Source organism: Budorcas taxicolor, chromosome 5, assembly GCF_023091745.1.
Source record: "Budorcas taxicolor isolate Tak-1 chromosome 5, Takin1.1, whole genome shotgun sequence".
Lineage (NCBI taxonomy): Eukaryota > Metazoa > Chordata > Mammalia > Artiodactyla > Bovidae > Budorcas > Budorcas taxicolor.
This window is the reverse complement of record NC_068914.1, coordinates 59,569,328-59,641,416: the sequence shown is the minus strand read 5'-3', so window position 1 is coordinate 59,641,416 and position 72,089 is coordinate 59,569,328. Positions and strand designations below refer to the sequence as shown.

General features: G+C 37.9%; 1 protein-coding gene across 1 annotated transcript; it reads left to right on the top strand.

Annotated features, from left to right (window-relative positions):
- The first annotated feature begins 21,678 nt into the window (after window positions 1-21,678).
- Window positions 21,679-51,853, top strand: SLC6A15 (solute carrier family 6 member 15). The gene is made up of 11 exons (XM_052640958.1): window positions 21,679-21,967; window positions 27,189-27,346; window positions 27,710-27,836; window positions 29,097-29,278; window positions 37,003-37,113; window positions 40,081-40,322; window positions 40,425-40,617; window positions 41,453-41,645; window positions 44,548-44,707; window positions 49,925-50,087; window positions 51,482-51,853. The coding sequence occupies exons 1-11, from the start codon at window positions 21,679-21,681 to the stop codon at window positions 51,851-51,853; spliced, it is 2,190 nt and encodes a 729-aa protein (XP_052496918.1).
- Window positions 51,854-72,089: the final 20,236 nt, after the last annotated feature.

Below are 72,089 nucleotides of genomic sequence, written 5' to 3'. Positions count from 1 at the left end.
CCGCCCTCGGCCAGCAGCGCCTGCTCTCCAGACGGCTCCTCGCGCCCGCGGGTCACAGCCACCTGGCCCGACTCTCCGGCTACTGCTGCCACTGTCGGCACTTGGAAACAGTCCAGAGGCGCCCGGCCAAAGCACCCTGAGGGTGAGGACAAGCTCCTACCGCTGAAGGCACGGTTTAGGTAGGGTGGGGCTCACCACTAGGTACCCTGGAGCCCGGGACCAGGGAAGCAAGCAGAATTGATGCCTGGATGCTGGGAAGGATTCAGGATGTGTCCGGGGGTGAGGGGAGGCAGGGCGGCTCCAAAGCCCCAGGAGGGCGAAGCTAGGCTCGGCGGGCGGGCGACCCTTCGGGCTCTGCGTCCTGCACCTGTGCACAGTCAGGGTGGAGAGTGGGGGCTAGGAGCGGCGCGTAACGGGGAAGCACATGGGTCGAAACGTGCCGCCATCCTTTCTTCCTTCTTGTGACCGCAGCATCCCCGAGAGACTAGCTGTTACCAAGTCAAATTAGGGCTGGCAGCAGGGTGGGGTCCGACTGGGCCAGTCGGAAAGTTGCGAGGGTCGGGCCGGAGCAGGGCGCTTCCAAGGTTCTAGGTGAGTTGGAAGCCGATCCTCGTGCGGCTGGGCGGTGGGGCGGGGAGAGGAGCCAATCTCATTCCTCATCTGCTTTTGGGGGCTTTTGCAACTGCTGAAGGCGACTACCTAAGGCGGGGTGGTTTCACGTGACCCCCGCTCTCTTTTGCCCGAGGCATCCTGTGTTAAATTGTCCCAAAGTGGGGCCTTTCTCCCGCACCAGGCACGCGCGGCTCCCCAAGAAAAGCACAGTTTGTGGGTTTCTGCGCCTCCAGGAATTGGAGAGGGTGTTGGTGAGGGTGTCGGTGCTGGGATTTAAAGGAGAGGATGGGAAAGATTGGAAACCCAGACCGTTTATACGTTTCACGAACTCGGCGGGTTTGTGCGTGTCCTGGGCAAGAGGACTGTTTTGAGACTTTCCGTCGGAACGCGCCTTGTAAATATAAATGTATCAAAAACGTCCGACCTGTCCTGAGGACAGGTGTGACCCACCCGCTCTCAGAGGCCCCAGCGGCAGGAATCCTTTTCTGTTGAGCAGAGAAGCGGCGTGCGTGGCGCGTTCACAGCGAGCGCGGAACCCGGGCTCGCGCTCTCTGGCGTTGAGCTCTCCCGGTTCCATTCTCTCACCTCGGGGAGAAACAGTGGAGTGGGACGAGGCGGGGTCTGCACTCGGCGCGGTGACGTCAGCAGTGTTTGGGTGCTTATGCAAATGAAGCTGCGACCATTCTCCGCGGACCGGCTGTTTCCCCTCCAGGTCTTAAAGGTACACCCAGGCTCTGGCTGCGCCGTTTGGTTCACTGCCCAGCAACACGAGAGGACCGGAGGAGTTGCGTTCTGTGCTACGTTTAGGCTTTTTGTCTGACAGTTTTTAAAGCAGTCTTATACCTGTCATTGCCTGGTTGTCGTCCCAGAACACAGGAAACAATGTGTTTGCTTTAAGAAATATCATTTTGTGACGAATAACCCAATTGCCTAGTCTCAATTCTGCAAGAACCACACTCCAGCTTAAGTCTTCAACGCCTAGTATTGGGTTGGAGTTGTAGTAGTTGTTTAATAAATACTTGTTGATGGACTCGAGGGTGTGTGGATTTCTCTTATTAAATTTGGAATATTCAACCAGCAAACTTTTTTTGTGTGTGTCAATATGAGTGACTTTTGCTTCTTACGTGATCAATGATCCATATATATTGATTACCGTAAAATATATTATCAATATATTACTGAATTCTTTGACTTTGCCAACAAGTGAAAAGAGCACCGTGCGTTCGCTCTCTTTTTTTTTCCCCCAGAAAGACAGGATTTACGTGTTTTAAAAGGAAGACAACCTCATCGTTTGTTGACAAGTTTTCTTTTTCTGATTGCACGTTATATACTTGATTTGAGAATTACTTTGGTGACTCAGATGGTAAAGAATCTGCCTACAATGCAGGAGACCCAGGTTCAGTCTCTGGGTTGGCAGAGCTCTTGGAGAAGGAAATGAAAACACACTCCAGTATTCTTGCCTGGAGGATTCCATGGACAGAGGAGCCAGGCGGCTACAGTTGATGGGGTGGCAAACAGTCTTAACAGGACTGAGCGACTTTCACTTTATATTTCAATATACGTAACTCGATACTGTATTTTAATGGTATTAAGAAAGGTATTTATGTTTTTAGGAAATAAGTGCTATGTCATCCAATAAATAAATCAGAAATACTGTCAGTCTAGTTCAAGTTTCTATAACAAATTACCATAAACTGGATGGCGTATAAATAAAAGAAATTTATTTATCACAGTTCTAGAGGCTGGTTCAAGATCAAGGTGCACCAGGTTCCATGTCTGGTGGGAGCCTGCTTCCTGGTATATAGAGGATGCTTTCTCACTGTGTTCTCACATGGTGGAAGGGGCTAGTTAGTTTTCTAGAGGCTGTTATTAACCCCTAAAGGCTTCACCTTTTAATACCATGACATTGAGGTTAGAATTTCAACATATATGGGATGGAGGGAGGATTTAAACATTCAAACCATAGCAAAGAGTAAAGAATTTTTAAATTGGATGATAGCTATTTGAGATACCAGTAATCAGGTGAGATGCCTTAGTTGTTATTGAAATTTTAAATTAAGTTAAAATAATTATTAAAACCTAAACTTCAAAAGCATTAGTTTACCCAGTGATCACAGTTCAAATTTTACTGGGTACATGTTAGAAAATAGGCTTCCCCTGTCATAACATAAGACTTTTGTTTGAGATGACAATAAATTTGCATTCCTTTGAACTGTAGGGTTATCATACAGGTAATTAAAAAATCATTGACTTAGAATGATAGACCTGAGACTTTTGGTGATGAAAAGCACCACAAACTTTCACTTCTTAATTTACTTCTCAACTTCTTTTGAAGAGTTCTTTAACGCCTTTATTACTGCATACATATACATGATAGGCTGTGTTAATATATTCCTATGCAAAGTCGATTTTAAAATAGCTTCTGAGCAGATGGCATTATTAACAAAATCCATGAGCATAGTCTCATGTGTGCAAACATTCAAGGTTACATAGCAGGAATCCTTAGGTTTATTTCCAGTTTTGCCTGTAACTTAAGTCCTAATTACTCTTGTGGATATATTGAGTAAATAATTTTTAATAAACAAATTTATCTGCTTTTACATTAACTTTGACCAATAATACTTGTTTCATATTTCTTGCTGAACAGCAAGCCCTAGAGTATGGTACATGGTAGTTTTAAACGCACAGTACCACTTGATATACTGGGCTTTCCAAGTGACTCAGTGGTAAAGAATCCACCTGCCATTGCAGGAGACACAGGAGATGGAGGTTCAATCCCTAGGTTGGGAAGATCCCCTGGAGGAGGGCATGGCAACCCACTTCAGTATTCTTGCCTGGAAAATCCCTTGGATAGAGGAGCTTGTCAGTCTGAAGTCTGTAAGGTAACAAAAAACTGGACACAACTTAGCGACTGAGCACCCACACAAGCATGCTCCTTGATATAGGATAGAACTGTTTTCAGTTTTGAAGGTCAGTTTATTTACTTGTGGTATGATCAACCTAGATAGCATATTCAAAAGCAGAGACATTACTTTGCCGACTAAGGTCCGTCTAGTCAAGGCTATGGTTTTTCCAGTAGTCATGTATGGATGTGAGAGTTGGACTGTGAAGAAGGCTAAGCGCCGAAGAATTGATGCTTTTGAACTGTGGTGTTGGAGAAGACCTTGAGAGTCCCTTGGACTGCAGGGTGATCCAACCAGTCCATTCTGAAGGAGATCAGCCCTTGGATTTCTTTGGAAGGAATGATGCTAAAGCTGAAACTCCAGTACTTTGGCCACCTCATGTGAAGAGTTGACTCATTGGAAAAGACTCTGATGCTGGGAGGGATTGGGGGCAGGAGGAGAAGTGTTCGACAGAGGATGAGATGGCTGGATGGCATCACTGACTCGATGGACGTGAGTCTGAGTAAACAGGAGATGGTGATGGACAGGGAGGCCTGGCGTGCTGCGGTTCATGGGGTCGCAGAGAGTCGGACACGACTGAGCGACTGAACTGAACTGAATGTGCTCTCATATCCTTTCACAGAAGATTAATTGATGGCCATCTTTGAATAGACTGTTTAACTTGGAAGCTTTTTCACCTATCAGACTGGCAAAGATCAAAAAGATTACTCACTCTACTGAAGAAGACAGAGGGAACCAGGCACTATGATACTTTGCTTTTGGTAGTGCAAATTGGGACAGCTTTTATAAAGGGTAGATTGTCAATTTTTACTAAAATGATAAAAGCACATACCTTTTGATCAAGCAGTTCCACTTCTAGGAATTTTTTATTCTACAGATACATAAATAGCAGATAAATAAAGTGAGTTGCTTGACTATTTGAAGCAAACTTTCAGAAATAACCTGTATATGACATTCTCATCCCATGATCTATCATATAATCATTAAAAAAACATACACACAATAAGCTGTTGTATTGAGAGCAAAAGTTTTAAAACATCTTTAAAGTGAAAAATCAAGATGCAGAATAATACATATAGTATACAATAATAGTGATATAAAAAGAAAAACATGGGTAGATGGAACGTAAACACATAGTAGCTTGAATGTACATATTAACTTGATTATATGCCAAATATCTGTGGAGGAATTTGGTGACACAGAAAGATAGGGGTGGGGCTAGATGTGCTCTTTAAAAAGAGTGGGAAGACATTTTTCACTCTATGCCTACCGTTTTACTGTGTTCAGTCAGTTCACTTCAGTTCAGTCGCTCGGTCTTGTTCAACTCTTTGCAACCCCGTGGATGCCAGGCTTCCCTGTACATCACCAACTCCTGGAGCTTGCTCAAACTCATGTCCATTGAGTTGGTGATGCCATCCAGCCATTCATCCTGTCTTGCCCTTCTCCTAAGGAGTTCAATCATTCCCAGCATCAGGGTCTTTTCAAATGAGTCGGCTCTTCACATCAGGTGGTCAAAGTATTGGAGTTTCAGCTTCAGCATCAGTCTTTCCAACGAATATTCAGGACTGATTTCCTTTAAGATGGACTGGCTGAACCTCCTTGCAGGCCAAGGGACTCTTAAGAGTCTTCTCCAACACTACAGTTCAGAAGCATCAATTCTTCAGCACTCAGCTTTCTTTATAGTCCAACTCTCACATCCATATATGACCACTGGAAAAACCATGGTTTTGACTAGATGGACCTTTGTTGGCAAGGTAATGTCTCTGCTTTTTAATATGCTGTCTAGGTTGTCATAACTTTTCTTCCAAGGAGCAAGCGTTTTTTAATTTCATGGCTGTGGTCAACATCTGTGGTGATTTTTCGAATCCCCCCCCCCCCCCCCCCACCAAAAATGAAGTCTCTCACTGTTTTCATTGTTTCCCCATCTATTTGCCATGAAGTGATGGGACTAGATGCCATGATCTGAGTTTTCTGAATGCTGAGTTTCAAGCCAACTTTTTCACTCTCGTCTTTCACTTTCATCAAGAGGCTCTTTAGTTCTTCTTCACTTTCTGCCATAAGGGTGGTGTCATCTGCATATCTGAGGTTATTGATATTTCTCCTGGCAATCTTGATTCCAGCTTGTGCTTCATCCAGTCCAGCATTTCTTATGATATACTCTGCATATAAGTTAAATAAGTAGGGTGACACTATACAGGCTTGATGTACTCCTTTCCCAAATTTGAACCAGTCTGTTGTCCCATGTCTAGTTCTGGTGCTTCTTGACCTGCATACAGATTTCTCAGAAGGCAGGTCATGTGGTCTGTTATTCTCATCTCTTTACGAATTTTTCAGTTTGTTGTGATCCACATAGTCAGGCTTTGGTATTGTCAGTAGGATTATACATTGGAAGTGACAAATAGATTCAAGGGATTAGATCTGATAGAGTGCCTGTAGAAGTATGGACGGAGGTTCATGACATTGTACAGGAGGCAGTGATCAAGACCATCCCCAAGAAAAAGAAATGTAAAAAAGCAAAATGGTTTACTGTGTTACTTATTCTAAATACAGATTTTAAAATATTCTTAAGTGAAGCCAGTAGCAAATAAAAGATCTTTTGGGAAAACAGCATCTAGGCATCAGATGCCATCAAATGAGTTAAGGTATAAAAGTCAATGGGTATTTTGACTCTGATTTTTGTTATTTCTAAATTTAAAGAAGTTTCCTATATTCAGTATCCTTAGTAATAAAATTGTAATAGGGCAGCACATGGGATTTAATGGATTCACTAAAATTAACCAGTTATATCAGCATGCTGCTAAGTCACTTCAGTCATGTCCGACTCTGTGTGACTCATATTTTAGGGAGTTGACAGGTATTTTTAAGGAAAAAATCGAGATGGTTATAGACTCATATGTAGTTGTTAAGAAATAATTATATAAGATAATATATGTTTGTAAGAAATAATACAGAGAGTCCTTGTGTGCCTTTTATACAGTTTTATGCAAGTGTTACATTTTGCAAAACTATACTACAAATCATAATTAGAATATTGACATTGATAAAGCAGCATGCAGGATAGTTCCATCACTGTAAGGATCCTTGTGTGGCCCTTTCATAAGCACAACCACGTCTTTCCTGTCCCCAACCTCTCCTTAAATTGTGGTAATCACTAATCTATTATTCATGTTTGTTGTCTGTCTTTTCAAGAATGTTGTGTAAGTAGAATCATATAGTATGCAACCTTTTGGGATTGGCTTCTTCCATTCAGCATAATTGTCTGTAGATTTATCTAAGATGTTGTGTGTATTGGTAGTTTCTTTTTTATTTTTCTGAGTAGTATTCTCTGGTATGGATTTACCAGAGTTTCTTTAATCATTCACTCTTTGAATGACATCTGAGTTGTTGCAGTTGAGGGCGGTTATGAATAAAGCTGCTATAGACAGTTGTTTATAGATTTCATGGAACCTAACTTTACCTTTCTGCAGGATAAATGCCCAGGAGGGCAACTGCTGGGATATATGGTAGTTGCATACATTGTTTTCTGGAAAGCTGCACCATGTTACATTCTCACTCCCCAGGTATGAATGATCCATTTGCTCTGTATCCTTGTCAGAATTTGGTTGTCACTCTATTTTACCCATCCCAATCTGTGCAGTAACATTGCATTGTAGTTTTAGTTACCATTTCCTAATGGTAACTGATAATGGCAAACCACATTCCATGTGTTCATTTGCCATGCATACATCATATTCAGTGAACTGTCCCTTCATACATCATGTTCAATGACATGTTCCTTCATGTCGCTTGTCTGTTTTCTGAATAATTTTTAATTGATGAGTTTTATGAGTTCTTATAGATCCTAAATACTGTTTTCTTTCCCCCTTGGGGTCATGGTTTGCAAATATTTTAGCTTTGCAAAATAAGTCTTTAGCTTATTTTTTCATCTAATTAATAGATTCTTTAACTGAGCAGATTAAAAAATTTTGAAGTCCATTTTACTAAAATGTTTGCTCTGATGGAGTCTGCTTTTGGTGTCATGTCTAAGAACGCTTTACTTAGCTCTATACTTCAAACATCTTCTCTGATGATTTTTTTTTAAAGTTTTATAGTTTGATGTTTTACATTTAACTCCATGATTCACTTTGAGCTAGTTTTTGTATTTGGGTAGTTAAAATGTGCCTTTCAAGGCTAATATTTAAATGATGGTTAAAAGAAAATCACTGCATGGGTTTAAAAACCTAAACCACACCCTTTTTACACAGGTGTAACCCCATTGTGAATAGTTCCTTGAAAAATATTTTAAATTTAGTTAAGTATTTTTACTTTCAGTTAAATTCAATGACTATTCAGTTTATCTCCCCCATTTGGCAGTTATCAGTTGCTACATATGCTACATTTGGAAGTTCATGGTTCATGTATTGCTGAAGCCTGGCTTGGAGAATTTTGAGCATTACTCTATTAGCATGTGAGATGAGTGCAATTGTGCGGTAGTTTGAGCATTCTTTGGCATTGCCTTTCTTTGGGATCAGAATGAAAACTGACCTTTTCCAGTCCTGTGGCCACTGCTGAGTTTTCCAAATTTGCTGGCATATTGAGTGCAGCACTTTCACAGCATCATCTTTCAGGATTTGAAATAGCTCAACTGGAATTCCATCACCTCCACTAGCTTTGTTCCTATTGATGCTTCCTATGGCCCACTTGACTTCACATTCCAGGATGTCTGGCTCTAGGTGAGTGATCACACCATTGTGATAATCTGGGTCATGAAGATCTTTTTTGTACAGTTCTTCCATGTATTCTTGCCACCTCTTCTTAATATCTTTTGCTTCTGTTAGGTCCCTACAATTTCTGTCCTTTATTGAGCCCATCTTTGCATGAAATGTTCCCTTGGTATCTCTAATTTTTTTGAAGAGATATCTAGTCTTTCCCATTCTGTTGTTTTCCTCTATTTCTTTGCACTGATATCGAAGGAAGGCTTTCCTATCTCTCCTTGCTATTCTTTGGAACTCTGCATTCAGATGCTTATATCTTTCCTTTTCTCCTTTGCTTTTCACTTCTATTCTTTTCACAGCTATTTGTAAGGCCTCCTCAGACACCCATTTTGTCTTTTTGCATTTCTTTTCCACGGGGATGGTTTTAATCCCTGTCTCCTGTACAATGTCACGAACCTCTGTCCATAGTTCATCAGGCACTCTATCTATCAGATCTAGTCCCTTAAATCTATTTCTCACTTCCACTGTATAATCATAAGGGATTTGATTTAGGTCATACATGAATGGTCTAGTGGTTTTCCCTACTTTCTTCAGTTTAAGTCTGAATTTGGCAATAAGGAGTTCAGATGTTCAAGCAGTTTTAAAAAAGGCAGAGGAACCAGAGATCAAATTGCCAACATCCGCTGGATCATGGAAAAAGCAAGAGAGGTCCAGAAAAACATCTATTTCTGCTTTATTGACTATGCCAAAGCTTTTGACTGTGTGGATCACAATAAACTGTGGAAAATTCTGAAAGTGATGGGAATACTAGACCACCTGACCTGCCTCTTGAGAAATCTGTATGCAGGTCAGGAAGCAACATTTAGACTGGACATGGAACAACAGACTGGTTCCAAATAGGTAAAGGATTACATCAAGGGCTGTATATTGTCAGCCTGCTTATTTAACTTATATGCAGAGTACATCATGAGAAATGCTGGTCTGGATGAAGCACAAGCTGGAATGAAGATTGCCGGGAATTTATCAATAACCTCAGATATGCAGATGACACCACCCTTATGGCAGAAAGTGAAGAGGAACTAAAAAGCCTCTTGATGAAAGTGGAAGTGGAGAGTGAAAAAGTTGGCCTAAAACTCAACATTCAGAAAATGAAGATCATGGTATCTTGTCCCATCACTTCATGGGAAATAGATGGGGAAACAGTGTCAAACTTTATTTTTTGGGGCTCCAAAATCATGGCAGATGGTGACTGCAGCCATGAAATTAAAAGACACCTACTCCTTGGAAGGAAACTTATTACCAACCTAGATAGCATATTAAAAACCAGAGACATTACTTTGCCAACAAAGGTCCGTTGGACTTTTGTTGGACTTCACAGTTGGACTGTGAAGAAAGCTGAGCGCCGAAGAATTGATACTTTTTAACTGTGGTGTTGGAGAGACTCTTGAGAGTCCCTTGGACTGCAAAGAGATCCAACCAGTCCATTCTAAAGGAGATCAGTCCTGGGTGTTCATTGGAAGGACTGATGTTGAAGATGAAACTCCAATACTTTGGCCACCTCATGTGAAGAGTTGACTCATTGGAAAAGACCCTGATGCTGGGAGGAATTGGGGGCAGGAGGAGAAGTGTTCAACAGAGGATGAGATGGCTGGATGGCATCACTGACTCAATGAACATGAGTTTGGGTAAACTCCTGGAGTTGGTGATGGACAGGGAGGCCTGGTTTGCTGCGATTCATGGGGTCATAAAGCGCTGGACTTGTCTGAGCAACTGAACTGAACTGAACATATGCTACATAGCTAGCTATCCTTTTTTATTTTTATTTTTTTAAGTAGGTTTGATTCAATGTTTTATGGAAGCTCTCACCTTCTGTTACCTTCCTGGGATTCTAGTGACTTGAAACAATAATGTTTTATCTTTTCTCATTATTCTCTATGTTTGTTGGGCTCAGCTAGCTGCTTCATCTGTTCTAGTTGATATTAACTGGCAATTTAACTTTGACTAGAATGTCAGAATCTTTGTTCTCCTGCCTGTGGGTTTAGCTCAGGAGGCTGATACAATCGGTGACTGATTGAATTAATCTTTCTCTCCCTCTCCATGTGGGATTTCTAACAGGGCAGATGGACTTTTTAGTATTGAGTCTGCCTTCCAAGAAGTCAAAGCAGAAATTGCCAGGTTTCTTCAGGCCTAGCTTTGTAACTAGCATAGGGTCTCTGCTGCATTCTAACGGTCAAAGAAAGTTCAAGCCCAGCCCAGAATTAAAAGAAGGAAATAGACTCCATCTTTTAACAAAATGAGTAACAGGGATAATACAGCACTTGAAGAATTCTTAATGCTTGTTTTTGTTTTCTGTTATAGGAAATATCTAAGATCATACTTGACATTCTAGGATGATGACAATAAAACATGTTAAATGCTTTCAAGTTCATTTTTTCCATAAAGCACAAAAATACAAATATATAAATAAATGTAGTACAATAATATGCCTCTTGTTTTTTTCAGTTGCTAAGTCATGTCCGACTCTTTGCAACCCCTCTTTACAGCATGCCAGTTTCCCCTGTGCGTCACTATTTCCCAGAGTTCGCTCAGATTCATGTCCATTGAGTCAGTGATGCTATTTAACCATCTCATCCTCTCCTGCCCCTTTCTCCTATTGCCTTCAATCTTTCCCCCCATCAGGGTCTTCCAGTGAGTCAACTCTTTGCATCAGGTAGTCAAATTATTGGAGCTACAGCTTCAGCATCAGTCCTTCCAGTGAACATTCAGGGTTGATTTCCTTTAGGATTGACTGTGTGAAAGTCGCCCAGTCGTGTCCAACTTTTTATGACCCCGTGGACTGTAGCCCGCCAGGCTCCTCTGTCCCTGGGATTCTCCAGGCAAGAATACTGGAGTGGGTTGCCATTTCCTTCTCTAGTTAGGATTGACTGCTTTGTGCCTATAGTAGGCTACTAATAACTCCTAAAAATATGTCTACCTCTTAATTCCTGGTACTCGTGAATGTTACCGTAACTTGCAAAATAGTCATTGCAGAAATTATCTTCAGATGGAAAGATTATCCCCACATGTCTAGATGGGCCCTGCATGCCTTGCCATTACCAATGTCCTTATCTGAAAGAAGCAGAAGGAGATTAGACACACACAGAGGAGGAGGAGACACTGTGAGCACGAAGCTGTACATTGGAGTGGCGTGGCTGTGAGTGAAGTGACAAAGGCTGCCCCAGAAGTTAGAAGCCAGGCACAGATTTTCCCCCGAGAGCCTCCTGAGGGAGTGCAGGCCTGCTAACACCTTGATTTTGGCTCATTGAAGCTGATTTTGTATCTCTGGCTTCCAAGAGCTTTGAAGAATTAGATTTCTGTTGTTTCAAGCCACAAAATTTGAATTTGTAACAGAAGCCTCAGGAAATGAATACAGTGTCTAAATCTGAGGTGTCCTGACTATATTAATAAAAGTTTACATGTTGAAAAGACTTTTGCATATTTTTAAAATGTTTAAAAGACTTTTTGAAAGAGTTAAGTAAGATATACGATCTGTGCTTGGCTCATGGAAGTCAACAGAAATAGATTTCAGTTTCTAGAAATCACTTTACAATTAACTTTGAAATAATTGCAGGCTCATGGGAAGGTGCAAAGGGGAGTCCTGTGTATCCTTCTCCTGGCCTCCCCACTTTATAATCTTATATAAATGTAGAGTACAATATCAAAACAGCATATTGACACTGGTATAATTCACAGAGCTTTTCCGGATTACACAGCCCGTTTTTTCTATATGCGTGTGTATGTATGTGTAGTTCTTTGCAGTTTTATCACATGTATATCTTCATGTGGCCCTTATCACAGTGAAGACACTAAATGGTACCATCTGACAAGATTCCCTTGTGCTACTCTTTTATAGCACACCCACTTGTCCTTCCCTACCGTAATTCCTGGGAACCTCTGTGGTTCATCTCTGTCATTATTTAATTTTACAAATGCTTTATAAATTGAATCATGAAATATGCATCCTTTTCATGTTTGATCCCCCCACCATTTTACCTACTCCGGTATTCTTGCCTGGAGAATTCATGGACAGAGGAGCCTGGCAGGCTACAGTCCATGGGGTCACAAAGAGTTGGACATGACTGAGAGAATAATACTTTCACCACGCCTCTCGTTAAGCATCATTTGCTGGAAGTTCATCCAGGGTTTTGCATGTATCAATAGTTCTTTCCTTTTTATGGCTGATAGTTCATGATGTGGATATACTCTGGATTGTTTAACCATTCATCCATTGAAGGACACTGGGGTAGTTTTCCGTTTGGGGCCATTACGAGTAAAGATTTTTATGAACATTTATGTATAAGTTTTGGCTTGAGAATTTTTATTTCTCTGGAATATACGCCTAAGAATACAAAATGGTAGTCACCCTGGTAATGCTATTAGTGCTAAAAGAAACTGGCAGCTATTTTTTTAGAGTAGCTATACTATTTTACATTTCTATTAGCAATGTATGATTGATCTAGTTTCTTTACATCCTCACCAATTGTTGGTGTCATCATGTATGTATTTATTTATGCCATTCTGATAGATATGTTATAACCTACCTTTTGGGGTAAAACATATATTAACAAGTTTGTATTTCACTTGTAAAAATAGTCTCCTCCTTTTGATTGGTTCTGTGATTTTTTGGTCATCTTTTTGTTTAATGCATATCTCAGATTCGAGCGCCTTCCTCCTACTTTACGATTTTGCATATTTTCACTGGAGATATTAATTAGTGTCTACTATAATTTCAAAAGATTTTGTAACAACAGTAGTTAAAAAGTCTTAAAAGATGGAGCAAGAATTGTGTTGATTGTATAGTGAATTATATCTATTTTGAGTTAATTCTACAGTGAAATTTTTAGCAAGACTGATAAAGACAAAGGCAGAGAAAATACCTATTACCTATAACAGGGATGCAATGATATAAGACTACAAATCCTATAGATGTTAAATAATTCTAGGGAATATTTTGAATCGCTCTGTGCTGCCAGTAAATTTGACAATTTAGATAGTATAGATTCTTTGAAAAACACAGCTAACTGAAACTAAAACAGTGAAGAAAAGAAAAGAAAACCTAAGTATGTGTATATCAATAAAATATATTGAATTTTTGATTTCAAATATTGCAAAAAAGAAAACTCCAGGCCTAGATGGTTTTATTGGTGAGTGCTGCAAACGTTTTAGGAAGAAGTAAAACTAATCCTACATATATTCTCTCAGAAAATATAAATTATTTCAAAACTCTTCTTTAGGGGTCCACGAAAAACAGAGAAGGAAAATATATTGCATAAGAAAAAAATTTTTACAGATCCAGTTTCCCATGAATATAGTTGAAAAATATCCTTACCAAAACATTAGCAATTTAGCTCAATAATATATTAAAAAGGGTAATAAATCTAGACCAAGTTTGGTTTATCCTATAATGAAAGGTTTTAAATCAATTAATATAATACTTTACAGGAACAGATTAAGAAGTTATGTGATTATCTTAATAAAAGCAGGAACAAACAAAAACAGGAAAAAACAAAAAAAAATAAAAGCAGGAAAAAACAAAAGTCAACAGTTATGCATGATTAAAAAAAAAATCACTGAACTATGAATAAAAGAAACTTCTAAACAGTTAAAGGACCAAATTGGAAAAAAAAAAAAAATCCATCACTAACGGTGTAACTAATAGTAAAATATGAGTACTTCCCCACTAACATCAGGGCATAGATGAAGAAGTCTGCTCTTAACACTTCTGTTCAAAATTGTGGTAGATGTCCTAGCCAGAAAATAAGTCAAGACAAATTAAGATAAGCAGTGAGAGAAAAACTATCTTTATTTACCAATGACATGTTTATAAAAATCCTAAATGATCTTTAAAAAATAAACACTTGATTAGCATTGTTGCAGGAAAGAAAGGGCTTCCCCCGTGACTCAGCAGCAAAGAACTTGCCTGCAATGCAGGAGCTGCAGGAAATGTGGGTTCCCTCCCTGGGTGGGAAGATCCCCTGGAGGAGGGCATGGCAACCCACTCCAGTATTCTTGCCTAGAGAACCCCACGGACAGAGGAGCCTGGTGGGCTACAGAGTCAGACACTACTGAAATGACTTAGCAGCAGCAGCAGCAGGATAGAAGCCTTGTATTTAAAAAAAATTTTTTTTCCTGGATAGAAATTAAAGCAGATACAAATAAATGGAATACTATACTAGGTTCATAGATTGGAAAGCTCAGTTTATTAAGATGTCACTGTTCCCCAAATGGATCTGTAGACTCAGTCAATGTAAACCCATTCAAAATTCCAGCAGACTGTTTTTTGGGGTAGAAATTGACAGGCTGATTTCCGAATTTATGTGGAGGGGCAATGAAACAATCCTAAAAAAGGGAAAACATATTTAAAATGGTTAGGGCTGAGAACCACAAATTAAACATTTACTATGTTGATTTTAAAAGGTTTTGAATCTTGTTTTAAGTGTTTAAAATAGATTTTTTTTCTGCAAAGTTACACGAGGATATTAAACAATACAAAAACAGGAGAATGAGAAAAATGTAAAGATAAGTCCAAATTAAATACTGTAGCATTTCAAACGTTTTAATGTAGAAGTCTTTACATAGAATAGATAAATGGTAATGACACACCCATTACATTTATCATGGGTGTATTATTTTAATAGGTATATTGTTTACATTTATAATAGGTGATTTATAATAGTGTCTAGTGAGATTTTTTTTGTTTGCAAGCTGCAGAAACTGATGCTGGCTAAGAAAGAAAAAAAGAAATATTGCCAGAGTCACAGGGACTCAAAGAAACAATGGGGTGCTTGGCAATACGAAAGGAAAGGGCAAGAATGAAAACAGTTCTGAAAACCAGGAAGCAGGGTCCATGACTACTGTAGTAGCTACAGCCTGGGCATAATGCCTTTGGAATTAAGTGAGATGCCAACTTTTTGATCTCTTTGTTCTTGTTCTCAAGATTCAAAATCCAGGGAAGGGAAATCTAAGTGGATAAATGCAGATTATTTTCCAATTGATAGCAGTACTTCTGTCTTCCCTATACTCATACCTACTTTAGCGAATTCACTTTATTGCTCCTTTCATCAAAACCCGGAGTTTATTTACGCTCAAGTCATCCAGACTTAGCTGTGTGACTTGCTTTGGGCAGTGAGACATCAGCAATTATGACTCAAGCAGGCTTTACTAGTGCTTGTGTGCTGAGCTTACCCCTTTTGGCTAGAGTTGGAACTCTGAGCTTGTCAAGGGAACAGGTTGGAGCTCCACACTTTGGAGAGACCCTGTGTAGGAGGACCAAAGTGCGCTGACTTATAGGTTTAGTAGCTCAGTCATGTCTGACTCTTTGTGACCCCATGGACTGTAGCCCGCCAGGCTCCTCTGTCCATGGGATTCTCCAGTCAAGAATGCTGGAGTGGGTTGCGATGCCCTCTTCCAGGGGATCTTCCCAACCCAGGGATCAAACCTAGGTCTCCTACATTGCAGGAGGATTCTTTACCATCTGAGTCACGAGGGAAGCTGGACTTAGAGGCTACTTCCTGCCTCCTGCAGAATGTGATTTCGACCCTCTTAGATCACCCTCCTCCACCTGAGTTGAGAGGTGTCTACAGTGCAGAAGTGACCCAAGTCAAGTGAAGCAAAGCAACTGACCATCTAAGCCTAGCGTCAATTGCTAACCCACAAAATCATGAGCAAGTACAGTTTTTGTTTGTCAAGCTATTAAATTTTGAGGTAGTTTACTATGCAGAGAGAGAAAACTGTTTTTTTCCTTATAAAAAAGGGTGTATAAAAATACCCGAAACATGTTGCATTTGCTTTGAACTCACATTAGCCTTAATAGAATAAACTTGTAATATAATACAAACATAAGAGGGACTATTATCATGGCAATAAAAGAAAACATACTGAGTACTCTCAATGTGTTGGCATTTATCCAAGCTCTTTATTATTAGCTAACTCAGTATTTCATCCAAGGTCATAAAACCATTAGTGATAGAGTTTGGATTTAAACTCAGTCTATTTCTATATCCTAGATATAAATCTTTGGCACCAATACATGTTTTTTCATACCAGTAAAATTAATTCCTACACGATCCCATTAAAAGAAGTAAATAAGAAGGATTATATGGAACCATGAAGAGGTGCGGTCATTAGCCACTTTTGGACCATGAATTTCATATTTACATTTTCTTTTTTTCTGGCCATGCCACACAGCACATGGGATCTTAGTTCCCTGACTGGGGATGGAACCGGTGTTCCCTGCATAGGAAGTGCAGAATCTTAACCACTGGACCACCAGTGAAGTCCCTCATATTTAGACAGTATCCTAACTTGCTCTCTGCCATGAAAGATGTAGACGTTTCCAAACCTTTCTTTCTTTCTTTCTCCCATTTAAATTCCTGATTTTGTTAGTTAGATTATTTTTGGATTTTAATTTTTATTATATTTACATTTTTCTCCATATATAATTCTGACATTTGAACCTTATTGCCTTGTTTAAATTAATGTTTACTACTATTATTTAACATGGGTCTCTGTCCTGGTTGGCTAAGCTTCATGATCATGTAGCCTGTTCCTCTCCCTCCCTGTAGGGCTCATCAGATCTCTCATGGATTAGACTATTTGCCTGTGACGTTTATAATTGAAATATAAAGTACTTGAGTATGAAAACTGGAGAGGAAGTATTTTTTTCTCTTCACTTTTATAGAAGTGACTGAATATCCTGAGAAGTCTTTTTATTTCTCCTTTCTACTTCTGCTTGAAATCCCTAGGAGTTTTTATCTCAGTAACTTCTCAGTGTTGACACTTCTGCATTACTTTTTGAAATTATTATTATCTAAGCATCTGTTATTTCATCTTTTATTTTGTGTTTCATTAATTTTGTTTCCTGATATTCTACATTTACTTTTTTGCTTTTATTTCCCTCTCAACTATTACCCCTGTACTCTCAACTGCATCACTCTGTTTCTCTGTAAAACTCATTCATTCTTAGCAACTAATCTCATAATTACTTAGTAAATAATCTTACCTTTGAGTAGGGAGATTCTGTCTTGTCATACTATGAGATAAAAAACTTAGTGTCATGAAAATGGAGCAGATATGGAGTGACTTGGAGCACTCTGCATCTTCAGTTCAGATTTAATCTCTGGAAGAGTGGTTGTCAGGCTTCCCAAGTGGCGCTAGTGGTAAAGAGCCAATGCAGGAGATGCAGGGGACTTGGGTTCCATCTCCCTGGGTTGGGAAGATCCCCTGGAGGAGGACATGGGAACCCACTCCAGTAATATTGCCTGGAAATTTCCATGGACAGAGGAGCCTGGTGGGCTACGGTCCATGGGGCTGCAAAGAATCGGACAGGACTGAGCATACACAGTGGTTGTTAAACTTTTTTCAATAGTAAATATTTCAAGCTTTGCAATGCATTCAAAGTGATTCAGCTGTTGTAGCACAAAATTAGCCATAGGAGATATATAAATTTGTGGGCTTGATTATGTGCCAATAAAATTCTCTTTACGAAATCAGACAGTGGGCTGTATTGGACCCACAGGCAGTATTTTTGACCCAACTCTCGACTATCTATTGCTCCATTGTAGATAGGAGGCTCTTACCAGGTAATGATGACAGCTAATGCAGCTGCTTGGTACAGACAAAGAGCAGTCATGACAGCTTGTTGCCCGGGTGACTCTCACAGCAGTGGGTGATGCTGATGTGGTGGAGACTGTGCAGTTACTTGATTCTGATTATCCTGCTGCTCATGTGACCTGTAGGATACCACTACTTTATCACTCACTCCTTCATGTCCTTCCTGACATTCCTGTTTTGAAGCAACAGTAATACACTTTTGGAGATAGTCAATTATATTTTCAAACCTTCATCTATGCCATACTTTTATGGACTAAGTTGTTCAGGCAAGCTTTTGGCATCCATGAAAGTTTTCTCTTTCAAAAAAGTTGGGTCTTAAAATTTTGAAATTTATTTGACTTACGAATTGTTGTCTCATATACTAAGTTTTTATAACTCCACTCAGAAACCCAATTTACTTGGGGTGAAAGGCATAAAAAAAAAACTGAAACCAAATGTGTAATAATGCAAAATACTTGTAGTTATTATACAATGTAATTTGCCATACTTTCAGTTCATATAGTTGACAGATTAAACATTGAAAATGTGAGATTGGTAAGATTACGTCATTTTCCAAGGATAGATTATGGCCTATTGAAGAAGAGATATACTTTCCCCACCAAGAAAACTCACTTGTTATTGTGGAAGTTTCAATGTTAACTGCAACCCCACCCCATATTATCCTCTAGTGATCCCCATCCCATATTATCCTGTAGCAGTCCTTAAGAGGAGGAGGTGGGTAAGAAACAGTGAGATAAGAGAGTATAAGTTATTTCACATGTGACGTTATTAATGCACTATCACTTTTGTTTTTGCTTATAATAGGGAACTGTAAATGCTTATAAATAGATATATAATATTCCTTTTTAAGTTTTAAATTTTATAAAGTTTGCCTAAGATTATTGCATTATAAATCTGTATATGTAGTTAAGTATATTTTAGGAATTTAAAATATAAAATTGCATTTAAATTTTGTTTCCGTTAGGCACTGATTTTTTTCATAGAAAATATGAACTTGGGGTTGTTGTATAGGAATTTAGAAGTTAAACTTTGCCAAAAGATATACTATGTATAGCTGGTATGATTATCTGTTGGGCCATTTCCTTCTGCAGGGGATCTTCCTGACCCAGGGATCGAACCCAGGTCTCCTGCATTGCAGGCAGACGCTTTTACCCTTTGGGCCACCAGGGAAGCCCATGTAAAAAACATGCAACAGTGTCTAAATATGTTATTTTTCTTTTTTTTTCTGCAAAGTTGAGAAATATATAGAAGAAATACAGTTCTGAGATAACTAATTTGGGGGAAACTCATGAGTAACACTTTTTACATTTTTTTTCTTTATCAAGAAGAGTTTTAGTGTGATAGTACTTTAAACTTCAATACATTCCTTTCCTTTCTATTTTATGGAAAAAAAAGCAAAAGGAATAATAGATAAATGTTTACTGAGGAAACTAAGTTGAGTCATATAACTGTGAGAAGCTATATAACTAAGTAAAAAGGTTAGGACAGAACTCCAAACTTGTCCCAATTAAAACAAATGCCCTTATCCTTGTATCAGTAAAGTTGTTAGCCAACGGTTTATCGTTAGGTGGTCCAAAAAATGTAGCCCGTTAGACAATCTGTGTCCCACAGATGGCACTTTCTTATGTCAGGTTGTCTTCTTCCAGCAAAAATTATTTGGGAACAGCTTTTTTCAGCTTTCAATGATTGTATGTTTTCATTTATTGAACTAATACTTACTGAACTTTCAGTTCATTTCCGTTCAGTCTCTCAGTCGTGTCCGACACTTTGCTACCCCATGAAGCGCAGCACGCCAGGCCTCCCTGTCCATCACCGTCTCCCAGAGTTCACTCAAACTCACGTCCATCGAGTTGGAGATGCCATCCAGCCATCTCATCCTCTGTCGTCCCCTTCTCCTCCTGCCCCCAATCCCTCCCAGCATCAGAGTCTTTTCCAATGAGTCAACTCTTTGCATGAGGTGGCCAAAGTACTGGAGTTTCAGCTTCAACATCATTCCTTCCGAAGAATACCCAGGACTGATCTCCTTTAGAATGGACTTGTTGGATCTGAACCTTAGAGGGAAATAATGCAAATTAAACAGACATAATCCCTAACTTCATGAAACTATTTCCTTATTCAAACCTTGTTGGCCTTTTTAAAATAGTTAGCTTTGGAAGTTTTTCACTTATTCTAGAGATGTTTCAATTATTCAGAATATTTTGGGAATGCTTCTTCTTCAAGAATTTTCTTCACAGTCTTTACCAAGTCCTAAATTAGTATTTTTTTCCTTGAGGTACACTTTTAATTTTGTAATCAATGAAACACCTCCAAATCTTAAAATGACAAATAGATGATCAAGTTAAATTTTTTTTTTCTATTGGTTACCCAGTACTCTTTTTATTAAGGTTATAAGATAAAGTATGACAGAATGTTTCTCTGACTTTTTCAATGTAAACCTAATAGCGGTTCCATTAAAGGATTCCATTCTTTTTCTAGCAGTGAATGACAGAATTCTTTTGAATATCATTTTTCAAGCTTCCTGATCTAGTTTTGAGGAGAAGCTCTCATACATTTAGTTACTTTTGAAAACAGATAATTTCACACTGGTCAGAATGGCTACCATCAAAAAGTCTATTAATAAGTTCTGAAGAGGGTGTGGAAAAATGGGAACCTTTATATACTGTTGGTGGGAATTTATACAGCCACTATGGAAAACAGTATCAACATTCCTTTAAAAAACTAAAAAAGAGAACTACCATATGTTCCAGCAATTCCACTTGTAGGTATATATTTGGAAAAATGGAAAACTCTACTTCAAAAGGATGCATAAACCCCACTGTTCAATGCAGTACTGTCTACAATAGCTAAGACAGGGAGGCAGCCCGTCAGCAGGCAGTTGGCTTATGAAGATGTGGTGTGTACACAAGGGAGTATTACTCAGCCATAAAAAGAATGAAATATTGCCATTTGTAGCAAGATGAATGGACCTAGAGAATATTATGCTTAGTGAAGTAAGACAAAGAAAGACAAATACCAAATGATATCACTTATATGTGGAATCTGAAAAATAACACAAATGAATACAGAACAGAAACAGGCTCACAAACATAGAAAACAGACTTGTTCGCTACCAAAGGGTGTAAGAGAGGAAAGGAGAAATTTCCCTTCCTGAAATATATCCCTTAATGACTTTTCCCTTAATAGCAAATGATTGAGTAGATGAATATGCTAACAGAAGAAATTCTACATAAGACAAATTTACAGGGATGGCATGCAGTTGTTTATGTAATTTTATAAATGATAAAATTAGAATGTACTTTATTCAGAGAGAGAAGAAGGAATTAAGAAAAGCTTTTAAAATTCTACTTACAAATGAACTGAATATACAGTGGGGTATATCTGAGGCTGAAGTAGATTTCTGCAAGAAGGAAGAAGTTAAGTTAGCTGAAATAAAATGTGTGTGAAGCTCTTGTGTACTTGGCAATTCTTATACTTCTGTGAATATTAAGCTCTGAAAGGTCAAGAACAGGCATATATTTTATACTATGCAGAAAGAGTTTGCATCACAAAAATTAAGAAGTCAGAGTCTTTGGTATTTTAAATATTTTTCCTCATTAAATATTATTGTTTTTCAACTTAAAATTTTACAGGTACCTACAGAATATTGAACAAACAGATCCAAGATCCATAAGATTTTATCACCTTGAATCAAAGATTTCTTTGATATCCTCCTCCATCTTTTATTTATATCAACTAACATATTTTTAAAAAAATTAAGAAGTTTGCCAAAAGGAAAGTTAAAAAAAAAATAAACAAACTACTACTATCCACACTTTCCAATGCCGAAGAATAGCAAGGTGGTAAAAAGAGAATTAGACGATGAGGTTATTGAGTCTGTCAAAGACCTTCTTTCCAATGAAGACTCAGCTGATGATGCTTTTAAGAAGAGTGAACTAATTGTTGATGTCCCAGAAGAGAAAGACACAGATGTTGTAGAAAGATCTGAAGTCAAAGATGAAAGACCAGCTTGGAACAGCAAGCTACAATACATCCTGGCCCAGGTTGGATTTTCTGTAGGATTAGGGAATGTGTGGCGGTTCCCATACCTCTGTCAGAAGAACGGGGGCGGTAAGTCTCTGTTTTCTGCTGTGTGTGTGTGTGTGTGTGTGTGTGTGTGTGTGATACATTGCTGAGTAAATTGCAGTTGATTATGTCAAATAGCAATCATTGCTGCAGTCTCAGTATTTTAGAAACTATGAATTCCATTGTAAAACCAGGGAGACGCCTTTGTTGAAAGTGGGTTAAGCTTTGTTTTCAGATTAGGTTTCCATAGGAGCCGATGACTTGCTATGAACACACAAGGATTGTTTAAGGTCATAGTCTCAAATTCTTTCTGTGGATCCTGTTAACATCTCTAAATTACTGCCTTTTCTAACCAGTGTTCCATTCCTTGTTCCTGTCAGTCATTCACTTTGGAGAAAATCCTCAAGTTTCTGATACAAAAGATACTGGTGAACAAGAGAGAGAATGTTCTATCCACAGTGTATTAACTCTGAATTTTAAGTTGTTTCATTCTTCAATGAAACAAAAGTTACATATAATTTACAATGATTATAGTCTTCAGTTGCCAACCAGAACTTTGTAGATCCCAGTAGAAGGAACTTAACCAGATAATTAATATAATACCAGATAGTCTTGATCCGTAGATATCAACACCTTTAAGATGCTGTAAAGAAATTAGCATTTTTGATTTCAAACAAATTATCTCCATCAGCATATTTAGCTATTTGTACATATAATTGCAAGGGTTATTTAGTGAAAACTGTCTTAAAATCAAGAAAATAAAAACATATACAAAAGAATAGATAGTTCCTATAGGATACAGGCTCAATAGTACACTTGAGTAAAACTGAACATTACCTAACATTAGGGTTATTAAATTAAAATAACTTTAATATTTGCTTTACTTTCTTTACTGTCTTTAATATATATATATATATGGAAGCTGTTAAAACAAGTGTGTTTAAATACTAAATGTTCTGTTATGTGGCATTTCAGCACATAAAGGAAGGAATGACTATTTTGGTATTTGATTCCAGTTTGTGATAGGTTTGGTGACAGGACAAAAACATGGTTTTGTTTTATTTTTTATTTGATTACCAACCTATAAATCAGTTGAAGTAATAAAACCATTCACATGTGAAATGGTTTCTTTTAGTCACTAAGATAAAAAGCTAAGGTGTCAGGTGACAAAATACGTTTAATGTCTTGCTTAGTTAATTTAACCAGGGGAAGACCAACAGGTTTGGGGAAAAGTAGCATGTGTGATGGGCTTCCCAGGTGGCGCTAGGGGTAAAGAGCCTGCCTGCCAATGCAGGACACATGAGATGTGGGTTCAATCCCTGGCTTGGGAAGATCCCTGGAGAAGGAAATGGCAATCTACTCCAGTATTCTTGCTTGGAGAATCCCATGGACAGGAGCCTGGAGGGTTATAGTCCATGGCAAGAGTAGGACATGACTGAAGCAACTTAGCCCAGCACACACAGCCTGTGTGATAAATCTGCCTGAGAGATAAGAATCAATACATGGAGTTGGTGGTACACTGCCCATCACTCCACTGAACCTGCAAGCTCCTTAGCTAGTCTTTAATATCACAGATTAATTATTTACCAAATCAGCCGCAAGCAGCTAAGTACGACCCTGCTTTATAATTCACAACAAATTATCCCATTCGCAAGATGGGCAGAAGATGAATTCTGGTTTTCAGACCTTTTGCCTTATGCACTTTATTGACCATACTCTTAAGGAAGAGGCTATCTTGGCTGAAAACTCAGGTTGCTTTCTGTTTAATACAGTATTAGTTTTGGTGGAAAACTCTAAAGGATTTCATAGTTAGTTATCAGTTAGCAAAAATGGCTCTTACTCCTTTTGTATGTAAAGAAAATCAAGATGCCCTTCCAAGAATAGTCCCCTCTCTTCTAATTACAAGTGCTAGAGAGTGATATTATAAAACACCAATGGACTTCATCATTTTGAGATGGCTGTTGGAGTTTAAAAGGTGATACTATGCATGCAGTATAGCTTTGAGCATCTAGGTATTTGACAAAACAGTCTCAATTGTATAAATCTTATTCATCATTTGAGGTACTTTATGAATAACAGAATAAAAAATAATAGACCAATATAAGTTGATCTGTCTGAAGATATTACTTAAAGCACAATGGTTAAGGTTGAGAGTGAAAGGGAGAATGTTAGTTGCTCAGTCATGTCTGATTCTTTGCCGCCCAGTGGACTGTAGCCTGCCAAGCTCCTCTGTCCAAAGGATTTCCCAGGCAAGAATTCTGAAGTGGGTAGCCATTCCCTTCTCCAGAGGATCTTCCTGACCCAGAGATCAGACCCAGCTCTCCCGCACTGTAGGCAGATTCTTTACCATCTGAGTGACCAGGGTAGCTCTGGTTAAGTTTAGTAAGTGTTATAATATGGAGGTTCTTACCTGGTGGCTCAGACAGTAAAGTGTCTGCCTGCAGTGCGGGAGACCCGGGTTCGATCCCTGGGTTGGGAAGATCCTCTAGAGAAGGAAATGGCAACCCACTCCAGTACTCTTGCCTGGGAAATTCCATGGACTGAGGAGCCTGGTGGGCTACAGTCCATGGGGTCACAAAGAATACTTTCACTTTCATAATAAAGAAACGAGCAGCTCAGGTTTTGAAGCCAATTTGACTATGAAGCCTGGCTCTTTCCCTCACTATACAGGTGATCTTTCACAAGTTAACTTACTATTTCTGGCTTCATTTCCACACCTGTAAAAAGAGGGTAATAATTGTGTTTGCCGCTGCTAAGTCACTTCAGTCGTGTCCGACTCTGTGCGACCCCATAGACGGCAGCCCACCAGGCTCTGCCGTCCCTGGGATTCTCCAGGCAAGAACACTGGAGTGGGTTGCCATTTCCTTCTCCAATGCATGAAAGTGGAAAGTGAAAATTGAAGTCGCTCAGTCAGTGTCCGACCCTCAGCGACCCCATGGACTGCAGTCTTCCAGGCTCCTCCGTCTATGGGATTTTCCAGGCAAGAGTACTGGAGTGGGGTGGCATTACCTTCTCCAATAATTGTGCTTACCGCACTGGATTCTTGTAAGGAATAAATGAGTGACTACATATAACATGGATAGAAGTGTGCCCCGCAAGTAGTAAATGCTCAGTTGTATTTTGACTAGGACTTTTTTAATTTCCAGGACTGTAGAGTAATTTGAGTCAGAAGAAATGGAGAGGTATCTAATAACATGTCATGTGCACATAACTGAGAAAATGTTCCCAATGAGTCCAGTCTTCATTCATTCTCTTTTTTTTCTCCTACTCATTCACACATGCATAAACCTATTCACACCCCAGGATTTCATCCAGGTGTTAAAGTGCATTTTCAGTCCTTCAGGAAACATTCTCAGGTCATTAGTGCCTGAATGCTCTTAGTCATCTTAGGGTCTGAATTTTGATAATTCTGTTTTATAATCTCATGCATCGATGCTTTATATTACATCCTCCTTTGTTGAATCAACTCATGTCTCAAAGTGTGAAAATCAGCTGTAAGAGAGTAGAGATTTTCTACCAACCACCATATTAAAGGAAATTCTTATACATGGAAAGTAATTAAGAGGTATATAGACACTGAGATAAATGACTTGAAAAAAAATCATTAATACTTACTTCTTCAACAGAAAAGGTACCAAAACAATTTGAACAACTTCCAAAATCTATTCAATACCATTAACATTTTCTTTTTAATAAGAGAAATAAAATGAATGGCCTCCTCTTTAAAAAGGGCATTAGTCCCCTCTTGGTAGTATCTGGTTGGAAAAAACTCCAGATATGAAATTTGAATGTAGCAAGTTCATTTTAAAGGTTATCAATGAATAATTTGCTTATGTTTTCTCATTTAGATATGAGTACAGTTTTCATATTAGACCTTATCAATAATAGAGTCTAATATTAAAATTGTCAATTGATTTAGTACATTTTTAAGTCACTGGGCATATGTCTTAAGTTGAGATTTAGCTGTAAAATAATATGTATATATATTTAAGTATGAAAACTTCACTATGAAAAAATAGCACATATATTTTATAATAGCTATTAATTATCTCTTTTAAAAAATTAGTGTTCAGTCAGTTCAGTTCAGTCGCTCAGTCGTGTCCGACTCTTTGCGACCCCATGAATCGCAGCCTTCCTGTCCATCACCAACTTCCGGAGTTCACCCGAACTCATGTCCATAGGGTCGTTGATGCCATCCAGCCATCTCATCCTCGGTCGTCCCCTTCTCCTCCTGCCCCCAATCCCTCCCAGCATCAGGGTCTTTTCCAGTGAGTCAGCTCTTCCATGAGGTGGCCAAAGTATTGGAGTTTCAGCTTTAGCATCATTCCTTCCAATGAACACCCAGGACTGATCTCCCTTAGAATGGACTGGTTGGATCTCGTTGCAGTCCAGGGGACTCTCAAGAGTCTTCTCCAACACCACAGTTCAAAAGCATCAATTCTTTGGCACTCAGCTTTCTTTACAGTCCAACTCTCATATCCATACCTGACCACTGGAAAAACCATAGCCTTGACTAAACAGACCTTTGTTGGCAAAGTAATGTCTCTGCTTTTTAATACGCTGTCTAGGTTTCTTTCCAAGGGGCAAGTGTCTTTTAATTTCATGGCTGCCATCACCATCTGCAGTGATTTTGTTGTTACCTACCCCTTAACAGAATTTTGGAAAACCAAAAATTACTCATTTCCCAAAGTGAACTTTTTCCTATAACATATATATGGAAAAAAATGCCATTTGTGGTAGATGTTCTTTTTCTTTTTTCTTCTCTTTCAGTCTAAGCAGGCATTTCTTCTTCCCTGTTGTTATAGAAAAGTCAGTTTAATGTAACATCTCATTCATTTTGATGTATCAGATTTGAAATGCATGATTTAGATGAGTTTGAGTAAAATTTAATAAATGACTTCCTTAACATTTTGTGAATAAGACTGCCAGGAGCCTTTGAAACCTATTTAAGAAGATGTTTTAAGGAATCAATTATTTTTACAAAAAGTAAATTTGTCTTACCCTTTCAGTAAAATGAAACTAAAGCTATTCATTGATATCCTTACTTTTTTCATAATTATTTTTTATCAGAAACTCTTGGTAGCAGTCAAATTCAGGTTTCAAATACTGGAAGCTTAAGGTAATGAAATTGCATTTTCTTTAAAGTCTTTTATAATTATACTTACGGAAGTTAAAATGCCATCTTTCATGAGATAATCAGAATTAGTGTACTCTCTACTGTGGCTGTTGAAAATATAATCTATTTCATTTGTTCTTCTCTCTATAGGTGCCTATCTTTTGCCATATTTAATACTACTCCTGGTAATAGGTATTCCTCTTTTCTTCCTGGAACTTTCTGTGGGTCAGAGAATTCGGCGAGGAAGCATTGGTGTGTGGAATTACATAAGTCCTCAACTGGGAGGGATTGGATTTGCAAGTTGTGTTGTAAGTTTCCTGGTATGGTATATGCCATATAACTTTTTACAGGGTTTGTAATTGTATAGTCTTAAGTTAAATGCAACCTTGGAGTGTGTATTCTCTACTCAACTCTTTAATCACGTATTAAAAAAAACGCTACTGGAGCTTGCACTAATACCCAAAATATGCTGTAATGTGAATGTAGTATAATCTTGTTAATGCATTTTCTTAAGGCCTATGAGAGTCATCATTTTAGAAAAGATAATGTGTTTCAATTAAAATTTAAAAAGTTTTTTAAAAATATTAAGTGGGCTTTGATGCATTTCATCTCATTGTTTCAAAGGCAGGGGCAGGAGAATTTTAATGTAATCGCACTATTTTATTTTGCAGGTATGCTTTTTTGTGGCTCTCTACTACAATGTCATCATTGGCTGGAGTCTGTTTTATTTTTCTCAATCTTTTCAGCAGCCTCTGCCTTGGGATCAGTGTCCTTTGGTGAAGAATGCTTCACACACTTGTAAGATATCTACAATGTAGAGTTTTTGTATCTAAAGATCATAAAGTTAGTAAAGTCAGGAGCTTTCAAGATATTTTTTTTCTAAAATCTTTCGAAGTTATTATAACAAACTTTCCTTGACATACTCAGAAAGATAGATGTTTGGCATCATTTATTTAGCTCTTTATTTTATTGTGTTATTTTATAAGTTATTTTATTGTGCCCCAGGATGTTAGGATAAAAAATTATCAGCCTTCACTTACAAACTTAGACAATATTTTATTTTGTTCATCTTCATTGATGTCTTACATTTGCATTAAAATAAAAAGAGGAGAAAAAAATATTTTAGATTGAAGAAATTGTTATGTCTTTGGTTCTCTTGTTCTATGTTTTTCTTATCTTTTAATTTTATATCCTAGAATATAAAGAATAATTCTGTAGCACTGTCTGGTAAATATCAAATATAACATACATATGTAGTCTAAAATGTCCTTAGTAGCCATATTTACAAAAAGTAAAAAGGGACAGATGAAATATTTTATTTAACCCAATATATCTAATATATTAATATTCTAACATAAAATTAATGTAAAATAGTAATGTAATAATTTACATTGTTTTTCTCATACTAAGTCTCCAAAAATCCCTTTGTATTTTATGTTTACAGCACAAGTCACTTGAGACTAGCTCCAGTTCTAAGGTCACATATGTGAAGCAGCTAGCATTTTTGATGGTTCTGCCCCCAGGAAGTCAATCAGATAATTTTGGGGGCAAAAGGGGCTATAAAACTCATATATTTTAATCACCTTGATAAAAGCTTGTGCTTTTACCCTCGGTCTTGTTTGACTCTTTGTGACACTTTGTACTATATAGCCCTCCAGGCTCCTCTGTCCATGGGATCTTCCAGGCATGAATACTGGGGTGGGTTGCCATTTCCTCCTCTAGGGGATCTAACCTAGGGGAACCCCATCTCCTGTGTCTCCTGTATTGCAGGCAGATTCTTTACTTGCTGAACCATCAGGAAAGCCCCTGATAAAACACTCACACATTCCTATTTTAGAAGTGTGTAACAAGATAATCATCAATGAGGATTCGTGTTTGTTGATTTTTTTTTCCCCATATTTTTGCACAGGGGATTTCATTGTGGATTTAAATGCTTCTGTAGAATAGTAGTACTTTTCTAGGAAATGTTAAGAATTGATTTACAGGCTTACTGGGGGAAAAAAATAGCCTCGTTACTCTTTCTTATCTGAAATGATTGTGTTACCTTTCTTTCTACAGTTGTAGAGCCAGAATGTGAAAAAAGTTCCGCCACTACCTATTATTGGTACAGAGAAGCACTGAATATTTCCAGCTCCATTTCTGAAAGTGGTGGCTTAAACTGGAAGATGACCATCTGCTTGCTGGCTGCCTGGGTTGTGGTGTGCTTGGCTATGATCAAAGGCATTCAGTCTTCTGGAAAAGTTAGTATGTCAGAGCCCCTCCTGCTTCTGCTAAACATCTAATCGCCATTCCTGGGAACTGTTCCCACCCCCGGCCCCTTTGAACCCCATATAAATAAATCTGTCTGAGCAAGCTGCAAGTAACACTTCAATCTAGGCAGTTAATTAAAGACTGGTAAAAAGTGGTGTTTTTTTAAAAAATGTATTTAGACCAAGGAAAGGACACAAATAAAGATGTAAGTTTTTTTTTTTAATAATGAAATCTAAAGCCGTTTATAATCTTCCCCTCTTCTATCAAGATCTGTTTTGAACTTTTTTGTCAACACTTAACCATCCTTTCTTTTTGCTGGTATTCAGCTGAACCTAATGTTTTAGTTGTCTGATTAGTTCACGGAAATTGGGAAATATAGTAGAATAAAGAACTTGTTTATGTTATTTGTGTTATATCATTTTTTTTTCTCTGCTATAGGTGCTCTAGGGAATAGTTGCTTACAAGATTTTAAAAGTTCATTAGGGAGTGTTTCTTAAAAATCTGAACATTAGGTAGTTACAATAATCTCAACAAGAAACTTAGAGTAATATAAAAGACTAAAGGGCATGTGGCCGTGGCAAATGGAGAATCTTATGAGACTGTGGTTGAGAAAGACATGAAGTGAGTTCTAGATACCCTAGGAAGTCAATCAGATAATTTTTTAAAAGGATGTATTAGGAAAGTAATTGTTATTCACTATTTGCTTTCATAGTACATTCCCCCCTCCCCATTGCCATTGTTTTAAAGCTCTCTTTTTGTCTGGATCACAGCAGGAATTAATTTTGGTTCTTCTCTCTGCCCTGTAACAATCCATCTCTGTTGTTTTTTCTTTCCCAAGTATAGATCTGATCATGTATCTTTCCAGGTCAATATATTGCCACTTACCATCATATACTAATAAGAGTGGGAATAATTGTATTAATATAGCAGCAGTAGTAAAGCAGCAGCAGCAGTAATAGTGGTAATAAATGACGATGAAGATGATTCTGACAATGACCAGAGCAAGAACAATAACAGAAACCAATATTTATTACATATTTACTTTGTAGTAGGCACTATGAAAAGTGCTTTGATATACTTTATCCCATTTAAATCTGAAAAAAAAAAAACCCAAAACAAAAACCTCTAAGAAGTAATTGCTACTCTCAGACCTGCTTTACAGATAAAAAACAAGTTTGTGAAAACAGGTAACTAGCCCAAAGAATAATGTTTAGTAAATGTTGGTACCTGGAGTCAAAACTAGCTCTGTCTAAAGCTAATGCCCACACTATTGAATTGCAATGCTATACCGTCTCTCGCTGTGACAGCTTTCCCCCACTAAATAGTGAACTCTTTTAGGCAAAGTGTGTGTACCTCATCTTTGCTTCCTGTTGGTTCATATTTAATTAGAAATGTTTGACAGTTTTTACAGCTTGTAAATCACAGCTGATTTTATGTTTCACTTCCTAATGGAACTTCTTTACTGTTTTCCTTTGCAGAAATGAATATGGTAGATAACACACCTAATATTTTTTGGTCTTTTATAAATGTTAGTGTATTCTGTGATTAAATAAGTTCAATTAGTTGGTTCCACTTGGTGTGTCTTGTATAATGTCACAGACCTAATATAGTCAGGTTTTAAATAAAAGGATAGATTCCTAAGCCAAATCTAACCACATTTATAGGCTTCCTAAGATAAGTCATTTGATAGAATAAGAACCGACTGTGGCCAGCCAGGGAAGTCCAAACATCCCTCTGCTCAAGTCTTAATACCACATTTTATTTTTTCTTTGTCTGAGTATGTGTCTTATCATTTAAAGAAAATACTCATACTTTTCTCATCACATATTTGGGACTTTTTCTTATGTAAAATAACTTTTCTAGAAAATCCAATACAATTTCTAGACTATATGTGATTTATTATTTCAATGAGAAGGCTTAGGGAGAGGCTAGCTTTTCAGGAGATTTTGAAGAAAAAATTTAGTAGGCACAGATAAGAGAAAGCTATAAGTAATATGAACAAAGTTATGAAAGTCTAAATGTATATTTTCTCATCCTGAAGCAATGAGCTGAATAAAATAAGAAATTTATTAGGAATATATGTAAAGCTCTGTTTGTCTGCCAAACAAAAAAGCCTCTGAATAAACACACCAATGCAGTATAGAGAAATATGGTTTAAGGATAATGAAGTTTAAGGTTAATATGTGGAGAAAAAAACAACTAAGAGTATTTAGCAGCTAGACGTCTTTGCCAACACACACACATACACAAACAGAATGCTAATGTCAAACTGCATGAATTAAGACAGGAATATGACAGTCTTATTCTCCTTTAGGTCAGGTAGGCACAAGTCAATTGAATTACACCTGTAATACTGGATTTTTACCAAAATCCTTATTTTCTCCTTTGTTATGGAGAAGAGTTATCTTAGCTTCTTAATCACAATCTTCAAGTAGTTGAAGAAAAACGAATAAGCCTTACTTATCCCGTGTCGTCACATGGTCAAATCCTGGGGATTATGGAGAGTGGTGGGGTGGTGGTGACTCTTCAAGGAAAGGAAGATCTTTCGGGAATCAAGCCTGCTAACAATAAAATTAGTTGTCTGCAGTGGTAGAAACTTGGCACTAGCGGAGGTGGTCCAATGGAGGTTGTATGGCTGCATGTCCTTTGTTGGGTCCTCTGTGACAGGGATGCCTGCCTCCAGGGAGATGGATAGAAATGAGAAGCTCCAGGCTTTCTTTATCTCTAAAGGTAATGTTTCCTATTGGTACTGCTTTGCTATCAGGACTACTACTGTGCCAAGTAAACACTCTGCATACATTAGCTTGTTTAATCTATCAACCAGATGATTTACATGCTCATTTCTCCATTTGACTGGGAAGTTAAGCTTAGGAAGAATAAATAGAATTAAACAACTGGTAAGTAGCAGAGCTAGAACTGGGCTATGAAATCCTCAGAGAGAATGACTGTCTGAAGGTGTGTTTAAACATTTTAACATAAAAAAAGAGAAAAACAACTAAATGATTTCATATGTTTACTGTTTTTTCATAGTTGAGTAGCACCCCACTCCAGTACTCTTGTCTGGAAAATCCCATGGATGGAGGAGCCTGATAGGCTGCAGTCCATGGGGTCGCTAAGAGTCGGAAAGGACTGAGCGACTTCACTTTCACTTTTCACTTTCATGCATTGGAGAAGGCAATGGCAACCCACTCCAGTGTTCTTGCCTGGAGAATCTCAGGGACAGGGGAGCCTGGTGGGCTGCCGTCTATGGGGTCGCACAGAGTCGGACACAACTGAAGTGACTTAGCAGCAGCAGCAGCAGCAGAATGAAAGTATTTTCATGTAACATTTTGATTTGTAAACTTATCTCTTTTATTGAATGTCCTTGCTGTGAAAGGCTGTTCAGTTTTGGAATTCTCCAGGCCGGTACTCTTGCCTGGAAAATCCCATGGACGGAGGAGCCTGGTAGGCTGAAGTCCATGGGGTTGCGAAGAGTTGGACACGACTGAGCGACTTCACTTTCGTACATTGGAGAAGGAAATGGCAACCCACTCAAGTGTTCTTGCCTGGAGAATCCCAGGGACAGGGGAGCCTGGTGGGCTGCCATCTATGGGGTCGCACAGAGTCAGACACGACTGAAGCGAAGCAGCAGCAGCAGCAGCAGCAGGCCATAATAGTGGAGTGGGTAGCCTTTCCCTTCTCCAGGGGATCTTCCCAACCCAGTGATCAAACCCAAGTCTCCCACATTGCAGGTGGATTCTTTACTAGCTGAGCCACAAGGGAAGCACTTTTAAGGCCCAGGGAGTGTTCCCAGCCAAACATATTTCATTGTTTTAGTTCCCAGTTCTTAAGAAAAATACTTAAGAGTCATTCATGTACTCACTGAACTCATATTTATTGAGCCCCTACTATGTGCTGGGCACTGATCTAAGTCTGGAAGTGCAGTGGTGAACAAGGCAGACAAAATACCTGTCCTCATGGAATGTCCGTTCTAGTGGAAGAGGCAGGTAATAAATCATAAAATATTAACAGGTAACAATGCAAAAAATAAGGAAAAAGTGCTTGAGGGGTAGCATTTTCCATATAGTCAATTAGACAGAATTTAAACTATTTTTAATAATACGCAACTGGCAATTTTAGTATTCCGAGACTCATTAAATGAGAAGAATTTGTGTTTAAAAACACAAAATGGATACCTCTGTAAAATACTGACGTAAGGTGCATCTTTAAATCTCAGAATTAATAAGTAAATATTTAATAAGTAAATAATAAGTAATAAGTAAATATGTAATAAGTAAATAATAAGTAAAATAATATTTAATAAGTAAATATTTTATTCTTTAATATAAATATTTAATAAGTAAAGCTTTTCTTTATTAAAATAATAATTCAATAAGTAAATATTTAATAAGTAAATATTTTATTCTTTTACCTGCTCACAGAAGAAGAAAATTCAGGTGTGACCTACCTAACACTGCTTAAATGTTTTCATGTTTAAAATCTTGACTGTCACTTTTCTTTATGTTATATCCAACATGAAAGCTTTGTGTTCGTTTTTGGATGAAACTAAGCTAGAATCTTATCACTGAAGCCAGATGAGTATCTTTAAGAGCTCAAATACTTGCTGAATTAATAAATGAAGCTTGAATTGTCTGATCATATAATTAGCACACCATTTTTAAGTACTATAGAATAAAGGTGAGGGTTTTCTTTTTTTTAGAGAATGTGTACAGAAAGGAAAATTTCTTAGGAATTGGCTCTTAATGTACAATATATTTGAGTATCAAAGAATATGCAAAGGATAATGGGTCACCCCACCTTTATTCACATAGAACTTACAACTTAATGGGTGAGACAAGATAATTACAGCAGAATACATGCAGTAAAGGGTTGCCAATAATAAGCGCATGATAGCACAGAGGCAGCCACTGAAGTTAACCTGGATTTGGGGGAGGGCTTCACAGAGGGGGTAGATTTGGGGCTAGAGTTTGATGGCTGAAGAAGAGTTCACCAGAAAGTTCAGAGAGAAGACACCAGAGGCATGGAAAACAGCATGTACAAAGCCCAAAGACTGCTCAGTAACCCTGTGTGCCTTCCATACAGTTTGTGCAGCTTGTGGGAGGTGAGGCTTGAAAGGTTTAGTTGACTGCAGGAATTAAAGCATGGACACTGGTAAAATGGCTGGCTGTTATTTACCAAACAGTGTGAAGTATTTGAGGGTTTTTAGCAGTTCATTAACACCATCAGATCTTTAGAAAGATCATTCTGGTAGTAGTGTGGGTGATGAATTTCCGAGATGGAGAGGAGAGCCGGCAGGGAAAATCTAGAGGCAAAACGAGCAGGAAGCTGATAGTGAAGTGACACGTCATTGTTGAAAGCAAAGGGGCTTGCGTGAAATTTGGAGTCAGTTTGGAATCAGTTGGTTATGGGATGTGGAAAAAGAACCATATTCTGGTGATTTAGAGTTGTTTAGTATGGGCAAATATAGCTCCAGGAAGAATCATTTACTTTGTTAGCTTCTAATTTGAAATTATGTTAAAAACATACCAAGGTATATCATATCAATTAGAAAAAAATCATTACCAAACTATCCGGATTATTTTATTTTGCAGCCTTTATCTTCACTTTTAAAATAAATGGGCGAATAGAAGTCCTGTTGTCACTTTGTTGTTGTTTAGTCACTCATTCAGGTCTGACTCTTTTGTGACCCCATGTAGCCCACCAGACTCCTCTGTCCATGGGATTTCCCAGGCAAGAATACTGGAGTGGGTTGCCAAAGGTACCAAATTTGAGTTCTGTTAAAAAAAAGACAACAACGAAAAGATAGACTGTTGTGCAGAAGTGAATCCACCCTTCTAGTTAGCTTCAAGATTTGAAAGAAGAACCATAAAAGGAATAGCTGCAATTCAAATGAGACCAAGGCTACTTGAATAGATATCGTAGACCCACAGATTTAAAGATGCTGAAAGTAGGCAGAAAGAATGAAACGTACTCCATCTTAAAGCATTCTGATTTTTAAAAAGCAAGAAATGTGGATGAATGGATGCAATTTAAAATTTAGACCATTCTGAGTTGATTGAAAATTATATTTCTTTATAATTAGAATATAATTACTTTTAGAGAAATATAGGTTCCTAATTATGCAGAGATTTTATTTGTAATATTTTTAATAATATTGAAATACAGTTACAAAGTATACAGAATAGAAGTGCAAATGATTATGCTGACTTCTTTGTTGTCTGCCTACAATTATTATAGGATTCAGTATCTCTGACCTGCCTGAGTTACCCTCTGCTATGGCAGTTTTTAACTTTTTTCCTCCATTCTTCTCACCTTCCCTCTAATCCTTCTCCCACAGATACATATCATATACCTAATATGTGTTAACAACTCTGTTAGATGTTTGGAATTTGGTAGCGAGCAAGAGAGAAAAGTCCTTGCCTTCACAGAGCTTATATTTCAGTAAAGGAGACTGAAAATTAACAAGTAAACACAGATGACAATTTCAGCAGTATTAAGTGCTGTCAAACCAAATCAAAGTAATATCATTGAAGGTTCATGGGACATTGGGACGGGCATTTGGGGACCTATTGGATGGGAAAAAAAGTCTTATTCTGAGTGTTCTATGAAGATTTGCAAAGATGAAGATGAGAGCTTGGCTTCCTTCAGGGCTGGAGCTCAGGGAGGAGTGGGAGGGCAGGCAGGTAGGCAGCCTAGTGTAAGGCTTTGGAGGACAGAGCCATTTGCATTTTATTCCTACTGTATTCGATTTCTGGAGAGCATGTAAGCAGGGAATGCAACAGGCTGGGTAGTAGTCTGGAAGCCAGGAAATTAGAAAGCCTGCAGGACTACTTCTGGATGTCTGACTTTAACGCCTGTTGGGTGGTGGGGGCAGCTTTGGGGGAAACCCAGGATTTTAGGAACCACATGGAGATGTCAAGGAGGCGGCACATGTCTGCTTAGGACAGTCGCTTTTCTGTGATAACATTTGTTTAATGATGAAGACTTCTGAGGTGGAAAGTAAGACCTTTACTCCATTATTCAAGTTCTGTAGGAGCCTTAACAGGGACCACTGTCTAGAAGGTTTACAGAATTACCACGGAGCTTTGCTTATTTTTTTTTTAAAAGGACTTTTGCTATCTAAAACTATAAAGTAGGTACTTGTTGAGGAGTTAGTGTCCTTTTGTTTCTCTTAAATACTGCCTGTTTGGGAACTGTGTGAACTGTGAGGAATCAACACTATCCAAGTTGCATCACACCTATGGACTTTCTTAAAGGAGGTTAAATAAGGACGATTTCCCATTTTTCATTATATTCCAAATAGATCTTAATGAATCACACCACATCAAAGCTAATAAGCCATTCTGCTATGATGACTAAACAATGTACTAATCGTATTAATTATTATAAAGGGGTTATTTTCACAGTATGAAGATAAAAAGTGAAAGTGTTAGTCACTCAGTTGTGTTGAACTCTTTGCAACTCCATGGACTGCAGCCCACCAGACTCCTGTCCATGGAATTTTCCAGGCAAGAATACTGGAGTGGGTAGCCATTCCCTTCTCCAGGGAATCTTACTGACCCAGGGATCAAATCCAGGTCTCCTGCATTGCAGGCAGATTCCTTACCATCTGAGCCACCAGGAAAGTCCAGTATAGAGCAGCACAAATAATCTTCAAGTATGAGAAAGAATATAGTTGTTAGTGCGTCTCACCTATTTTCGTCTTTCTTTGCAGATCATGTATTTTAGTTCTCTGTTCCCGTATGTGGTACTTATATGCTTCCTAATCAGAGCACTCCTTTTAAATGGTTCAGTTGATGGCATCCGTCACATGTTTACCCCTGAGGTATGTACTGTATTTCCAGTTAAAGCTTGTGATCACAAAAGTTTTATGTTGTCAAAATATTCCCACAGTTAAATTTAAGGGATAATTGTTCAAACCTATGTACAACAATGTGCACTAAACTATTAAACTGTAACTGTTATGTTAACCAGCCTAGTAAAACCAAGACTTTTAGATATCTATAATTATATCCAACTCTCTCCAATTTTAAATGTCCCACTTTATCCAGAGTAAGTTTCACTATTTAAACTTCAGAAATTCCTCTTTTACAATAAATTAACTTCCCATTTTTACACCAGTACAGTTTAGAACTTATCAATCTTTACACTTCCTCTTCTATTTCAGTGGTTTTTAACCTTTTGTGACATGGACTCCTTCGGGGGAAAAAAAACAAACAAACTGATAATAGGATCTCCTTACCAGAAAAAATAATGAACATATTAATTTGCTTAGTGTCTTAGGAGGTTGACAGAATGCCTAAAGTCCATGGACCCAGATTAAGAATGCTGTTGTACTCGAAATCCAGTCTTAGAAAAAATTCAAGGTTTCTTGTTCTGTTTTGAGGTTTTGTATTTTCTCGAATAGTATTTATATTAGTGTGTTTGGGAACTTCTGTAATTTTTATAAATGCATATGCATTTCAGGAAAATTCCATTAGGTTTCCTAAAAGGCTCAGAACTTAAACTCTGTCATTCAGCTTAGAGCTGACCTCAATGTAGGGCTCATTGAGACTTGTCATGTTAGTTTGATAGGAAACAGTCAGAAACATATTTGAGGTGCATATAGATTTTGGATATTCACTGAAATGAAATCATACTTCAATTAGTGTGCTAACACTATCATAATCAGACAATGAGTTATAAAGACACAATCTCAATTTGGTTCAGAAATTGGAAGTTGTCTGAGGGATGACTGCACCATGCATCGTGCTGAGAGACTTGGGGATAAGATTTTAGCCTCCCTGAAACTGGCACTCCTGGCAGCTGCCTTGGTACTGTGAAAAAGAGGCTGTGTTTTTTGAGTATCTGGTACCAAGTGGGGTTCTGTTCATTCTCAAGTAGCAAAAATGTTGACATTGTGATCTGCTTCTCTTCTATTGTTCAAAAGTCCTGTAGGGTTGTTGGAATTTCTCAGTGAACAATTAGTTCACATTTATGAATTTCAGCTGTATTATCATTTAAATGATCCACAAATGGGCCATACTTAGTGACCACAAATATTTATTTTTTTACAATATAGAAAAAAAAGTTTTCTGAGTTTAAAACAACTAGCTTTGGTGTGGATTCCTGGAATATTGCGTTTCTCTAAGTTGGTAATTTGTGACATGACTCTAAATATTTGATTTAAATAAATATTTTAGAATCTAGATACTTGAACATGACACTTTTACATGATCCCCATGTTTAAAACTGCAGTACTTGGTTAACATTTTAAACCAGAACTGGAAATAACTATTAAAATAAGTGAATTACTTCTTCAGCTTTGGACTGTTGATAAGATTGGTATTAGGCCATTGTAGGATGTGACAGTTAATATAATAACAATAAAAAGTTGTCAATTTCCTTTAAATTTAAGTTGTTTATGTAAGGGAGAAAGTGCCTAAGTACACAAAATAGTTTCTGAACAGAGACTCAGTTTCTGAATTGGAAATAATCAGAATGTCTTTAGTAAATAGGTATTGTCTGCCATCTAGTGGGAAAAGTAGAGATAGACAGTTGAATGAGTTCGGTTTTCATTTACTGATTGTGTCCAACTCTTTGAGACCTCGTGAACTGCAGCATGCCAGGCTTCCCTGTCCTTCACTATCCCCTGGAGTTTGCTCATGACCGTTGAGTCAGTAATGCCATTCAACAGTTTCGTCCTCTGTCACCCCCTTCTCCTCCTGTCCTCAGTCTTTCCCAGCATCAGGGTCTTTTCCAATGCTTATCAGCGTAGCTGTTACTATAGTCCATATGTTGGCAGTTATTGAGGACTCAGTGAGGTAGGCAATGTGATGAGCAGTATTTACATGCTTTGTTACTCTCATCTTTCAGTTGAGAATAATTAAACTCAGAGTGGACAGGCCACTTACCCTAGGATGCTCTATTTTTAGATTATTAAATGACTGTCTATGGAAGTCATGTTCTTAACCACATCTGGCTTTGTTTCCAATAAAGGCAATTTCATTGCAAAGGTGAAAAGAGATAAAATACCAATTTAAGTACTACTATTACTGAAATCAAATTTAACTGTTTATTGAGGTCTTTGCCCACTATGGCTAATATTAATTGTTCCATTTAAAAGGTTTAGTTACATACAGTGATAATTGTTTAAGAAGTAAAGCAGAGTTACTTGAAAAATATGTTCAGCACAGATTCCAAACTTAAAAACTTTGGATCTGAAACCGTCATTAGAGATTATATGGTTGAATTACTTCAATTTTCAAAGGAAAAGCTTTCAGGAAACTATTAAATGAAACAATAATACCTATGTGAATATGCAAAGTACAAATAGTTCAACTCTACCCAGCTTATAATTATTACCTGGTTTGGCTGTTAGACTTCACCAGAAAACACAAAACTTAGGGCATTACTTAAATAAAGTTTATAACTTTCATGGCTAACTGGTTTATGTTGCTTTGGAAAGAAAACAAAGACATAAATAGAAATAAGTGAAGATAGTTCGTTTCTCCCTCAAATAGTCCTTTGCTTTGTCCTAAAGATATTTAAAATTTCCCATATGATTTTTTTCTCCATGTAAGTAACATCTCCATCTAAAGGTTTTATAGTCTATGGCCTTTCTTATTCATTTTCCTTGTATAATTCCTCAATGAAAAATGTGTTCTTTCTCCTTAAGAACAGATAATCCTCTGTTTTGAATTATCTTTGGGTGTGTGTCATTATGATATATTTAAACAACAGAATAGATTCCTTTAGATTATTGAGAAATAATATTTTGCAGCTGACTTCTGTTCTGTTTAATTTTAAACAGCTTGAAATCATGCTGGAGCCGAAGGTGTGGAGAGAAGCTGCAGCTCAGGTGTTTTTTGCCTTAGGTCTGGGATTCGGTGGCGTCATCGCCTTTTCAAGCTACAACAAGAGAGACAACAACTGCCACTTTGATGCTGTCCTGGTGTCTTTCATCAATTTTTTTACTTCTATCCTGGCAACACTGGTGGTGTTTGCAGTTCTGGGCTTCAAAGCAAATGTCATAAATGAGAAATGCATTGCAGAGTATGGTTGTTAATTTCCTTTACACTTTATGGCAAAATTGTATTTGAAAAAAATCTCCTTCCCAAACCCACAACTGTTTATTAATGCTGTTTTACTTTTCAGAAATTCGGAAATGATCATAAAACTTGTGAAAATGGGAAACATTAGTCAAGATATTATTCCCCATCATATCAACTTTTCAGCTATTACTGCAGAAGATTATGACTTAGTTTATGACATCATTCAAAAAGTGAAAGAAGAAGAGTTTCCTGAGCTTCATCTTAACGCCTGTCAAATTGAAGATGAGCTCAATAAAGTTAGTAGTCTATGTTTAAGCACTAAAACAGTTCTCATTAACTTAAAATATGCCTTACCCAGAAGACTTCTTTTAGGAAAAGGACCTTTAAAATGCCCGTGGAAGAGCATGCTGTTTCAAAAATTCATCTTTATTTCAGAGAGCGTATTTTCTTAAATCAGAAAGGTTTGCTTTACTTTAAAAAGTAGTTTCACTGATGAAGCCATAATAATTTAAAATATGAATATAAATAAGGTGATTTTCACATAGAAAATGAAATTAGATACATTATGATGACCATTTACATATTGTATAACTGTTTGGACACATGAATGATATCTCCCATCTTACTAGTTATGTTTGTTAAGTCATGATTAAGTCCTTTTTCTAGCCACTGCCGTATACTTGAATAAACATGATATAGGGGAATGTGAATAAATAGCTTTGCATAAATTGTCACCCTCTCTTTACTTTGCCAAAAAGGAAAATATAATGAAGAAATTGGCCATTAATCACTTCTTTAAGATAGGTAAATGTACCTGAGACTAAACATAAAGAATTGTGTGCAGGAAGTTACAGATGAAGCCATCATTAACACAACAATCTTAAATTCCATAAGGAAAGATTTATATACTAACTTACTCTTAAATTTTGGCTCTATCCGTGGTCTTTATGAGATAACATCATCACCCTGAATTTTGTTTAGAGGCACATTTCTTAGGAGACAACATGATGATATTAGTGTGCTTATTTCCAGTAACTGCCCCACATTATTTAGTGTTTCCCTGCCTTTTCATATACATAGCCAGCGCTGCACGTGGTTCTGACTAATGTGGCTATTCTGTATATCTTACAGGCTGTTCAGGGGACTGGTTTAGCTTTTATTGCCTTTACAGAAGCGATGACACATTTCCCTGCATCTCCCTTCTGGTCAGTGATGTTCTTCCTCATGCTGGTAAATCTAGGGCTTGGCAGCATGTTTGGAACCATTGAAGGGATCATCACACCCGTTGTGGACACTTTCAAAGTGAGGAAAGAAATCCTCACCGGTGAGTCTTTATGTATTTGACTTTTCATTGAACTGACAGTGGGCCATTTTACTCTTGCTGACTGATCAGAGATGGAAGTAGGATAAGGGTTTATTTTTAAAGTCCACTTATTAATATGTTTCAGAAGTATTTGTTATTTAGGGATTTATGTAATAGGCAAATGAAACAATGTAGATCATATTAATTATTATTAATTACTTATTATCATTTATTATGTTGCTCTTTATTTGTAGTAATGTCATTATGAATTGCTGGTACTAGAACAAAGTCAAAGAATGTTCATTTATAATTTTGTATTCAAGTCAAATAATTCTATAAAAAAAAGTCCAGATCATTGGGTTTTTCAAAAGTGTATAGCTGACATTGACAAGCCTAAATTTAGTTTCCATTTGAAATAGCAATTGTAGCCTGATAGAAGCTAATATATCTAGGAAGGAAAGATAATAATATGATTTATCAATATTGACGGTTGTTAATAAGTCCAATCTGCAAACAGTTATTAAAGTACTGGCTGTGTATTGCATCGTCCTTGCATTTGAAGGATACCAAGGATGTAAGAGAAATTACAGCAGAGATGCAGACATATAGGAGAACCTCTCCTCTAATTATCAGAATAGGACTGATAATTAAAATCAACATGGGTAGATAAAACTTGTATCATGTAATATACTGACAGCATGATAAAGACTTTACATGTTCTGCGAATTAAGAAGCAGTAAAGATCATCTAAATATATGAGGGAACTATAAGCAGAAGGCATGGAAATTGACTGAGAAAAGGCAAGGGTCTTCTCAGGGGTCAGAGGATAGTTTTAGTTAGTAAGCACACCCAAACAGAGAGAAAGGAAGCAGCAAGGAAGCTGCCAGACCAGAGTGCAGCAACAGTGTTGGTAAGTGACGCAAAAATTAATTGGGAAAAAATATACAGATGATCTTGCATGCTGGCCAGTGGTGCACAAGCTCCTCCCCAGGCTGTGTTTTTAGCTCTGAAAGATTCGGTAGTCATTTACGTGTCAATAACGTTCCAATGCATATGTACCCTTACCACTCAGTGCTTTGCTTAGTGTGAGTCTAAACAATTTCAGCAGTTTGTCAAATACTTACATCTAGATTTCTTTAATTCAGTTGGATATAAATGAGAAATGTCTCTTCCTTTTCCTGAAAGGCACACTCTGCCTCTGCAGTTTCTATTTATTTTAAGGCTATCAGTATCCTCTGACATGCAGACTAAATAACTGTCATCTTGGCTGCTTTCCTCATCTTGCCCTGTATCTCAACACTCCTGATATAAGAGGGCTTGCAAAATTAAGGGAACAGCAACAGTGTGTGTGTGTGTGTGTGTGTGTGTGTGTGTGTGTGTGTGTGTGTGTGTGGCGAGGGGCGGGGGGAGTGGTGGACATACATGGGAGTATTTGCCAACTCCTAGTGGAAGATTTAGTAGATCAGAGTAAAGAGGAATATACTCTCTACTCCCTTTACCTGTATTTGGGGATCATACTTTTACTTCAGGTCACTTACTTTGAGGAAATGTTCCCCCGTCACATTTGTCAAATGTTTTTGTTTGTTTTGATATGACAGTAGGACTTAGATCTAAGTTACGTATTATCTGTTCCTCTCATCTCGTCAGCAAAGCTCTTGGTGTCTGTAGCACCTAGAGTACACTTTCTTCCTGCTTATACTATGATGCAATTAGGCAAGAGTAAGTGTAATACAGGCCAAGGTTCAAATCTAAGCTCTGCTACTTCCATCCTGAGACTTTGAGTATGATTTGCTGTGACAAGCATTTAAATATTTCAATATGTGTTAGATTCCAAGTGAATGCTCTTAATGCTTTTCCTTTTCTACCTGATGTGTTTATATATAATATTTACTTCTGGATGATGTAAGTCATACCACTAGCCTAGCACTCACAAGATGAATGAAATGGCTTAATTTAACCCATACGTATTGAGATTGCTCGGGAGCCTCCATTGGATGGGACCCAGGGATGCCTGTTTTCTCTCCTTCTGAACTGCCTCCACTTGCCCCGCTTCTGTCATTTTTACTCACGTCTGCTAATAGGGAGTTGAGAAAAACAGCCCAGTCATCTCTTATTTTTGAGGGCTTCTCTACTAACATGCATGAGAGAATAAAGAGTCTAACAAAAATAAGTGAATAGTATACGGACTCTAGAATTCTCTCTAAATTTCTATGGTAATAGTATCTGGTTGGAAGTTTCTGCATCTTTCTGCACTCCTACAGAAACTCCTTTTAGACTGTTCTTCTTAATTAATTGGAGAATCTGGTTGGCCAACCCTGTCCTAACTGTATTTCCAACTCATCTGCCCAGGCAATATCAAGGTAGAGTATGGGTTACTGCTAAGGGGTCAACTTTTTTTTTTCAGTTATGCTTTAACAATAATCATATTTCAGTCAAATATAAAAATATATGTTATCATAGTCTTATAAGGCACATTCATCTCATGATTAATTTGAAATTTCAATATTGCTTCCAAAACTAGAAAACATTATTAAAAGTAGAAATGACCTATGAACATTTGCTGCCTGAAAAGGTCACTTTTCTGTTAATAATGAGACATGGATATAAAGATTTATACTATTATTATCTTCTCTGTTTTGCCTCATTTGTTATTTGGGCTTGGTACATACATTTCCACAGACTCAAGGAGATGAATTGAGTTACTGTCCTACAGTGAATTCCTATTAAATCCAGGGCTATATTCAGGTAACTAATTCCCAATATATTCCATGGTATCAGGAAAAGTATCCTATTCATATTATTGACAACTTATAAAAACAGAAACAAAGTAGAAACAAAGTGCATATAATAATTTATAATGCAGTTTAAAAGACTTGATTCTGACAAGGTCTTTTTTTTTTTTTTTTTTTTTCCTTTTGTTCAGTTATCTGCTGTCTTCTGGCATTTTGTATTGGCCTGATATTTGTGCAGCGCTCTGGAAACTACTTTGTTACAATGTTTGATGACTATTCTGCAACCCTACCTCTGCTAATTGTTGTCATTTTGGAGAATATTGCTGTATCCTTTGTTTATGGCATAGATAAGTAAGTATATTCTCTTATGCTTCCATTTTACATCTCTGCTTTGGAAAGACTAATTGTTAATATATATCTCACTTAGAAGAGGAGAAAAATGACTGGAGGGAAAAATTCCTTGCTACAAAAATCAAATCTTATGCAGGCTCTTCTCCATTCAACAGTTTTAACAAAGTACATCTCCTTATTAGGTGATGAGATAGAATGGTGTAGATGGTAATGAGGTTTAGGATTCTGGAGCTTTGATTTAATTCTGGTTATCAAATTGGAACTTCCAAGAGCTTGTGTATATTGACTAAGTTCCAAGAATCTTGTTGTTTTGAGCCATTGTTCTCTCCATTTCACACATAAGAAAATGCAGGCTTAGTGAGACACCAAGTGACTTGGTCATCACACACCTGAACAGAGGCAGAGCTGGGATTTATAGCCGTTTTTGTGCTGTGCTGTGTTTAGTCACTCAGTTGTGTCCAACTCTTTGTGACCCCATGGACTGTAGCCCACCAGGCTCCTCTGTCCATGGGGATTCTCCAGGCAAGAATACTGGAGTGGGTTGCCATGCCCTCCTCCAGGGGATCTTCCCAACCCAGGGATCAAACCCAGGTCTCCCGCATTGCAGGCGAATCCTTTACCATGTGAGCCACCGCAAAAGCCCGTTTTTACTTAACTCTTAAGTCTGTACTTCTAATTATGTTGCCAAACTGTTTTACAAGAGGGATTTTATATTGTTATGCTATAAAATGCCTTATTTTATCATGTTACACAATGTTTTGTGTGGCAGGACCATTTTGGGAAGATATATATATATATACATATATCTCACTGGTTCAAGATATATATAGCATTCACTATATATAACATATTTATGGAGTCATGACTTGAATTCACTAGATGCCTAAATCTTTTAATTATATACCTGCTTGGTCTGAAAAGTATATAAACTTGTGTGCAATGAAGCATTAGAGTAATCTCAAAAGAAAAAGATTTCCAAAGACCTTGTCCAATATTGTTTAAGTTTGTTGTCTCCAGTTAGCATGTATGGATTAAGGCAGTAAGACCGTCAAGCTTGTTAGAGGTTTCTCTGATGCAGGAATAAGTTCACTGAATGAGGACCAAAGTCCTTTTCAACAACATAAAGAACATTATTATACTGAGTGAGCTTTGTGACAAAACTTAGAGAATATTTTATTACTCTAAAGAGCTCCAGGCAAGGAAAGGTAGGAAAACTTACATTTAATGATCATGTACTAAATGGCAATAGTAGTAATAGCTGTATATTGTTTGGTTGCTAAGCCGTCTCTGACTCTCGTGACTCCGTGGAGTATTACTACATCAAAATAAAATGGCTGCACAGCCAAAGAAAAGATCACGAAAATAAAAAGGCAACCTATTGAATGAGAAAAATATTTGCAAATCAAATATCCAATAAGGGGTTAATATCCACAATGTATAAGGACTTATAACACAGTAGCAAAAAAAAAAAAAATAAACAGGTCAATTAAGCCATGGACAAAGGACCTGAATTTTTCCAAAGAATACATACAGATGATCAACAGATACATGAAAAGTTGTCAACATCCCTAATCATCAGGGGAGTGCCGTATGCATTGTCTTAATCCTCGTAACAGTATTCTGTGGTAACTAATACTGCTCATATCACAGATGTGAAATTGGCCCGCCTTGTATAGGAGGACACAGTATCTTAGTTGTAGAGCCAGGACTTTTAACTTTAATTTCAAAACCAAATATTTCCATAGTCTACTGAGCTACCCCCAACTCCTCACCCACACTGTGTTGGAATTTGGTATTGTTATTGGGCTGATCTGTGGATCAGTAGGATCATAATTTCGTTTTCCATTTAGACTGTTCATCATTTACAGTAGGCATAGTGGTAAATATTTCTTTTTAGTAGTTCCTAAATAATAATCATTGTAACAACAAGAGGAATAATACTACTACTAATACTTGCATCTATAAATTTCTGCTGTTTGTAAGATAGTGTGCTTTGCATATGTTGTCTATGAGCCTATAACAATAACTCTCCAAGATGGGTATTATCTTTCTAGAGAATGCCAAAAATGAAGTTCAGAAGGACTAAGATATACATTTAGAAATTATGGAGGTATGATTTGAAACCAGATCTGTTGGTCTCTAAAGCTCATATCTTGTCCAAGAAGCACAATTGGAATTCTGTTGTTTAAAATGCTCTTATTTAATTACTTTTCCCTCCTCTAAATGTCTGCAGGAATATTATGTTCCTCCTGTTCACCTTCAGTGGTGTCCTGAGCTCAGTTCTGCTCTGTCATCTGCCATGTTTACCTAAATTTCCAGAGACAGGGTTGAGAGAAAGAAGCCTTCCAAAACCTAAACGTTTGAGATAGCAAATTCAAATGCAGAAAAAGAAACATTGTATGGGCTTCCCTGTAGCTCAGTTGGTAAAGAATCTGCCTGCACTACAGGAAACCTGGGTTTGATCCCTGGGTTAAGAGATTAGGAAGAAATATGATTGAGAGAAAATGAGAAGGAAGCTCCTATGATGCTGAAAGTGATGGCTGCATAGATTGCATTTCCCCAAGTTTCCTTTTTAAAACGAAGGAGAAAAAGAATGGCTAGAAGGCAAAACCAAATACCCATGGACACTGGAAAGCAGATATTCCTGTGAACCCTCAAATATGAAAGGTTGGGACAAACCACTGGCAGCCGCAGAACCTGTGAGGTTTCATATCCGTGTGGGTGATGGTAGCGGATACACAGCTGGGCCTCGGACAGCTCTCTACTCACCCCCAGGTCCTCCCTGCAATGTGTGGTAGGCTGATTAACCTGAAGATAGTGAGTTAAACTGGGAGAAGTAGTATCTTTGGCCTCATTTAGCAGATTGCAGAGGGATCCAAACGCAACAAGATCATCAGTGCTGGAACAATATGGTCTCTAAAATCTTGAAGTGAACAACCCAAAGTTCTCTTCCAAGATAAAGCTCTGCACTGAGAGCAGAGTGGTGGGAGCAAAACCTGAGCTGAGCAGGAGATAGGTAGTAGAGGTGTTGGAAAAGTAAATATGAGAAAGAGAGCAGAGGTTAAAAAAAAACAACTGAGAAACTATGAGGCCACCTTTTTTGATTACTTTGCAAAAATAGAGAGGAGGGGCTTGGCACTGAAGACCCAAATGCAGCCAAAAATAAGTAAATAATTTAAAAAAAAATCAAGAAGCAATGCCCATGTATCCTTCCCTCTCCAAAATTCAGGAAATCTTATTTTACTTAAGTGTGGTTAAATCATGAACAAAAGTCATTAAAAAGAAGCAGAGAGGAGCAGAATAATATCCCTTCAGATAACAAATCCACACAAGCAAAACAGATGGAAAACTAATAATATTTCAAAATGAAGTTGAAATAATGTTGCAAAATGATAGAAGACTCAAAAGAATAGCATTTGGCAGTTATTTTAAAACTGAGAAATATAATAATTAGAGACAAGGGAGGTTTGAAAACAGAGGTGATAGAACTCAGGAAATAATTGCATATAACAGAAAAATCAATTAATAAATGAAGTCAAATTAAAAAAAACAATAAGTACAATATATATCTCCTCAAGAATTAGAAGCTAGAAAGGAGGAATAATTTTTAAAATCAAAAATAAATCACCAAGGATAAGAAAATGAAACAGCAGTCAAGCAAAGATGATTCAACATTTGTACAATGAGAACCTCTAAACGCAGTGGCTGGAAAATAACTCTAAAAACTATAATTAAAGAAACATACTGAAGCAAATAACTTGAGTGTTGAAAGGGCAATGATATAGTTGGAAAAAACAGACATAAGGAACGCATGTACACCCGTGGTGGATTCATGTTAATGTATGGCAAAACCAATACAGTATTGTAAAGTAAAATAAAGTTTAAAAAAAAAAAAAAAAGGCTGACACCAAGACAAGCCTAGGATGTTACTTGGAGACAAAAAAAAAAAAAAGCATACATGCAGGTAAAAAACAGTACCAAACAAATTATTTACAATAGAAAAATCTGATAGCAAAATTTTTGTAACAATCTTACATAGATATATTTATGATTTTCAAAGAAAGAAAATATAAACTACAGATTTTAAATTCAGCTGACCTGACATTCAAATATAGTGATCACAGATAATTTTAAACATGCAAGAAAATTAGGGAGTATAGTCACTGTGATCCCTTTTTGAAGAATCTACTGGAGAACTAGCTTTAGACAACCAAAAAGTCTGCAGAAACCTTAATACAAGACTGGTGGATGGGCAGTACATATTTTATCTCGAGTTAAATATTAAGGGATATAAACCAGTATGTAACGGTGACATGCTCCTGACAGTGTTAACATCATACAGCTGCCAAGTGTGAGTAGGCGGAAGTCCTTGGTGGTTCGGTGGTTGGGACTTAGTGCTGTCACTTCTGGGGCCCTGTGTTTGATCCCTGTCCTGAGAACTAAGATCCCACAAGCCATGCAGCCAAAAAAGAAAAAGAAAAAAAAAGCAAGTCTTATTTCAGGTAAATAATGTATCAATAACTTGACTTTAAAAGACAGACACATAAGTCTAATCATTACTCAGTCTAAGAGCTAATTCACAGGAAATAGGAGGATGAGATGCACTTGCAAAGCCAACAGTGTGGGGATGCAATTATTAACAGCAAAATCTAAACTGTGGGAAACTATGGGACAGAGTGCCCAATTCATTTAAAAAGAGAATGACAGAAATGATACAGAGATTAGGAGGCATTTAGCAGAGGTGAAGAAAGGACTTCAGAAAAAAATAAAAAATCAAAGAATCATAATGTGTGGACCCTCTTTCAATCAAATGACACCAGACTGAAAACAGAAATGAGAGTTTGGATCAGTTGGATTGGATGATGTGAGTTAATTATCTCTAAATAATAGAGAGAGAGAAACAAGGAAATTTTAATGTATTGCAAATATTGTGTTCATAGCATGGAAGGTCATCAGTTGGAGGAGACTTCCCAATAATTGGCTTAAGGGGACTTCCTCCAGTAAAAAGCACTGGTTCCATTTTACATTATAAATGTTCTTAATTGATAAGTCATCTTCAGTATGACTTTTAGATTCAGTATAAATTGTCGTAGGGGATCATGTTTAACCCTGGTCAAACCATTGATATAATGCACATTTTAAAGGACATTTAATTTATCATATTTTGATATAGCTACCTTAACTTGGGGAATAATTAAATTATTTCTTTCTATTTAGGTTTATGGAAGACCTAAAGGATATGCTGGGCTTTGCTCCCAATAGATATTACTACTATATGTGGAAATATATATCTCCTCTAATGCTGTTATCACTGCTAATTGCTAGCATTGTGAATATGGGATTAAGTCCTCCTGGCTATAACGCATGGATGGAAGATAAGGTAAAAAAAAAAGGAAGAAAGTCAGATAAAAGAATACACAAAATATCATTTTAGAGGTTTTTGGCTTTCACTTTTTTCAGTATAGTTTGCTGTTTAATGGGTGGTACTGCTTTTATGCAGGAATCTTTAAGATTTATGTTTTGTTTGACCCCAAATATGTATTTTTTTTAATTTTTAGTGAATATTTTTAGTACATAAGAAACATTGACTTGGACCTCATTAAAGTAATTTTATCCACATCACCATAGATGGACTAATAATTATTTAGGCTTTTGACACTAGAGAACATACTGATCAAACTACCAGAAATAATTTTTCCTGCATAAATTTATGAAATCGTATCTGAGACACTCTATACCAATGAAAATATGCATCAACCATGTAAACGTAATTTAAATAAATATTGAAGTAGATTTTTGCTATAACTGCCTTCTATTAGCCGTGAATATTCAGTTTCTGTTCTCAAGCTGCTATATATCTTGTAATGCAGCCACAAGATATATATTATCTATTAGAAAATCAGAATGCTTAATTTTTAGAGCTACCCCTGATCTTTATTCTGTGGTCACTAATTCTATATAACAACAACTAAATTCATGACTATTCTAAAAAAATAAGTCTGCTATCCTTTATCAAAACCCTTGGGGACAAATATAGTTCAAAATTTAATTTCAGATTCTAGAAAGGTAATGTGGAAAAGGAAATGGCAACCCACTCCAGTATTCTTGCCTAGAGAATGCTGTGGACAGAGGAGCCTGGTGGGCTGCTGTCCGTGGGGTCTCACAGGGTCAGACATGACTGAAGCGACTTAGAATGCATGCATGCATTGGAGAAGGAAATGGCAACCCACTCCAGTGTTCTTGCCTAGAGAATGCTGTGGACAGAGGAGCCTGGTGGGCTGCTGTCCATGGGGTCGCACAGAGTCGGACACGACTGAAGCGACTTAGCAGCAGCAGCAGAAAGGTAATGTGCCACATAATAGGTGTCCCTTGCTTAGTAACAATGACCCAAAGCTTAACGACTGAAACCAGTGCTGAATTATTATTTCTTAGGGTTCTGTCGATAAGCTAGCTGGACGATTCTGCTCTGGGTCTTGTTTGAGTCAACTCATGCAGTTGACTGAACTTGGAGAGCTGGGCTCTCTCTGTGTGAGCTTTCGTTCTTGACTTCTTCCAGGCATTATGGGCTCAGGGCAGCATCTAAGACAGAGGCAGAAATCGTCAGGCTTTTAAGGCTTTGCCTTGGAAGTTGCTTACTGTCACTTTCACAGCAATTTATTAATCAGTCACACGACTAGCCCAGGTTCTTTGCTTATAAACCTGAGATAAATATAATTTTTCCATTTCCCTGCAGAGAATGCTAGATGATTAATAATTATGTTTTGACTTTAACAGGCATCTGAGAAATTTCTGAGCTACCCAACGTGGGGGATGGTCACCTGTATCTCCCTGATGGTCCTGGCAGTATTGCCCATCCCGGTTGTCTTCATCATCCGCCGCTGCAACCTGATAGATGATAGTTCTGGTAATTTAGCATCTGTGACCTATAAGAGAGGAAGGGTCCTGAAGGAGCCCATAAACTTAGAGGGAGATGATGCAAGCCTCATTCATGGCAAGATATCAAGCGAGATGTCCTCTCCAAATTTCGGTAAAAATATTTATCGAAAACAGAGTGGATCGCCAACTCTGGATACAGCTCCCAACGGACGCTATGGGATAGGGTACTTGATGGCCGACATGCCAGACATGCCGGAATCTGACTTGTAGCTGGAGGTGGGGGGCAGGGGGTGCAGAAATCAGTGAGGGTTATTTGGTTCATTTTTATTAATGAACATTGGCTCTACTAAGAGAAGCGTCAGACTTCGCTTATCAGAGGGTGATCTCAGGTGTTCCGTGGCTGTGATCTTTAATCCTAATGGTAAAGGTAAATTTAGCTTGATCATGCCTTTGGATTCTTTGGTTTACATTTGAGCAGAAAGAGTCACAGACAAAGTGCACAATAACTGACTGAGATCCACATTGGTTGGAAGTTTTAGAAATGCTTCCGGCATTTGTCTTTTCCAGGGATTCCTCTCTCTATAAAATCAGGTGTTACCTCAGTTTCTAACGATTTCTGGCTGTCATGCTATGGGCAACTCAAAAATGGTATACTGCAAAATGGATTAAGTTTGCCTTCAGGGTAACCCCCGGGATTAAAATGAACAGTTCTGTAAGCTGGTGCCGCTCAGCACACTTCCATGAACATATCGTGTAGATAGGCTGCAGTTATTTTGGTAGCATTGATACCTTCTTAGGCTATTAGCTGAAGAAAACTGCAAAGTATTTTCTTATGTAGTAGCTGTATAGAGCAATAGTATCAAAGAATAAGAAGGCACGGATGCTGGGATGAAAGGCGAAATTCAGAAGTGACTGGGGATCATGTGTGTGATGGCTATATATTTTGTGTAAAATACACGTGTGTGAAAGCGATCTAAGAATGAGTCACTCAGCACTCTCAAGGATTATGCTGATTCCGCATTTTTCTATGCCGTGTGCCTAGAAACCTACTTGACATTTATTGTGGTTTCAAGATTACTCATAGTATATTTCTATAATATACTTGCAGTGTATATAGCTCTATATTAGTACTCTAAGTACTGATTTGAAAACTTGAAGCAAGATGGCATTTTATTTCATATCTTTCTGGTTTGCTTCTGTTTTATGCAAATATAAATCCTTTTTTAAGTGATTGTTAAAATTGTATGGCATTACATTTTAAGCAACAAATAAAGTTCAAAAATGATGTTTGTTTCCCTCATTGATCTTTCTTGTGCTACCTGAATGGGATTGTCTTGCACCTGTCAGTGCTCAGGCTTTTCATAATAATTAATCATTACATTCCAAGAGGGATTAATAGATTGACTAACAGAGTTACCACCACTTTAGGGTCAAAATAAAAGGAGAGTATTATGGCTAAATGGTGTTCTAATGTAGTTTCACGGGCTTCCCAGGAGGCTCAGTGGTAAAGAATTCACCTGCAGTTCAGGAGATGTAGGTTCAGTCCCTGGATCAGGAAGATCCCCTGGAATGGGGATGCACCCCAGTATTCATGTCTGGGAAATCCCATGGACAGAGGAGTCCGGTGGGCTACAGTCCATGAAATCACGAAAGAGTCAGATGAAACCAAGCAACTAAACAGCAACATTAACAACGTAGTCTCACAATTCTTGGAAAAATACAGGCTCCCAGAAAAGCACATGCAGAGGTGACTGCTTGCTGGATCGGTATTGTCTCTGAAGTGTAAAAAATTATGATGATTTTTATGAAACTGTTGTATATATGAGGTTGGATGAAGCAGAACTCCACTGAGTGTCATCTAGTTAAAAGGATTTTATTTAACTGTCCTACCACTATATTGGCCATATTTTAAAAATAATGATGGATAAAGCAGCAAAAGAGGAGAGGTAGTATATACACTGTATCCATTGATTTATTTTGACCAAATATTCTTCATCTGCTATGGAATATACTAACAGACTATATCACTGCATTTAAAATATAATTCCACTGGTGACTAAAACTTTAAAAAGTTTTGTTTTTTTTTTCATCTTCACTAATACAGTATTTTGTTTCACTTCAATAATATTTTATAGATAGGCAATATATGCACATTATACAGGCTCAAAAATTGTCATAATTCAGTGTAAATTAAATTCCCTCTTCACAATTTCTCCTTGTCACCCATTTCCCATCCTTGAAGGTGACCACCATTACCAGTTTCTTAGGTGTCTTTATGGAGATGCTTACCATATACTCTTTATATAATGACAGCATTCAGCATTCTTCCCTATGAATCTTACTTATTTCAAGAAATAACTTACTTTCTACAGTGTTTCATGTGAAGGCACATAAATCTGCCTCTTTATTTCAAGTTGAGGTAATATAAATTCTGTTTGTTTTCGTGTTAAAACAGTATTTTCTTCCATAAGCTATCCCAATGTTAGAACTGCTATAGCAAATGCTTACTTTACCTGCCAACTTTTAGCTTAACATGATAGTATACGGCCAAGTAGCACACATCCCTCTACACTCCCTCTCTTGCCAAGAGGGCTGCTGATGTATAATTTGGGTACATGCCTTGCACTAGGGAATGGTGTCTTCTATTCTCAGAGTAATAGGAAAAATTGCAGGAATCCTTTCAGATGGAGGAGAGTGTGAATGCCTTCTAATGCCTTCATATGACAGATGAGGAAACTAAGGCCATGGAAACAAAAGTAAAATGAATTCCGCTTTTTTCATTCAGTTAATTCTTCAGCTGTTAATTCATTTCTTCACCTTTTCTTTCATCATCTACTCACTAAGAATCTGCCTTATTCTTAGTACGAAGCTGAGAAACCATTGTAATTAAGATGTAAACAATTCATGTTTTCCCAACTTTCTCGCTTTTACCGGGGAGCTCCCCTCCCTGCTTTTTCCTCAGCCAGTGTAGTATTCAATCAATAAATAGTAGTGTGAAGTGCCCCCAAATTTGTTTTTGCATTACTTTCCACTCTCCATAAACTCTAGCCTTAAACTCACACCTAGCTGTGACAGAACCAAAGGATATTCAAATATAAAGCAGTCCGGGGAGTTTGACAAGAGGGCTAGTAGAGTGTTCAGTTCAGTCAGTTCAGTCGCTCAGTCGTGTCCGACTCTTTGTGACCCCGTAAATCATAGCACGCAGGCCTCCCTGTCCATCACCAACTCCCGGAGTTCACTCAGACTCACGTCCATCGAGTCCGTGATGCCATCCAGCCATCTCATCCTCTGTCGTCCCCTTCTCCTCCTGCCCCCAATCCCTCCCAGCATCAGGGTCTTTTCCAATGAGTCAACTCTTCGCATGAGGTGGCCAAAGTATTGGAGTTTCAGCTTCAGCATCAGTCCTTCCAAAGAAAACCCAGGGCTGATCTCCTTCAGAGTGGACTGGTTGGATCTCCTTGCAGTCCAAGGGACTAGAGTGTTCAGAGTGGGTCAAAGGAGATGGAGAAAATGTATTTACTTTTAGGTGTTAGAGTCATAATGAGGAAGCCTAACACCTTGGTGAAAGGACATCTTATGGTATAATTTTATGAAAGTATATTTGCATTTTACATGTGTTTATGTGCATTGTTAGGTAGATGTTATTTTTTAAAATTGAATCTTCAAATGCGTGTGTGATTCCAGAATATTTCAGATAAGACATAATACTTCTTAACTACAATTTTGATTTTGAGTCACTTGTGACCTTTCAAAGACATAGTTCTAACTTACTGAATTTGAATCCTTTGGGGATTGGATACAGGATATGAGTATTTTTTTAAACATTCTAATATTCATTCTTGGTTAGGAACCATAGGTATGAAGAAGATGAAAAAGAAAATCAAGTAGAATATGAATTCTATCTTCAATTAAACAAAATAAAAATGAAGATACAGTGACTAATATTTCAGGAGAACAATAATTCAGGTAGATAGAATTTGGAATTCATAATTAAAAAGTACTTGAAAAGTAAAACATCTTTCTCTTTTTGCCTTTTTTTCTGGTCCCATAACTTTTAGTTGTAGATTTTTTGAGTCAAAAAGGGAAAAGACATAAAACTCTAGGTAACTACTAGAACTACTGAAGTTGACATTTCATATAAGCTATCCATTGATGCTCTGGTTATAGCAAACACCCTCTTCCAACAACATGCAGATGACTCTACACATGGACATCACCAGATGGTCAATATCGAAATAAAATTGATTAAATTTTTTGCATCTGAAGATGGAGAAGCTGTATACAGTCAGCAAAAACAAGACATGGTGCTGATAGTGGCTTAAATCCTTAAAATTCAGGCTTAAATTGAAGAAAGTAGGGAAACCACTAGACCATTTCAATTCACTTCAGTCAGTTCAATCAATCAGTCGTGTCCAACTCTATGCAACCCCAAGAATCACAGCATGCCAGGCCTCCCTGTCCATCACCAACTCCCAGATTTCACTCAAACTCATGTCCATTGAGTCGGTGATGCCATCCAGCCATCTCATCCTCTGTCGTCCCCTTCTCCTGCCCACAATCCCTCCCAGCATCAGAGTCTTTTCCAAGGAGTCACTCTTCGCATGAGGTGGCCAAAGTACTGGAGTTTCAGCTTCAGCATCAGTCCTTCCAATGAACACCCAGGACTGATCTCCTTTAGAATGGACTGGTTGGATCTCCTTGCAGTCGAAGGGACTCTCAAAAGTCCTCCAACACCACAGTTCAAAAGCATCTATTCTTTGGCGCTCAGTGTTCTTCACAGTCTAACTCTCACATCCATACATTACCACTGGAAAAAGCATAGCCTTGACTAGACAGACCTTTGTTGGCAAAGTAATATCTCTGCTTTTCAATATACTATCTAGGTTGGTCATAACTTTCCTTCCAAGGAGTAAACGTCTTTTAATTTCATGGCTGCAGTCACCATTCGCAGTGATTTTGGAGCCCCCCTAAATAAACACTGTTTCCACTGTTTCCCCATCTATTTGCCATGAAGTGATGGGACCAGATGCCATGATCTTCATTTTCTGAATGTTGAGCTTTAAGCCAACTTTTTTCACTCTCCTCTTTCACTTTCATCAAGAGGCTTTTTAGTTCCTCTTCACTTTCTGCCATAAGGGTGGTATCATCTGCATATCTGAGGTTATTGATATTTCTCCCAGCAATCTTGATTCCAGTTTGTGCTTCTTCCAGCCCAGCGTTTTTCATGATGTACTCTGCATATAAGTTAAATAAGCAAGGTGACAATATACAACCTTGATGTACCCCTTTTCCTATTTGGAACCAGTCTGTTATCCCATGTCCAGTTTTAACTGTTGCTTCCTGACCTGCATATAGGTTTCTCAAGAGGCAGGTTAGGTGGTCTGGTATTCCCATCTCTTTCAGAATTTTCCACAGTTTATTGTGATACATATGGTTAAAGGCTGTGGCATAGTCAATAAAGCAGAAATAGATGTTTTCCTAGAACTCTCTTGCTTTTTCCACCATCCAGTGGATGTTGGCAATTTGATCTCTGGTTCCTCTGCCTTTTCTAAAACCAGCTTGAACATTGGAAGTTCACGGTTCATGTATTGTTGAAGCCTGGCTTGGAGAATTTTGAGCATTACTTTACTAACATGTGAGATGATTTAGGTATGATCAAATCATTTATGATTACATAATGGAGGTGACCAATGTATTCAAGGGATTAAACCTGGTAGACAGAGTGCCTGAAGAAATATGGAAGGAACTTCATAACATTGCACAGGATGTGGTTATCAAAACTATCCCCCCAAAAGAGAAATATGAAAAGTAAAATGGTTGTCTAAGGAGGCCTTACAAATAGCTGAGGAAAGAAGAGAAGTGAAAGGCAAAGGAGAAAGGGAAATATATACCGACTGAATGCAGAGTTCCAGAGAATAGCAAGGAGACATAAGAAAACCTTCTTAAGGGATCAATGCAGAGAAATAGAGGTAAACAATAGAATGGGAAAGAATAGTCAGTTCAGTCACTCAGTTGTGTCTGACTCTTTGTGATCCCATGGACTGCAGCATGCCAGGCTTCCCTGTCCATCACCAACTCCCAAAGCTTGCTCAAACTCATGTCCATCAAGTCGGTGATGCCATCCAACCATTTCATCCTCTGTTGACTCTTTCTCCTCCTGCCTTTAATCTTTCCCAGGATCAGGGCCTTTTCAAATGAGTCAGTTCTTTGCATCAGGTGGCCAAACTATTGGAGTTTCAGCTTCAGCATCAGTCCGTCCAATGAATATTCAGGACTGATTTCCTTTAGTATAGACTGGTTGGATCTGCTTGCAGTCCAAGGGACTCTCAAGAGTCTTCTCCAACACCACAGTTCAAAAGCATCAATTCTTCAGCGCTCAGCTTTCTTTATAGTCCACTTCTCACATCCATACATGACTACCGGAAAAACCATAGCTTTGACTAGATAGACCTTTGTTGGCAAAGTAATGTCTCTGCTTTTTAATATGCTGTCTAGGTTGGTCATAGGTTTTCTTCCAAGGAGCCAGTGTCTATTAATTTCATGGCTGCAGTCACCATGTGCAGTGATTTTGGAGCCCCCCAAATAAAGTCTCTCACCATTCCATTGTTTCCCGATCTATTTGCCTTGAAGTGATGGGACCAGATGCCATGATCTTAGTTTTCTGAATGTTGAGCTTTAAGCCAACTTTTCCACTCTGCTCTTTCACTTTCATCAAGAGGCTCTTTAGTTATTCTTCACTTTCTGCCATAAGGGTGGTGTCATGCATATCTGAGGTTATTGATATTTCTCCTGGCAATCTCGGTTCCAGAAGTAGATGTCAATAAAGTAGAAGTAGGGCAAGACAAGAGACCACTTCGAGAAAATCAGATACCAAGGCAATATTTAATGCAAAGATGAACACAATAAAGGACAGAAACAGTAAGGACCTAACAGAAGCAGACTATATTAAGAAGAGGTAGCGAGATTACAAAGAACTATACAGAAGAGGTTTTAATGATCCAGATAACCACGATGGTGTGATTACTCAGCTAGAGCCAGACATCTGGAGTGTGAAGTCAAGTGGACCTTAGGAAGCGTCACTATAAATAAAGCTAGTGTAGGTAATGGAATTCCAGTTGAGTTATTTCAAATCCTCAAAGATGATGCTGTTAGACTGCTGTACTCACTATGCCAGCAAATTTGGAAAATGAAACAGCAGCCATAGGACTATAAAAGGTCAGTTTTCATTCCAAGCCAAAGAAGGGCAATGCCAACGAATATTCAAACTACCTCACAGTTGCATTCATTTCACCTGCTAGCTAGGTAATGCTCAAAATCTAGCAAGCTAGGCTTCAACAATACGTGAACTGAGAACTTCTGGATGTAAACGCTGGATTTAGCAAAGTCATGGGAACCAGAGATCACATTGCCAACATCCGTTGGATCACAGAAAAAAACAAGCAGATTACAACTAACATACGCTTCATTAACTACCCTAAAGCCTTTGACTGTGTGAAGCACAACAAACTGTGGAAAATTCTTAAAGAGATGGGAATACCAGACTACATTATCTGTCTCTTGAGCCACCTGTATGCAGGACAGGAGGCAACAGTTAGACCTGAACATGGAGCAACAGGCTGTTTCAAAATTGGGAAAGGAGTACAAAAAGGCTCTACACTGTCACCCTGCATGTTTAACATATGCAGCGTGTACAGCATGTGAAATGCTGTACTGGGCGAATCACAAGCTGGAATCAAGATTGCTGGGAGAAATATCAACAGCCTCCGATATGCGGATGATACCATCCTAATGGTGGAAAGTGACGAGGACCTAAAGAGCCTCTTGATGAGAAGAAAAGAGGAGAGTGAAAAAAAAGAAAACATTAAAAAAATGAGGATCATGCATCTTGTTTCATCACTTCATTGAAAATAGATGGGGAGAAATTGGAAGCAGTGACAAATTTTATTTTCTTGGACTCCAAAATCACTGTGGACAGTGGCTGCCCCAGGAAATTAAAAGACACTTGCTCCTTGGAAGAAAAGCTATGACCAACCTAGACAGCATACTAAAAAGCAGAGACATCACTTTGCCAACAAAGGTCCATATAGTGAAAGCTACGGTTTTTCTAATAGTCATGTATGGATGTGAAACTGGCCCATAAAGAAAGCTGAGAGTTGAAGAATTGATGTTTTCAAATTGTGGTGCTGGAGTAGGCTCTTGAGAGTCCCTTAGACTGCAAGGACATCCAACCAGTCAATCGTAAAGGAAATCAATGCTGATTCCTTGGAAGGACTGATGCTGAAGCTGAAGCTCCAATACTTTGGCCACCTGATGCGAAGAACTGAATCATTTGAAAAGACCCTGATGTTGAGAAAGATTGAGGGCAAGAAGAGGAAGCAACAGAGGATGAGATGGTTGGATGGCATTACTGACTCAATGGACATGAGCTTGAGCAAACTCCAGGAGATAGTGAACGACAGGGAAGCCTGGCATGCTGCAGTTCATGGAGTTGCAAATGGTCAGACATCACATAGTGACTGAATAACAACAATAAAATATCCTTTACTGAGTATAGCATACTATTTCCTTCATAACTTAGGATTGCTGTAAAATGTTTCATATGTTAATTTACCTCAATAGACTAACTCCCAAACTGACTGATCTAGTTATCCTACTATAGTTCTCATCTCAATCATTAGGAAAGCCCATCGAAATAGAAAAGGAACCAGGACAGTACCCTGTCCTAAGTTCAAAGCCTTTTGGATTCTACCATTACTTGAGCAGATCACAGTCCTCCCAGCACCACCATCAAAACACACACATATAGACACACACACCACCATCACCATCACCACCACCACCACCAAAACACCTGATCTATATGAACAACAAAGAAAAACCCTGTGGTGCCTATGTAATTCTATATTTGGTTTCATGTAAATAGAAGAAGCCATACCTTGCAGACTAATGATAATATCTCAGCTGCTATTCCTTTTCTAATTTATTAACTTTTTACCGGATAGTCAGCTGCATAGAGGCTATTTAGAAGAGAGAGACATTTATATTTCTTACAATACACTTTTATCAGGAAAAAGCCATTAAAAGAGTTGCAACAATATATCATTTCTCTGTTCTTTAAATAAATGTTTACAAAAAGAAAAAAAAAAAAGAACGTTATACAGCTGCTGCTGCTGCTGCTAAGTCGCTTCAGTCGTGTTCAACTCTCTGCGACCCCATAGACAGCAGCCCACCAGGCTCCACCGTCCCTGGGATTCTCCAGGCAAGAACACTGGAGCAGGTTGTCATTTCCTTCTGCAATACTTGAAAGTGAAAAGTGAAAGTGAAGTTGTTCAGTCGTGTTCGACTCTTTGCGACCCCATGGACTGCAGCCTACCAGGCTCCTCCATCCATGGGATTTTCCAGGCAAGAGTACTGGCGTGGGGTGCCATTGCCTTCTCCTATTACTGATGACGTCAGCAGAATTCATAGATGCAGATACCTGGCTTATATTCACTTATGTAGAACACTGTATGTCTCATGACTTTTTCCCTTTTGTTTTGAAGCTTTGCTTTAATTTGAGTAAATATTGAAAGGATCACTATGGGATCATTTGAGATCAGTTATATCATTATCTGGTAGGACTGAATGAACAAGGTATCTTCTCTGAGCAAGAGGAGGTCTGGATGGCCCAATCGCTCTGCCAAACAGAACAAACAGAAGTTTATTTGCTATAAACTTTTAAAATACATTTTTGAGTAGAATTATTTCCATTCAGTCATTTTGTAAACAATTTTATGAGATTTGATATCTCAATACTTTTTTTCCTAGTTACTCTATGAAGTAATACAAGGTTGGTGAAGACAGCTAAATGAACAGCCAACCAGGTATTCTAAATAGAAATATCAGTCCCTCATTTCTTCAGCCAAGTGATGTCACTGATAAACCGGTTCTAGGACTTAGCTTCAGTGGAATAAACCTAATTATTTACATAGTATGCATTTTATTATCATGATATAAAATGCATTACCTATTTTATTTTTACTTTTTCAAGTCATACTCAGAGCTCATATCCATTAAACAGAGAGCATTTTTTTCATTCAAAGCTTCTTTCACTTTCATTTTTTTTGCCACCTCTTCATAAAATATTTATATTCAACCAAATCCCAACCCAGACAAGTAAATTGAGCTACATTTCCCATTGACATTTACAGATGAATTTCAATAGAAAAAGCAATATGCACTTTTTGGCATCCCTTTTGTGGTATTCTTTTAGAATATCTTTCTGCGTTCTTTAAAAATACCATAGTTCATATCCTAACCTTGAGATTTTCAATTTCACATTTTCAACTTTTTCAAATAAGACCTTTAAGGGGACTTCCCTGGCGGTTCAGTGGTTAAGAATCTGCTTTGCAGTGCAAGGAATGTGGGTTCGATTCCTGGTCAGGGAATTAAGATCCCACATGCTGCAGAGCAACTAAGCTCACATGTCACAACTGCTGAGTGTAGAGCCACAACCATAGAGTCTGTGTACAAGGAAAGATCCTGCATGATGCAACGAAAATCCCATGCACTGTGACTAAGCCCCTAAGCAGCAAAAAAAAAAAAAAAAAAAAGTGCACAGAGGCACATTTCTTGTCAAAAACAAACAAACAAACAAACTCCCAACAAATTATGCTGTTAAAACTGGTTCTCTATTTCAGGCAGATGAGTGAACGTAACATCTCTACAATGGGGGTAATTGATGGAAGCATCACTTTTTTGGTATTCTTACTACAAAACTAAACTTTATAATGCACATAGTGATGGCAAGCACTAGTTCAGACATTACTTTGCTTTAGTCATGATTAAATGGAAAAGTACCTGAAATTTCACAAGCTGTTTGTTTCATAGGAATTTAACCGTTGTATATGATTAAGGCATACATGTTCCTTTACTATGGTCAAATAATTTGGGGGTAATGTCAAGGCTGTTAACAATGCTCTGAGTATAGAAAGATATTTTTGTCATTGAATATCCTATTTCTGAATAAAATGGTGATGATAATTATTTGATAATAATCTGAGGAAAATTATAAATCTGTTTTTTACATCATTGTCCTAGTCATCAGAAAGGGAAGTAATTTATCTGTGAATGTGTCTTTATCTTTTAATAGGAAAAAAAAAAAAAAAGCAGCGCCTGAGCAATATAACTTAAGAAACACAAAGCTGTTCTGGTCTGTTCAGAAAAAAATACATAGATGCTTCTGGCAAAAGTACTTACCAGTGTGTACTAGACAGAGGCGTGGACTATGGGACCTTGTGTTCCTTTGCCGGGGTGTGATAGCCTTCACTGATCAGCCAGGTAATGGCAGCCTCATCTGCTCTTACTGATTCCCTCTCAAGGCTGGCCTGGACCCTTGTGCTGTCCAGGTTTCAGAGTCGTCTAGTTGGTTTCGCACAAAGGAAATACTAGGAGCTGTCACCTTGAATGCAGCCATAAAAGCAGCCACATCTTAAAAAGCAAGAAGGAATAACTGGGAGAGGATATTGTTTAGCATAACCCATGCTAATTTTAGGAAAGTTAGCTTTCACACATTACTCCTGTTTTATGAAGGACTGTATACTTTTGATAATTTGGAAACTCTGTTACTGAAAATTAGACTGTAAACTTTTGAAACAGTGAAATGTGATCATTTCTGTTAAGAGATGATCTTAATACTGAGGTCTGGGGGGCTAGGTATAGAGGAGTTATCTATTGCATCCCTACTCTTTATCAATACCTTTTAAGCTGGGTGTAGATAGGGTTTACCTGGGGATTCCTAAGCTTGGTGTCAACCAGGTTTCTCTCGACTTTCCCCCCCCCCTTTCTTGTCCATTTCTGGCTGCAGTGTTCTGCTCTTTTCCTTGCTCTTCTGCTTAATTCATTTCCATTAGTCAAGGAATGCATGTGTGTGTGCCCTGGGAAGTCCTAGTCAAGGAAGAAATGGCTCGTAAAAGTTTTAGGGTTTAGCTTCACTCTCTGTGGCAGCTACTATTTAATACAGAGTACAGACTTAAATGTATTCCCCCTTTAATCCACAGAGCTCTAGTCTTCAGGGAGGCAGTGGATGAGGTTTTTATACTGACTCCACCTTCCTTTTTATTCAACTAAAGCAGCATCACTTTTTTTCTGTTTTCAGATTGAGTAACAGTTCAGTAAAAAAATTAATTCTAAATTTATAAGAAACAGTACGCAAAATTCACACACACACGCACGTGCACACACACACACACACACGCACACAATAAAACTTTAGTCCTGGGATGCAATTTAATTTTTTCTTCATATGAGCTCTACCATGTAATATTATGTGACTCTAGATAACTTACCAAGCTAACCTGAATCTCAGTTTTCCAATCTGTACACAAAGTGGGATTAATAACAGTATCTACCAGTTAGAGCTATTATGAGAATTAGCGAAGATAATGGGATAAAATGCTCAGCACAATTGCTGGTCCATATAAAGTAGCCATTGTATTCAGGAATTTCCCAAAAGCTGAGGATGCTTCTTTACAAACTTGAGGCTTTCCAGATCCCATAAAAGTCAAACCACATACAAGTACTTCCTATTTTTCATAAGTGTAAGACTAGCCTTGAGATGCCAAGATAAATTAGTCTCTGGATTTAGACGTGGCCAAGGCATTATGTTTCTGTTCTATTTAAACAATATTTACTGAATCTATGCCACATGCAAATTCCAGTCAAATTAGCAGAGACAAATATAAGATCCATCCAATGAACGCAGGGCTGAAGATTAGACACTGTAGCCCCAAAGCCCAAAGAATTAGGAACCCAGAGAAGAAATGGCAACTAAGAAGCATAGGAAAGAATGAAACCTGAGAGGCCAGGACTTTGACTGTGACTCAAATCTCCTTCATATGAGGGTAACAGTAGTTCGTCCCATTGGCTTAGAGAAACCAGATCAATGTGGACCGCCCACCGCCCCACCTTGACCTCTATAAGCATAATGTGCCAGATGACAGTACATATATTCAAAGCAAAGTGAACAGTGTATAGTGACAAACTCTGATCTTTCAAGTTAAATAAATGTGAAAATCAAAAGAGCTGGAGAGAAAGTTGGAAACTGGACTCCATATCTAAGTTCATTCAAAATGATTATTAAAAAAATTAGGAAATACATATTATGATGAAACAACACACTCTAGGGCCCAGATTCTGCCAACAGCTTATCACATTCAGATGCAATATCTCATTTGCTCTTACTACCATCATGGCATCCATATAAAATCTTGAGAATTACCTGGCTAGGAAGTAATTCTTCATGCACTATTATCTTGGTGGGCTAAAGAGAAGACACTAGGCTTAGGAAGCTTCTTGGGTACTCAGACTGTTGCATTTACTTAAACACATATCCATATAGAAAATTCAGAGAGAGGAAAATATGGGAAAATGTCTTAGAAAATATAACAATGGCCTTTTCTCATGAGCCAACTGACTGCCTATCACTTGTTGAATTCTGTAGTGGTCTGTAGTGACCTGCTATGAAGGTCTAAGGACAGAATTAGGCAGGATGTTGCATTAGTTTTCTAGGACTGCCATAACAGTGCATCACACTGGGTGGCTTAAAACATTAGAAACCTACTTTCTCACAGTTCTGAAGCTATGAGTCTGAAATGAAGCCATGCTCTCTCTGAAGGTTCTAGAGGAGTGTATTTTTCATGCCTTTTTTCTTAGTCCCAGTGGTATTGGGCAATCCATGTTGTTGACATAAAGATGCTTCACTCCAATCTCTCGTTTTATCATCATATGATGTTCTCCCTTCATCTGTGTCTCTTCACTTTTTGTAAGGACAATTGTGTTGTTGGACTGGGGCCCATGTTGATCCAGTATGACCTCATCTTAGCTTAACTTGACCTGCAGTGGCCTATTTCCAGCAGATGTCACATTCACAGGTATCTGGGGTTAGGACTTCAACATACCCTTTTGGAGACACACTTGAGCCCAAGAACAGAGGAGCCTGAAGCTGTGTTCATGTTTATTTGTCTTCCCTGGGTCTAGTCAAGGCTATGATTTGTCCAGTGGTCATGTGTGGATGTGGGAGTTGGACTGTGAAGAAAGCTGAGTGCTGAAGAATCGATGCTTTTGAACTGTGGTGTTGGAGAAGACTCTTGAGAGTCCCTTGGACTGCAAGGAGATCCAACCAGTCCATTCTAAAGGAGGTCAGTCCTGGGTGTTCTTTGGAAGGAATGATGCTAAAGCTGAAACTCCAGTACTTTGGCCACCTCATGAGAAGAGTTGACTCATTGGAAAAGACCCTGATGCTGGGAGTGATTGGGGGCAGGAGGAGAAGGGGACGACAGAGGATGAGATGGCTGGATGGCATCACCGACTCGATGGACATGAGTTTGAGTGAATCCGGGAGTTGGTGATGGGCAGGGAGGCCTGGCGTGCTGCAATTCATGGGGTCGCAAAGAGTCGGACACGACTGAGTGACTGAACTGAACTGGAACTTGTAGATATAAATCTTACGCTGTTAAAAGTAAAGAAAAAAATACAGACTTCCCTATTATCCTTCATTTCTAGAGAGTAAAGCAGATAAGTAGAGGACTCAAAAGTGTGCTTCCACTCCGATTCGTCCCTTAAAAATCCCTTAGGATAAAGTTCAAACTGCTTCTGATGGTAGACAGACTTGGCTGTTCTTAACAATCTCTGCGTCACCTCTGGTTCATCTCTTTCCTAGCACATTCTACATCCCAGCCACATGCTGTATTTGCATTTTGAATGTTCTGAATTCCTTATAATCCATTTCTTTCCACATGCTGTTCTTTGTATCCAGATTGCTCTCCACCCTTCCCATTTCCCCGTTAATCTTTGGCTAGAATCAACACATCTTTCAGTTTAGAAGATATTTTCCTTTGTGGAATTGTTTGCCCTGCTATGTACTCTGTCTTTGGAACTGCATAATCACACTATACTCAAATTCTGTTTTCTGCTTTAGTTTGTATACTTCCAAATGTTAGATGTTTGTTTTATTCAGAAATGTATTTTCCAGGCTTTAAACACACTGCTTGGTACAGAACAGACATGCAATTTTTCCTTTTCTCTCTTTTTTTTTGTTTTAAAGGAAGTAGGAATAGATGAGAAGGAGAAAATGAAGGTGGAAGTATCATTAGAGAAGAATAAACAAGGCCATTTCTAAACATCCACATGCTTATTCTAGACCAAACTAATCTACCCACCTGTTAGCTAAAATGATCCAATTTATAATGAGCTGACAGTGTCTGGGATTTTTCAGGGGTTTTAGACAGATATATCAAATATTTTACGAACTTATCTGATCATAGAGAAACAGAATTTTGTAGTTAAAAACAGGAAACCAGTTTGCCAGTTTCAAATGTCAGCTCTGCTACTTTGTATCCAAGTGACTAATTCACATCCTTCTCTATGCCTCCTTTGCCTCATCTGTAAATGAGGGATGGTTTTGAACTGTGGTGTTGGAGAAGACTCTTGAGAGTCCCTTGGACTGCAAGGAGATCCAACCAGTCCATCCTACAGGAGATCAGTCCTGGGTGTTCATTGGAAGGAATGATGCTGAAGCTGAAACTCCAGTATTTTGGCCACCTCATGCGAAGAGTTGACTCATTGGAAAAGACTCTGATGCTGGGAGGGATTGGGGGCAGGAGGAGAAGGGGACAACGGAGGATGAGATGGCTGGATGGCATCACCGACTCAATGGACATGAGTTTGAGAAGACTCTAGGAGTTGGTGATGGACAGGGAGGCCTGGCATGCTGCAATCCATGGGGTCGCAAAGAGTCGGACATGACTGAGCGACTCAACTGAACTGAACTGAACTGAACAATACTTAACTCATAAGGTTGATGTGAGAATACAATGAGTTAATATATGTAGAATGCTTTGTACCTAGAATAATGCATATCAAATACTTTGTTACATAAAGTTAGCTATTATTTTCAACATGCTCTTATTTTATCCAGTTCTATCTAGATTAATCAGACATATTAACCACTAATAGCTTAATATTAAAATGAATATTCTTACCCACCCTCAAAATTAAATGGTCAGTTGTTATATTTCCATTTTCCATTAGATATATTACTGTCATTCTGACACAAATTTAAAGGATACCATGTGAGAAGGGAATTTGTAGAAATTCTGAATTGATATGATTAAGGGGAAAATAACACAAATAAAAAAATTAAGTGTTGTTTTGTTGTTTTTAAAATATAGTTAATATTTCTCTCCACTTCAAAAGAGACATATAAAACCACTGAGTGTCATTAAAGTATTCTCCATAAGGGGGCGCTATTTCATTTCCATATCAATGGAAAGTTTTCAAACTTTTTATTCACATTATATACAAGTAAATTGACAGTAATAATTGGTGCTTTCGAAGGTGTATATTTATGTTAAAATTTTGTTTTTATGGCTTAAGGCTTTCTTTTTTACATCTCTCTTACCATGTAATTTTTAAAATTTTGATAGAATTAAAACCTTTATAAAAATATTTTAAGAAACCCAACATAATTGATTCTTCAAAACAAAATACACATAAACAACCACAAAAAATCTTGTTTTCCTAAATTAAAACAACTATCAAGAAAATTATAATATATATTGATATTGCAGTAAAAATTTTGGACATTAGTAAAATATTTTTCTTTTATTAAAATAAAACTTGCTAAAATATATTAGTCAATATTTCTATTATTGTTTAGGCATTTTTTATGTGTGTATGTAGTAGTATGTGTAGAAATACATGAATTATTATATTTTACATGAATTATGAAGAAAATAAATAGAACATTTTTAAAATATTCTGGTAAGATGAATTTACTCACTTTATCTTCTATAATCTACTCACAAGTATGCAATACTTTCATTGCTATAAGTTTACAATGTCTTTAAAAAATTGTTAAAATTGAGGGATATACAAATTCTTAAGAAACATAAGTCTGAAGAGTGCTAGAGATAATATTAACAGAAGGAGTGTTGAAGTATATTTCTATAAAATACTTCAGTTATCATTAATAAATATATTTAGTAGCTAACTCTGCAGTGAAGAAAGCTTGTACCATCTTAACCAAATGATGAAAGTCAGTATCACCAGTAATATTGCAGTTATCCATGGTGTACTTTCTAATACACTGTATTGAGCAGAACACAATCAATGTAAAACCCTCTTTGAAGTAACTGTCCTCTACTCTTTAAACCTATTGAAGACAAGAAGAATCGAGGGACTGTTTTAGATTTAAAAAAAGACTAGTGCATCATAAAGTTCTGTGTTGTATCTCAGCACTTTACAGGAAATTATTAGGCCAATCAGTGAAATCCAATTGAGGTTTATGGATTAGACAGTAATATTTAATCAATATTTGATCAATGGGAATTTCCTGACTGTCATCATTTTACTGTGGTCATGACAGCAAATATCCTAGTTTGGAAAAAGGGTAATGGGAGCTCTTAATACTATTCAACAACTTTTATGTATATTTGATATTATTTTAAAATCAAAAGTTAAAAAAAATGAAGGAATTAGGGGAGAGGGGAGAGGTTACTAGGGAGAGAAGACAAACAGAGGCTGAGGCACTAAAACAGAGAACAGTCTTTTGGACTCTGGGAGAGGGTGAGGGTGGGATGGTTTGGGAGAATGGCATTGAAAGATGTATAATATATGTATTATATATGCGATATATATATATATATATATATATATATATATATATATATATAATATCATATATGAAACGAATCGCCAGTCCAGGTTCGATGCATGATACTGGATGCTTGGGGCTGGTGCACTGAGACGGCCCAGAGGGATGGTATGGGGAGGGAAGTGGGAGGGGGGTTCAGGACGGGGAACACATATATACCTGTGGTGGATTCATGTTGTGTGGCAAAAATGATACAATATTGTAAAGTAATTAACCTCCAATTAAAATAAATAAACTTATATTAAAAATAAATAAATAAAACAGAGAAGGCAGGCAGAGAGAGAAGGCCTAGGTGGCTGAGCACAGCCAGGAAAGGGGCATGATCTGCACCAGATGAGGTTTGAGAAGGATGCAGGAACTGTTACTTTGTAAGCTTCAGTGTCCAAAGGCCTTTGAAAATTGTGCAACAGGTATTGGCATGACCTGATTTATGCTTTAAAACTACTCTGTGTGTGCTGAGTGTAGACTGGATTGTGGTGTGGAGCAGGAGGGGAAGAAATGAAGAAGCAGGAGCGAGGAGGTAGTTTCCTGGAAGATCACGATTGCTTAGCCAGTGTGACTATAATACAGATGAGAAGGAATAGATAGATAGATGTATTTTGGAGTTTGAACATATAGCTACAGGCTGATGGATTGAATGAAGGGATTAAGGATGACTCCGGCTCTCTGTGAAATCAGCAATCATGTAAATGATCACTTTGATATGTCCCAAAGTACATGTGTAACGTAAGGTCTTGCATATAAGAAAGATGAAAAGGAATAGATAGATTTGAGATATATTTTGGAGTCAGAACATACAGCTACAAACTGATTGATTGAATGAAGGGATTAAGGATGACTCAGGTGCTCTGTAAAATCAGGAAGCACATAAATTATAACTTTGATATGTCCCAAAGTACTGCTTAGCATCAGGTTTTGCATATAAGAAATATTCACTGTATATATGTTCATTGATAAATTTAATATCAGTTGAAAATAATTATAAAGGTGGACACAGTTATGGAATAAAGTTTCAATAGTAAATGTTTTATGAGGAAATTATGCAGGTTTGTAACTTGAAGCATTTTTAAGTGATACCATCAGGTATCAGTGTGATTACTGCTAATATTCTATCACATTATAGATAATATGGTAACAATTCCATAATAATTCAGAACTCCCATTCATTGGCTGCTACCTCATGGCTCATAGAATTACAACATTGTAACATTTAAAGTAATTTTAAAAGTGACTTCTAAAGCAATACTGTATTTCAGTGTTTTCCAACAAACTTCATCTAATCCATCTCTAAGGATGCCTGGGCCTAGGGAATCTTTGTGTTAGTTTCAAAGACAAATCAACAAACATTTATCTCTGCTGCCTTCTCTTTTTCTGCTTCTTTCTGCTTCATCCATCTCCATCACGTCATTCGTAAGGGAAAAAGCATGGGATAGAACTGTATTATTCAGAGGTGATTCTACATTAGTGTGATAATAGGAAAGGCATTTACATGGGTAACTAGAGGCTTTCCACGAAGAAGGCAATGGCACCCCACTCCAGTACTTTTGCCTGGAAAATCCCATGGATGGAGGAGCCTGGTAGTCTGCAGTCCATGGGGTCGCTAAGAGTCAGGCACGACTGAGCGACTTCACTTTCACTTTTCACATTCATGCATTGGAGAAGGAAATGGCAACCCACTCCAGTGTTCTTGCCTGGAGAATCCCAGGGACGGGGAAGCCTGGTGGGCTGCACAGAGTCGACACGACTGAAGTGACTTAGCAGCAGCAGAGGCTTTCCAAACCATTGCAAAGGCAAAGGATGTGACCACTAGGAAAGACACTTTCAGGATATGGGAAAATGAAGGTAGAACTGGGAAATCAACACAGTGAACTTAGCTGCCTGAAGTACCAGTGGTTTCTTTTCAGAATGGCTTAGGAAAGCCTTGGGAAGCTTCCAGTATGATCTTAAAGGCATAGAGCAATGAAATGGATACACGCAGGAGAAATTCCTGTGGCCTCCGGCAGTATTCTTCATTTGCTGCTTACCTGCTCCTGCGCACATACCTGTCTGCAGCTTCAGTAAGATACTCCTCCTCTCCTTTACTTCTCAGCTGTGAAGGGGGGCCTGGGGAAAATGAGTTTTCCTTTTCTTCCCCCGCATTCTTTGAGAGAAGTCTGAAGGTCAGGGAAGGTACTGAGAACCAGCAAATGATATCGATCACAGGTGTGAGGTTTTCCTTTCTTTGAGCTCAGTATCCAAGTTAATGGTTTGTTATTTCTCTGTACCCACTACTAAAGTCAGCTGAAGGAGCATATTTTGCCTTTACTTCTCCAGAATTTTTCTTATGTCAATACAATATAAAGCAAAGTGAGAAATCTGGGAATCTCTAATCAGGATGACCCAGAAGATTTTTATTAGGATGGCAGATTTCATTTGGTCAATTTCATTATACTTCGGCACACATTTATGGGGAACAAGCAATAGAGTTTCAGACCCAAAGTCAGTCGTATATTTGATAATTTAGTTAGTAGCAGAAACAACACTTGGTTTAAAGACAATTTGCATAATTAACCAGGTAGCAGTGGTGGTGGTGGTTTAGTCACTAAGTCGTGTCCAACTCTTGTGACCCAATGGACTGTAGCCTGCCAGTCTCCTCTGTCCATGAGATTTTCCAGGCAAGAATACTGGAGTGGGTTGATCATTTCCTTCTTCAGGGTATCTTCCCAACCCAGGGATCAAACTCAGGTCTCTTGCATTGCAGGCAGATTCTTTACCAACGGAGCCATTAGGGAAGCCCAACCAGGTATCAGTAGGTAAGTTTTACTCAGTTGTCAA

Bases quoted from the DNA above. Each gene is read 5' to 3' on its own strand.
- SLC6A15 (XM_052640958.1), top strand. From the start codon at position 21,679: ATGCCGAAGAATAGCAAGGTGGTAAAAAGAGAATTAGACGATGAGGTT. The intron at 27,837-29,096 runs GTAAGATATCTA...TTCTTTCTACAG, and splicing joins GAAGAATGCTTCACACACTT to TTGTAGAGCCAGAATGTGAA. The intron at 44,708-49,924 runs GTAAGTATATTC...CTTTCTATTTAG, and splicing joins TTTGTTTATGGCATAGATAA to GTTTATGGAAGACCTAAAGG.